This window comes from Eurytemora carolleeae, unplaced genomic scaffold, assembly GCF_000591075.1.
Source record: "Eurytemora carolleeae unplaced genomic scaffold, Eaff_2.0 scaffold217, whole genome shotgun sequence".
In the NCBI taxonomy this organism is placed as follows: domain Eukaryota; kingdom Metazoa; phylum Arthropoda; class Copepoda; order Calanoida; family Temoridae; genus Eurytemora; species Eurytemora carolleeae.
In genome coordinates, this window is record NW_019396108.1 from 6,759 (window position 1) to 78,847 (window position 72,089).

The 72,089-nt window shown below is 33.7% G+C and overlaps 2 protein-coding genes across 2 annotated transcripts; both read left to right on the forward strand.

The window, feature by feature from the left end:
- The first annotated feature begins 8,909 nt into the window (after positions 1-8,909).
- On the forward strand, positions 8,910-10,741 carry LOC111695143 (uncharacterized). The gene has a single exon (XM_023464355.1). The coding sequence runs from the start codon at positions 9,297-9,299 to the stop codon at positions 10,257-10,259; it is 963 nt and encodes a 320-aa protein (XP_023320123.1). The 5' UTR covers positions 8,910-9,296; the 3' UTR covers positions 10,260-10,741.
- Positions 10,742-26,981: 16,240 nt separating this feature from the next.
- Positions 26,982-57,164, forward strand: LOC111695149 (cyclin-dependent kinase 12). Its single transcript, XM_023464361.1, has 24 exons — positions 26,982-27,266; positions 30,325-30,560; positions 32,175-32,320; positions 32,932-33,492; positions 35,750-35,787; positions 35,867-35,967; positions 38,396-38,569; positions 38,822-38,954; positions 41,173-41,377; positions 46,407-46,551; positions 47,795-47,873; positions 48,907-48,973; positions 49,357-49,423; positions 49,790-49,836; positions 50,371-50,461; positions 50,529-50,598; positions 51,378-51,421; positions 51,697-51,753; positions 52,444-52,530; positions 52,897-52,978; positions 53,102-53,207; positions 54,905-55,060; positions 55,576-55,677; positions 55,729-57,164. Exons 1-24 carry the CDS (start codon positions 27,233-27,235, stop codon positions 55,781-55,783), a joined length of 2,883 nt encoding a protein of 960 aa, XP_023320129.1. The 5' UTR covers positions 26,982-27,232; the 3' UTR covers positions 55,784-57,164.
- Positions 57,165-72,089: the final 14,925 nt, after the last annotated feature.

The following is a 72,089-nucleotide window of genomic DNA, read 5'->3' on the forward strand; positions in this document are numbered from 1 at the left end:
ATTCTGAACCAATATAAATAGTATGGCGGTAACATCTATCTTTATATCTATTTCATTATCCAATTAGAGTTATGAATCCTTCAATCGGCGCTATCAGTAAATGGAAATATTTACTTCAACTGAAACTAAAGTGCATTGCTACTAAATAATTCTTGAACAATCCCTTTCACTTAAATATTTCTAAAGATGAGTCCAACATCTACTTGAAATAAGTTTATATGACATGTTAGAAGAGATCCAGTTATCCGTGAAGAGAAACAATTCCTTTATCCAAGACATTTAATACTGTTGTAAATTACTCATATTTTAGGAGCTCACTGTACCATAAACTCGGGGGTTCAGCACTAATGTATCTCCGGGTATTAGATACTACGCGGAGAAGTTTCCGTCCTGAGATGAGTAAAAGTATGTGAGATCGGAGTAAGATGAGTGTCGGGGTTTCAGGTTCTCCAGAGAGAGTTATTTACTGTATCCAGGGGGGGGGGAGGGGGAGAGGGATGGAAATGTGTATATATGTGAACACGGAGAGGAGAAGGAAGAGAGAGAGAGACAGGGACGGATCAAATATCAACTTTGTAATGTTTTGTAAACAGGATGGAGAGATTTAGGATGGATGAATGGGTTCAAGAATAAATGAATAAAATATGAAAGTTTAAGTAAATAAAAGGCGAATGTTTAATTTTCAAATCCTAAAAAAATGCGATCCTTATTCTTCCAAGAAACTGATTCATTGCCAGCTCTGAATTTACGATGAAAGGAATTGAGTTTTTGCCACATACTCTGATTTTTAAATCTTTTTATCTCTGCAACCCAATGTCGTAGACCTTTAATATTTCAAACAATGAAATCTGTTAGATCAAATAATGTAAGTTTGAAATATCAAAGGTTTACATCATCAGGCTGCAAAGATAAAAGGATTACAAAAATTGAATTTGTGGAAAAGACTCAATTCCTTTGCTGACAATAATATAATGGAATACTATTCAAATACGGAAACCAGTGGGGACATTATTCTTTTGACTAAACCCTGTTTGGATATGTTTCTCATTGATTTTACCCCCAAAAATTTAGACAATTTTATAAATTATCTCTAACATTTTAATTTCTCATAATGATCCTACATAATATCTAGATAATAATTATGTCAGTGAAACGTATTTAATGGGACTTGAAGGAATGTGAAATGAATTCAACTCTGCTTGAGACAAGTGTGCATCAGTTTAATAAGTTCTGTGTAGCTACTTGATTTACTGGATACTTGAGCCAGGACGGGTTTTATGGTTGGAGGAAGGATAAGTCAGGACGAGTTTAAGGGTTTGATAAACTCAGGTTAGCTGCTCTATATTCTTGGTTTGGATAAGCTCTAAGTTTAAACAGGACGATTAATGGGTTGAAAAGGCCTTTTTGATGTTAAAAAAAGGACGTTAATGGGTCAGATAAACTATGATTAGCTTTTGTAATTTGTATGCATAAAACAGGACGGGTTAAAGATTTGAATAACTTTAGTTAGATAGTGTATTCTTGAACTGTATCTACTGAAGCTCGGACCTAATAATCTCTGGGTCCTATAGGTAGATATATTGCTACTTAAGACGGAATATATTTTTAATATTATTTAGGTAGCTAGAAAATACCTTTTTTAGCCATGACGGAATTATGTGGACAAATAATCTCAAGGTAGAAACTAGCTACTGGAGCCAGGACGGAATTATGTGGACAGATAATCTCAAGGTAGAAACTACCTACTGGAGCCAGGACGGAATTATGTGGACAAATAATCTCTAGGTAGAAACTAGCTACTGGAGCCAGGACGGAATTATGGGGACACATAATCTCTAGGTAGAATCTAGCTACTGGAGCCAGGACGGAATTATGCGGACAAATAATCTCCAGGGAAACACTAGCTACTGGAGCCAGGACGGAATGATGGGGACAAATAATCTCTAGTTAGAAACTAGTTACTTGAGCCAGGACGGAATTATGTGGACAAATGATCTTTAGGTAGAAACTAGCTACTTGAGCCAGGACGGAATTATGTGGACAAATAATCTTTAGGTAGAAACTAGCTACTTGAGCCAGGACGAAACTATGTGGAAAAATAATCTCTAGGTAGAAACTAGCTACTTGAGCCAGGACGGAATTATGTGGACAAATAATCTCTAGGTAAAAACTAGCTACTTGAGCCAGGACGGAATTATGTGGACAAATAATCTCTAGGTAGAAACTAGCTACTGAAGCCAGGACGGAATGATGGGGACAAATAATCTCTAGGTAGAAATTAGCTACTGGAGCCAGGACGGAATGATGGGGACAAATAATATCTAGGTAGAAACTAGATACTGGAGCCAGGACGGTATGATGGGGACAAATAATCTCTAGGTAGAAACTAGCTACTGGAGCCAGGACGGAATGATGTAGACAAATAATCTCTAGGTAGACACTAGTTACTGAAGCTAGGAGCGAGTTATAGTTTTTAAAATCCCTAGGTGGTAGGTATAGATACTATAGCTACCGGAGCCAGAACGGAATCATGGGTTGAATCTAGGTTGCTACCGGCTACTGGATGATCCATGTTAATTCATTTAAATTTCTTGCATAATTTCTCCTTCATTTCCTAATGATAATCCAGGTCCATTTCAAACAAAATTTCAATATGCAAAAAGTTGCGGACTGAGAACAGAAAATCTGAAATGATGAAATTTCTAGGAATTCTTTTTTTGGGATTGGTTACCCGGCCATACTCTACATAACATACTCTTCATAACATAGTCTTCATAACATACTCTACATAACATACTCTTCGCCCCTGCCACGAACACAAACCCTAAGGTGTGCACATTGCACAGCATCAATGCAGGAATGTGAATGATGTTAAACCAACTCCTGGATAATTATCTGATTTTATTCAATGCAAATTAGAGAAAGATATCTTCTAATTGGTAAGGTTGGGATGGGTGGATGGGAGGATGGGGGGATGGGGGTGAAGAAAAGGGGGATTTTCTTTCATAACAGATTGTATCAATTCAAAAATCAGTCTTGTTTCGAAATTATCAATATTTGTCTTGCCTGTGCCTTTCTTGATGAAATCACAAAGAGAAGATTTTGTTTTTAAGTTCAACGATATGGGAAGAGAACTTGATATTCAAGGTATGAAAGAGGGGTGCGGATTGCTCTTAAAGTAACCTAGTAAAGATCTCTTCCAAACCATAAGTAGGTTTTCAAATAAATGTTTGCATCGTAGAAGGAAGAGAAGGAGGGGNATTTTTGATAAATTTTAAAAAATTGAAATGAATGAATAAATAATTAATGAAGATAAGCTGGACAGGACGGATTGTTAGATGAGTGTGCTGATACTTAGGACAGATAAGAGAAGGATCAAATAGTAAACAGAGATTCATTCACACCTTACTCTGTGTGTTTAAGGTTGGAACACACACACACCTCCTCAAGGCATATTAACACCTTGGTGTGTGTTGAGTATGGATAAACATGTTTATGTTTTGTCCTTATGTTTACTCTATCCTGGAGTATAAGAACCTTCTCCTGGTTCAACCTGAACACTCTTCCTTCAATCTGAGCCAAACCTAAATCTAAACCAAGCATGCAGAAACACCCCTTTTAAAGACCTCAACCGAAGCCAAACAAAAACGCTTGATTTGACAATTAAACTGTTTTAATCCTTCCTAATTCTTTTTTAAAAATCAAGAACTGTCCCCTAACAGTGTCTAATAAATCATATTATTCTAAATGGATGAAGGGGCATAAACTCTCTAATAAACCTTTACTACCCTTCTCCTGTAGTTTTATAGGACCCGGAGAAGATGAATTCCTGTGCTAAATATCTACCCAGAGAACTGAGAGAACCATAAACTTACAAGGATTTGACGTTGAACCGTAAACCTGGAGACATCGTGAATAAACTACATTCTTTATCCCTCTCGATTTTATAAATTGTGTTTCATCCTTTTTATATACCGGTGACATCATTTCAAAGGTTTATTAAGCGGAACCAAATATACTCCACACATTTTCTAGATCTATCCTTCACTTGAGACAGTGAGTAAATATTTGATCTTAAGTAAGAGCTCTTTTAAAATGTGGGATGGGTGTTGGTCCCTTCCCTCCCCACCCGGATCAAAATGGGGGGGGGGGGTCAAAGTTAGTGTTCTTTTTCCAGAACATTAAAAGGAACCTAATAGTTTCCGTATTTATGTATATAAAGTAGTAATCCCTAGTCCGAATTTAATGAATTTGAGCCGCGTCTTAAATCCGCCAAAAACCGGTTTCAATGAAGCGCCGGCTTAAATCTGGAAATATTGAATAAAAATTTAAGAGGAACCAACCATATTTGAGCCGCGTCCTAAATTTATGCCCATGCTCATAACCCTGAAGAGAAGAAGGAGATAAGCGTAAATAAGAACCTCTGTAGCGTGTTTAGAGTGTAGAAGGTCCAGCTAGCTTGCAGCTAGGTCCAGCCAGCTGGCAGCTAGGTCCAGCTAGCTGGCTTCTAGGTCCAGCCAGCTGGCAGCTAGGTCCAGCCAGCTGGCAGCTAGGTCAAGCTAGCTGAAAGCTAGAATTTTTAAAGCCGGGTCGCAGATGACCAAATTATACTTAATCAATTTCAAATCCAAGTTTTTACTTTTATTGCAAGTATTTAGAGTTCTAGAATTCAAATTTGGGAACCTTTTTTAATGTAAACACTTTAAATTGAGTGGGTCAACTTTTATATGGAAAATCGGTTAAACCGTACTTGAAGACCAAGCGCGGGTAAACGGCGGGAGTAACTATGAGTCCCCTGGGCAACGCTGGGTTCCCAAGCTAGTTTATCAATAAAATGTTAACAACTTTCTATTTAAGGTTTGATTTCTAGTAAACATTTATACAGCAGAGACATAGAAGGGAAGAGATATTATTAGTTATGTAGAATTAGATTTTACAAAACAAGTAATAAATGTACAGCCTTTTATCCCTTTTAAATCAAGAATTTAGTTGAATTATTTCAAGAGATAAAATAAGAAACAAAATACACCCCTTCAGTAATAATAAAGGGGGAGGGAGTCATGGATGGGTAAATTTTGTCTAAATCTTTTTAAAAATAGGATTGAAAGAATATAGTACGAACTACGAACCCAGAAAAGAAATGAATCGTCCTTGACTGAAAGTATGAAAGTTGATAAATCTGGTTCAATTCTAGCAGGATATCCTTCTCCAGGTTCCCCCGACCTATCCGACCCCTGATCCGAGGACTCCTAGATGATGAAACCATCAGGAGCAGGAATTAGGGTTTTCAACAATCCTTGATTGATATTTGAACAGTCTTGTACATATTGTATTATAGATCAATAAACCTACTCCACCCTGCCTGTGGTTTCATGACAACTCCTGGATACTTATCAGTTTTCTTCCTATTGTCCGAACCCTGAGGATCTCACGCTCCCTGTGCTTTAGTGGGACCTGGAGACAAAACAATCCTGGGAGAGGGAGTCAAGTTTCTCTGCTTTTCTTTCTTTGTCGTTAACCAATTTATTCTTGCTTCTTCACTCAAACTAATTGTTAAACTGTATTTCCAAAGTATTTCTGAGTAACTCTACAAAAGAACACAACAGAATCCCTTTAAACAAGGGGTTTAACTCGACACTTTCTAGTTTTTATCCTCAAAAAAATCATGAAAATATGTTTTCTTATCAAAAAGTCGTTTATTAAGAAATTACACCCCCATCATATGTACTCATATAAAGATTTAAAGGGTTGCAGTACCGAATCATTTGTGTGTCAATGTTAAAACTTTAAAGGAAGTAGAATTTCCCTTTAAACACGTTTTTATGTTTAGAATTGATCGATTCTTCACAATAATGGGATGGCAGAATTAATTTTAAGTGACCTTCCTTTTGAAGTGAATTAAGTGTTGAATTTCGACAGTTTCTGATTTGTCTCTGATGCATAAAAATCCAAAAGAAATCATGATTGGGAATTTTAAAATGATCAATTTTTACATAAAAAAGGTTCAAAAGGTACCATTGTAAATCGGACAAGCCCCTCTTTTCAAATGAAGGTTCACTTGAATTTATGTCGAAATTCCCTCTAATCATTCGCCGATATTCTCCTGGCTATTAATTAGTTATTATTCTGCAATATTTTAAACAAATGATTTTTAAACAAATCTAAACTAATCCATTAAATATACGTTTGTTTGTAGATATATGTCTGTGTGTGAATAAATCTTTATAATAACAATAGTAATTTATTTATCTCCTCTTAACCCTTTATTAGTTTTCTTCAGTTTTATTCTTAATCCTACATTTAATCCTCACATATTTTCTCTAAAACAATCCTTTCACACTTTAATTGTTTTAATCCTTTAACCTTTAAATCGTTCAATCCATTAATCCTTCAACCCTTAAAAAGTAAATAAAACATGTTCAATTTAATAAAAAATATTCTTTTAAATTCAATAAATTAAACATTACGCGATAATTAAAGAGACTGTAAGCGTAATTTCAAGGGACCCTCCATGCAAAGATGGCAATGCCCGATTTTCATCTGTATCCTTAATAGTTTTGTCTGATCAAGTATAAATTAGATTTGTATGTTTTTATTTACTTAAATCGCTTCTTTTCAGTTGTGATTTCTTTACAAAAGTGACTTGCGCATTTCTTGCTTTTAAGAAATAATGAAGAAATTCACAACAAAAAACTTTTCGAGTCAGAAAGCTAAGTGATCTTCCAAATTAATTATTTTGGTTTCAAGGTATCGTTGTAGATCGGACATTGCTACCTTTGCATAGAGAAATACTTTTATTTACGCTTACAGTCCCTTTAATACTGAAAATGAGTGTTCTAACTCTACTGTACCCCCCTCTCCATCCTAGCTATACCCAACCCACCCTCCATTCTTTTCTTTTCCGGTTCACTCTCATGTAAACTCTGTAATCTGGTTTAATTAAGAACTATCTTGATATCATGAGAAACCATCCTAAATCTATCTATCTATCTATCTATCTATCTATATTTCTATCTATCTATCTATCTATCTATCTATCTATCTATCTATCTATCTATCTATCTATCTATCTATCTATCTATCTATCTATCTATCTATCTATCTACCTATCTATCTATCTATCTATCTATCTATCTATCTATCTATCTATCTATCTATCTACCTATCTATCTATCTATCTATCTTTCTATCTATCTATATATCTATTTATCTATCTATCTATCTATCTATCTACGGAGACCGGAAGAAGGACGGAAAAGGACGTGGATACTGAAAATAAAGGAAGCGCTATGTAAACAAAGGAGAAGGTTTCCTAGTCCCTGGGTTCAGGAAACTTCTCCAGGTATAAAACTATACGAAGGGAAGAGTAAGAAGAACCATATTGTAAACACAGAGGTATAAGTTAGAAAAGAATATTAGTCACAGAAATGATTAGAGAAATATTGTATGTTAAAATAAAAAGAAAAAACGTTAGAATTGAAAAAAGAGAAATAAGATAAACTTACTAACACTAACCGAACTAAATTAGAAAGGAAAACGAATAACATGTAAGAATAAGTAAAGAGAGATATCAAAGAGAGAAAGAGAGTGGAGGGGAAGCGAGAGATAGAAAATACAAAATTAGTGAAAAGATATAAAGGAGTGGAGAGATTTAAAAAGTGTGGAGTATAATAGTCCTTCGTATTATATACCTGTCTTCCGGTAATTATAAGCTAGTAAACTAGATAGATAGATAAGCAGGGTAGTTGGATAAATAGCTATATAGATAGATAGGTAGAAAGAAGGAAAAATGGGTAGCTTGCTAAAAAACGAACCAGATACATATAAATGGACGCATATTTAGCTTATAAGATGGATATATATGAAAAAAATGGATAGATATATAGAAAATATATAGATAGATAGATAGATAGAATTGCTTCAGGGTAGAAATACTGCTTCCTGTGTAGTATATGAAGGTATATGGAAAATACAAGCTTGCTCTTTTATATTAGATCCAGAACTATCTTGATGATATTGTTATTAGCCTTCATCTTTTTTATATCAGATTTGCTTTTATTTTTTTTTCACAACTCTGTGAGTTTTGGAGAAAACAATGATCAAGTTCCATAAGTATCGACATTCGACAATAAACTCTGATTAAAATAATTTTTTTCCAGTTCAGGGTTTGATATTAGATAATTATATCCCAAATCAGTATATGAATTTTAATTCCACCGAAGGCTTTCGCATGAGAGCTAAATTCTGAAATTAAGTTGAGAAACAGGAAAATATTGACGTTTTCAATTTCCTTTTTTTCACTTCCGCTTTGGAATATTTGCTTAAGAAACTTTAAGTTAACAGTAGACTATGGAGAACATATGGTGACATGAGGTGAAACCTGAATCCGTCCTCAGACAAAACATAAACAAACATAGTCTGTACGTGAACTAACATCTTGGGATAGATACTTATATCAGAAACATTTTGCTTAAAGGAATTTTCAGCATAATTTTACGTTATTCACACTTTCTAGAGCTAAGGATCATTTTTTACCAGTCGTGGCTTCTTTTTAAATTAGGTATCTTTTGGATGCGTCTAATTCAAGAAGTAATATATACCCAAAAAGGTTTATGAAACGTTAATGGTACATTTTAAGTTGAATGTAACTTAAAATTAGGTCGAAAAAGCACAAACCAAAGATAATATGATTCATCAAAATTAATACGAAAAATCATCAGAACTAAGTTTACACGGTTTACACCGGGACGAAATAAAACGTCAACAGCCTGGTTTTCGGCCAAGTGTAACAATGACTCATATCTGTTCTCTCGTCCCATATTGTTAAACATTCAGGCATAAAATCTAGCGTCAAAACCATGAAATCTGAATCATGTTTCTTTAGAAAACAGTCTGCCAGGTTTGCTCAGTTGACAGGTGCCGGAGCAGGGTTCATCTATTCAACCTTATCCGTACTCAGAGCGAATATAATCCTGTACCCTGAGCTGTACCCCCTTAGATTAGGGATATCACGTAGGAATAATGAACTACATACTCTGCCACGTGTCTCATTATCAAACACAACCCAATTCTTATTTACTGTCTTGTTAATGACGCTACCGTTCCATTCGTGCGTTGCTGTCTCCTCTCAACTCTCCGCGTAAATCCCCTTCTTCCCCCCGGCCCGGCCCGACCCGCCGACACACCGGATGGGCGCCCGGTATCCCACGGTCCGTCAGTTTACTGTTGACGTTCAAGGAGTGCAGACGTGTGTGGAAATGTACCTGAAGATCAAATGATTTCAAAAATTAAAGAAAATGTTGAAGCATTGTCATTCTCGGTCTGGTTTCCCAACCGGCTCTCCAACCTCGATATCAAACAGCCTCTCCTCTTTAGAGTGCTCCCAGAGTTCGGGCTCCGAGGTCAGTTTTGATGCAAGTTTTGGATCATCCTGCACCCAGTCTCCTGTGCCCTCAGATATGTCAAGCCGAGGATCTCTAACCTCAAGTGAACCTCACTCCATGTGCTCCAGTAGTTCCTCTCCTCCCTCCAACTCCAGAGTATCAATCAAAGTGTTTGCGTCCTGTCTCCGACCTGACATTGAATACAAGACCCTATGTGTCAGCCATAACACGAGGTCTAGAGAACTAATCTGGCAACTGCTTGCCAAGTTTAAGATGAAACACCGGGATCCAAAACTATTTTATCTAACCATGGATATAGTGATAAGTAAGGCTGGAGAACCTGTATCCCGAACCCTGGTTCTAGACGAGGATGCTCGACCTGCTGAGCTAGCTCTATGCAACCCCTGGGGGGAGTGTAGGTTCACCCTACAGATGAAGAAGGGTGGACTAGTGAGAATCCATGATAGTGTTCTAATGAACGAATCTCAGTATAAAAGTTTACTGATCAGTGAGGATACAACTGTGGAGGATGTAGTGAGAATACTCCTCCACTGTTACAACCTGGAGAGATTTCAAAACAATAAATTTAGTCTCTATGAACATTGTAAAACACAGAACTATGAGAGAAAACTAAACTACGAGGACCGTCCTCTCTCCGTCCAGGACTCATGGTTGGATCCTTCGCAGTTTCGTCTTGTTCTCAGACGAACTCCAAACCTTGTACCTAGACGAGGGAGCATACATCAACTTGGACTCCCATCCGTCCCTGTCCACTCCCACGCAACCACAGACATGGGAGCCAGGGCCATACAGGCCAACCTGGTGGAGAGGTACAGCAAGTTCTGCCAGAAGTACGAGAGTTATTTCTACGTTTAGAACTCGTGATTTAAAAAGAGTGATGAGTCTCCAAGATGTGACAATGTCAAGGCATTTACTCAATTGTGTTTAAAAGTGCGCAGAGTTAAAGAGAAGAAGGATGACTCCCTTCTTTTACAGTTATTTTACCATTTCTAGATGGTACTGATGCTATCTCTCCAATGTAAGGGTGTATCAGGACCCCGTGGTGGGTTATCAACCCTGAGCTGGTACCTATATTGATATTCTGACAATCTGATTTCAAAGACTTGCAGATTTTGACAATAAGTCCTTGTATTAGTCTGTGGAGAGAAAAATCTCGTTGATGAAACACAGCCCTGAGAGAAACCAAGAAGTTTTCTGGTTCCTGATCAAGTTGAAGCAGGGACCAAGAGCGCTCTTGTATCTTCTGATAAACCTTGTTACATGATTATTCTAGTCTATATTCTCCCAAAGATAATGTTAAAGCTTTAATTTATATAATAAATATGATTACTATTGAATATTTGTCTTGAGTCATTTCATGAATTGCACTGATAGAACTGAACAGTGAACACTTCAGAACATATTATAAATATCATGATCAAGATATCTTATCTTTCAGTTGACAATAGTTTTGTTAGAGCAACACCTCACACTTCAATTCAATTTGAAGAGAGGATTACAGGAGGGGGAGTTGCAGTTTTATATTTAGAGAAGAGGGGGGAGGGGTAGTTGCCATCTTAAATTGAAGGGTGGGGTGTAAGAAAAATTGAGAGGAATGCGTTAGAAATAACTGTTGGAAGGATAAATAAAGATATTGGACGAGATTAAGAAAATTCATAGACACAGATGTCATCCTGGTTTGTTCATATTTGCGGAGAGAAGATCCGAACCAGTTGAACCTGGATATGATCTCAATCTGGTCTATTCTAATCCCTCCCAGCTCTAATCCAACCCAGATCTTGCAGATCCAAACCTATCCTTCCCCGATCTCACCATGCCCTAAAGATTAATAGATTATTAAAAAGTTTTGATATCTGTAAAACTCAAACTGTCTTCAGATAATAAATCAAAGCAAACCTTGCTCCTTGGACCTGAGACCACCTTGGATACATTTATTTAGAGGGATTGTCCTCGAATATATTTCTTTAAAGGGAAAAGGGACAACGTTTGAAAGCGGTTTGTGAGTGTTTGACCAGAGAAATAAAAAGTTTGAGATTTGTGTATTACACAGAGAAAAAGGATTATATCTCTGCCCTCGTTACTCAGAAAACGCCAAAAGATTATTATTTGTATTTTATTGCTTTGAAAAAAAGGTAAGTTTGAAAATATTTTGACAATCTCTTTAACCTAAACCTAATTCTGTCATTGATAAATACTTGAGAGTGATCTTGAGCCTGTTTACGGAATTCATATTTTACAGTTCTAACTTCAACCATTTATCTAATATCAACTTCTGTCACAATAAACGTTATTTTTATGAGAAAAGGAATATTTTATAATTGATATAGAGGCAATATTATTTATTGATAAAACAATTTATCAAGATTCATTAGTTTCCTTTTGTTGGGACGCTGTTGGGGGGGAGGGGGGTAGGGGGGCAGTAAACAGAAACATCAAAACATCTCCATTCAAAGTAGGATCCTGATCATGTACACATTCCAATACTTTTTTCATTCATTGATATTTCATTTACCCATTCATTGATCCTTCATTTTTTATTCATAGAATTCATTCATTCATTAATCCTACATTTATCTATTCCTTGATCACTTGATCATCCCTGTTTTTTTATTCATAGATCTATCTAAATACCCATTGATTGATCCTACATTCTTAGATCATTCATTTACACATTTATTGATCATGCTCTTATCCATTGGTTGATCTCTATTTATAGATATTTTACTTTTAATCTTTATTTCATAAACATAAATTTGAAGCCGGCTGTGTTTAAACATATTGAATTTATAGACTCTATTAATTAGTTCCTAGTTCAGCTAAATAATTATTATCTATTTGATATGAATTGTTATTTATGCTGATAGAATCTGTTAGAATGGACATTATTCAAATATAAATAGATATTTTAAACATTCACAATGTGTTTTTAATCTATAAAAACGATATTAACTACTGAAAATCTAACTAAAAAGTTCTTTGTGTTTTTATAAATTTTTTGTTTTTATATTTGTCTCTGTCCATTAGGTTGCTGTCCGGTGTCTTGTGTCGATGTCATGTTTCAGATACTGTCTCTGTCTCTGTTTCTGTTTCTGTTTCTGTTTCTGTTTCTGTTTTTGTTTCTGCTTCTGTTTCTGGTTCTGTTTCTGTTTCTGTTCCTGTTCCTGTTTCTGTTTCTGTTTCTGTTTCTGTTTTTGTTTCTGTTTCTGTTTCTGTTTCTGTTTCTGTTTCTGTTTCTGTTTCTGTTTTTGTTTCTGGTTCTGTTTTCTGTTTTTGTTTCTGTTTCTGTTTTTGTTTCTGTTTCTGTTTCTGTTTCTGTTTCTGGTTCTGTTCCTGTTTCTGTTTCTGTTTCTGTTTCTGTTTCTGTTCCTGTTTTTGTTTCTGCTTCTGGTTCTATTTCTGTTTCTGGTTTTGTTTTTGTTTTTATTTTTGTTTTTGTTTTTGTTTTTGTTTTTGTTTTTGTTATTGTTTTCGTTTCTGTTTTTGTTTCTGTCTCTTTTCCTTTTTCTGTTTCTGTTTCTGTTTCTATCTCTGTCTTTGTCTATTTTTTATCTCTATATCTCTGTCTCAGTCCTAATGTAAGGTACTGTTGAATACAATACAAGTAGGAAGATGTGTAAAGCCACGTATCTTAAACTAGATTAAAAACTGTCTCAGCTCTTGTTTATATCCTGGGCAACAGACCTGGTTTATAGGCAGTTAGGCAGCCGTCAGGTCTATACATTCATTAGTGATGATGAAGTCTCAGCATAGGAAATAATCAAGCTTTTCTTACCTACTCAACCGTACACAAATCTATTTATCTATCTATCTATTTACGTCGTCATCATCTATCCATCTTGTCTATCCATCTCATCCATCAGGAACTTCGTCAATTTATTCATCCATAAATCTATCTAACCATAATAGATCACAATTCATTTATTAGTCGTTTTAGTTGTGTATATTTTTATCCCATTCATCCAACAACACTTTTATTCACCAATTCACAAGTATATATATAAATATCTATTCATCCATCCGTTTATCAATACATCCACTAAATATCTATTCATCTACCCATTCATTTATCCACCTATCCTTACATATATCAATCTACTCATCTACCCTTGCATCTATTTATCAAATCAACATCTATTCTGTTGTTATTGATGTCTTCTATCCTTTACCTTTAAGCTTCCGCTGACAAGATACAGTCAACTGTTTACTGGAGTTGAGATTTCCTGATGCTAGAGTTGAAATCTCCGGCAAAACATTCAAATCTTCCTTTCATCTACCGGGGGAAAATACTGTCGGATATTAGAACGAAACCTACCCTAAAATATTTAAAAATAATTGTTTTGTTATATTATATTGCCGCGATGCTCGGCCCCCTGGTCTGTCCCAGCCGCGGTGCTTAACCGAGACCCAATATTTTTTAATTAAAATTAACAAAATGTGGGCATATATCCTGTTTGAACTCATAATAAAGAAAGCTTAAAAAATCCATATAATTTCTGCTGTATCCTATAAATACGTAAGGACAGGATGAGAGGGAGGGGGTTAAGGGATGTGAAGGGAGGGGGGGAGGTAGGGATGAGAAGGGAGGGGGGGGGGGGGGTAGTAGAAGAGGTTTGATGAGAACCTAAACAAATGAGTGACAGGAAAGTTGAGATAATCTTCATAACTTGAGATAATCTGAGAACCTGGTGGAGTAAAGGAGTAATTAGTGAGATTATATCAGAGCGGGAGGAAAACACTAGAAATACAGGATTATATTAAGAATTATATTGTAATGATGGGGAGGGGAGGCGTGGGGTGGGCAAGATTATAATCAAGGAAGAATAAGGATGATAAGTATGATGACTGATTACATGGATTCTGAAATTTCAATATTTCAAATATAATTTTCGCTATTTTAACCCTTTCTAGGCTGACAATCTTTCCTTTCCTTTAATCAGCTAACTTTTTATAATTTTAAAACTCTTTTCAGTCAAAAAACCCATGTTTTTTACTAAACATGACGCAGTCCATGGTATTGGCAAGTTAAATTTAAGATTTTCATTTTTTGGGTTAACTTATTATTTAAAAGTGCATGCAAAAAAAGTTCAGGGTAAAAATTGGTCTAGTGAACAAAAAATCGAATGCAAAAATGTGAGTTTGAGAAGAACGGTGAATTGTACGGAGGGGGGGGGGGCGCAGCGTCCCACCCCCTTTATTGTGTCTTTATATGTTTTTGGCATCCTGCATATCAGATAGTAACTGCGCACATTACTATCAGATATTTGGTTTGACCGGTTGTGTGTGTGTGTGTGTGTCAAAGTGTGTGTTTGTTTAGGTTTGTATGTTGACCTTGATATTGATAATGAGACGGATTCATCACTTCTCTCTTCCCTCAGCTCAGGTTGCATCTTCAACACAGGATTAAATTAGTCAGATTATTTTTCATTTATCTTTCTTTTTCTCTTCTAACTGATGATCAATCCTAGAATAGGATTCCTTGACTCAACCAATCCTTCTAACTGATGATCAATCCTAGAATAGGATTCCTTGACCCAACCAACCCTTCTAACTGATGATTATTCCTAGAACAGGATTCCTTGACCCAACCCTTTAAACAGTCCTAGAATTGGATTCCTTAACCCAACCCTTTAAACAATCCTAGAATTGGATTTCTTGACCCAACCCTTTAAACAATCCTAGAATAGGATTTCTTGACCCAACCCTTAAACAATCCTAGAATTGGATTTCTTGACCCAACCCTTAAACAATCCTAGAATTGGATTCCTTGATCCAACTCTTTAAACAATCCTAGAATTGGATTCCTTGATCCAACCCTTTAAACAATCCTAGAATTGGATTCCTTTATCCAACCTTTTAAAGGAAATAAACATTTACGACAAACTTTGATTACATAATCCCCATATCTTTACAACCGATGGTTTAAACTTTTAAATTTCAAACTTGACTAGTTGATTAAACTGAATTAATGTTTTGAAATATTAAGCAAACTGTGAATTTGAAAAAACATATTGATTATAAAGGTAAACATAAATTTCTGGACCGAGTGCCGCGGCTAGGATAAGCTAAGGTTAGAACCGCCGCAGCAACATTAGACAAGTAAAAATATTGCAATCTTATGTATTCTGTATTGGAATGGGGTAATTATTATTTTTTTTTAAATGTTGAAAAAATATTTTATCACGTCTCCACTGTTGGTTTTTTCTTCTTTCTAGATATTAAATTTTTTCTTTTTTCTTTGTGAAGATGAAAGTTTTGCCAAATCTAGTCCAGGTTCCGTTAAATGTAGGGTTAAGACTGTAAGCGTAATGTAAAGATGACAATGCCCGATTCACAACTGGCTGGTCAAGTATAGAAAACGTACACAAATGATCAGAAATAAAACACATTTAAATTTTGAAAAACGATAATATCTTCCACATTATTGATCAGATAAAGATTTCTAGGTTACCGTTCAGAATCAAGCATTGCCATCTTTCTATGGAGGGTCACTTGAAGTTACGATTACAATCCCTTTAACATCCAAGTTTCCATATTCAACTTCTAATCTAGATTGATATTGTAAAATGAAGACATATTATTGTTCAGTAACAAATCTACCCGTCTTACTTTACACCCTAATTTGTCCCACTGATGTCTAAATAATACCAGGGCTCATATTGCAGAAGGTTGCTTGTTATGCAATCCGCACTTTTTTGCAATATTGCAATTTCCCGCCAACTTCCGGAGTCCTGGGTCTGAAATGAGGAGAAAGTGAGAAGGAGAAAAGGAAGTTGTAAGATTGGTCTGAATTCCTGAACCTTGGGTTCAGGACCTCTCCAGGATACTTTATATACAATACACAGATATAAAAAAACACTACTAAGAAACTCAGTGGTAACGAAATTGCGTAAAAAGAAGGTCTATTGAGATGGGATTAATCATGTACAGTACAGTACAATTAACTAAATTTTAATCATTATGTAAATGTATATTACTAGCTGAAGTGCGCGGCGTTGGCCGTATCCTTTTTATTTTGAATTTTGAAGAATAATGTTCAGCCGTTTGTCCAGCTATAGCTAACCATATATACAAATATATAAATATGATTAAAGAGTTTAATCATATAGATAGATGTATTACTATTTCACATTATTATAGAGTGCCTATCTTTCTTGTCTTTTCCTATCTATGGTTTAGGATTTCTTCAGTATATACTTAATATGCAGATACAGAGATCTATCCAGATTCTAATAAAATATTTCATAATTCATCATGTTTATTTACACCTTTCAACTCTAGATCTTGAACATTAGATAACCTGGATAACCTACATAACCTTTATATAAACTAGATATGTTAGCGCACATATCCTTATAGATTGAGAAAAAAATACTCAATTCTGTAGACTCAAAACCTCAATCCTGTAGATTCAAAACCTCAATCCTGTAGGCTCAAAACCTCAATTCTATAGACTCAAAATCTGAACTCTGCAGATTCAAAACCCCAATCCTGTAGACTCAAAACCTCAACCCTTAAGATTTAAAATCTCAATTCTATAGACTCAAAACCTGAACTCTGTAGATTCAAAACCCCAATCCTGTAGACTCAAAACCTCAACCCTGAAGACTAAATCTTGTAGACTCAAAACCCGAACCCTGTATAAGACTCAAAACCTCAATTCTGTTGACTTAAAACCTCAATCTTGTAGACTTAAAACCTCAATTCTATAGACTCAAAACCTGAACTCTGTAGATTCAAAACCCCAATCCTGTAGACTCAAAACCTCAACCCTGAAGACTTAAAATCTCAATTCTGAAGACTCAAAACCTGAACCCTGTAGACCCAAAACTTTAATTCTGTAGACACTAAAAGCCTGAACCCTGTAGACTCAAAGCCTAAATCTTGTAGACTCAAAACCCGAACCCTGTATAAGACTCAAAACCTCAATTCTGTTGACTTAAAACCTCAATCTTGTAGACTTAAAACCTCAATCCTATAGACTCAAAACCTCAACCCTGTAGACTCTAAACTTCAATTCTGTAGACTCAAAACCTCAATCCTGTAGACTCAAAACCTCAATCCTGTAGACTCAAAACCTCAATCCTGTAGACTCAAAACCTCAATCCTGTAGACTCAAAACCTCAATACTGTAGACTCAAAATCTCGATCCTGTAGACTCAAAACATCAACTCTGTAGACTCAAAACCTCAATCCTGTAGACTCAAAACCTGAACCCTATAGACTCAAAACATCAATTCTGTAGACTCAAAACCTCAATCCTTTAGACATAAAACATAAATTCTTTAGACTCGAAACCTGTAGACTGTGAGGAGGGGGGGGGAATGTTGTAAAATTTTAATCACTAAAATCTTTTTTCTATTCGATTTCCAACCAGTTTTTAAATATATAAGTATCAAGGCATGGGGGGTCAATGAATCGTACTCATAGAAACCCTGATAACAAGATATACGTGTAGAAGGCAGAGTAAGGAAGTGCAAATAAGAAACATAATAACACTAGAATCGTAGCTATATCAGTAGTAATTGTATTCCCATGTAAATACAGAGATATTCTTTATTTCGTGTGACCCCAGAATCCACCCCTAAATTGGTTGGACGGTTCATCTTCACGGGATTTCATCTGCAATATTTTAAATTTCAGTTACAACCTTTTACATGCGTTATCAAAATTAACATTTTAATTATCTTTAAAAAGATCGATTCTTACCGTTCGTTGTTAAAAAAAATCCTACAGATTTTTCTCGTCAACGCGTCGTATACTGTTTGTACTTTGTTTACTTAGCACCCCAAAAACTTGCTTAATCCGAGCCGGTACAACATTTACTGTATATGCATTCAGTTGTACTGTCCAGTCTGGACTACCCAGTGTAAAGTCGACGTAGAACGTTTTATGCAACGAATGTAGCCTGGCAAGATCACAGTGACTTTTGTAGGCAAAGAAACAATAAATAGCTGAATATACCAAAATAATTCTCTTTTTACAAAAATTAAAATCTTTGTATAGCACTGTTAAAAATCTTGAACTAGAGCAGTACAATATCCAACTTTATAGAAACTGATAAGGGAGACCATTTGGGAAAAAGACCGTACCGAACTTATTACTCGCCTCGAAGTCCAATCTTTGCAAACCTGATGTGGTAAACCTGTAAAAAAACTAGACCCGAAAGGTTGCAAAGATATTGTGATTATAAAATAAGTGTCTGTGGTGAGTGATTATTTTCTTTAAGCATTCTCTACCATGTTATATGAATTCCTAGCTTTTGTATGATTCCTTATTCAAGTAGTAGAGTTGAAATATTATATCCATTTCCTAATATTTTGACTGTATCCTGGAGGGACCCGGAGAAAGGACGGATTTACACAAGGCTGTCTCCAGGAGGGACCCGGAGAAAGGACGGATTTACACAAGACTGATCTTGAATATACACTGGTTCATTCAATGCTAATAAACCTCACTAAAGACATGAACGTCCGGTTAAACTTAAGAAAGCTAAATATTTTTATATAGAAATGAAAAATCTATAAAGGAGACTGCAGTTAAGGTTAAAAAAAGTAGGAAATAATGAAGTCTAATGAAAACCCTTGTATTAAAAAATTATAGTATGCTTGCAATGAATTGATCACGAAGTCGGGCTTCGATTTAAAATTGATCTTCACCTTTTATTTTTAGGGAACACTCTCTTTATTGTCGTGTTAATGAAGTGCAAAGAAAGCGTAAACCAAGTTTTATCCTATTCTAGGGTTCACTTTATTCTTCTTTTTATAGTGTGCTCCGGTGAATAGATGAATGGATGGATACAGTTTTATATCCTGAGTAGGAAACTTAAAACAGAGAAAGTAAACCAAACTTGGTTTCGGTTCCAATCGATTAGAACACATTAATTTCAAGAAAATTATGATGCTCCGAATGCAGGTTAACCATGTTCTTTTATTCTGAGTGAGGACATACTTTTCGTAAACTTTCTGTGAAAACAAATTTTAAAGAGTTTAGGAGGGTTTGTATTATTTTTTAAAAAAACTTTTGAGGGCATTTTTGAAACATAAACAAACAAAAAATCAAAGCTATTACATACAAATCACACAAATATATTTAGATAATTGTGTAAATCAGGTTTTACCTCCAACATCGAAACCGGGTTTCATGGTTGGGCAATATCTTGAGTTTGAGAGTGAAGAGGTGTAAACTTTAAATATACTGGTATTGTCGTGACTATTTACAAGTAATAAACAATAGAATGGATGTGAGGAGGGGAGAAGGGAGTAGAACGGATGCCTAGGGAGGAATGTGAGAACGATTCAAAAAAAGAATCTTGAACTAAAAGCTTTTATCAATGAGGATAGCATTGCTAATCTGCAATTTCATCTTTCATAATGAATTTTGCGTTATGAATTGCAATTATCATGGATAAAACGATGCAGGCGTACTCCCATTCAGAGTTCATGGTTTAAAATTCATTTGGAGAAACTCAAATACCTTCGCTTGTTTTCAATCCTTTCACTCCTTTCATACTCTTTCACTTCTTTCATACCTTCATCATTCTTGTAAACCATCTCCATCATTTCATACCTTCTTCATCCTTTCATAACTTCTCCATTCTTTCATACCTTCTCCATCCTTTCAGACCTTCTCCATCCTTTACACCATCACCAATCTTTCATACCTTCTCTATCCTTTTCACCATCACCATTCTTTCATACCTTCTCAATCCTTTCAGACCTTCTCTATCCTTTACACTATCACCATTCTTTCATACCTTCTCTATCTTTTCAAACTTTCTCGATCCTTTAACACCTTCTCCATTCTTTCAGACCTTCTCTATCCTTTCAGACCCTCTTTTTCCTTTACACCATCACCATTATTTCATACCTTCTCCATCCTTTCATACCCTATCCATCCTTTCATACCTTCTCCATCCTTTCGTACCTTCTCCATCCTTTCATCCCTTCTTCATCCTTTAACACCTTCTCCATCCTTTCGTACCTTTACTATCCTTTCATGCATATTTCATCCTTTCATACCTTCTCCATCCTTTCATAACTTCTTCATCCTTTCTACCCTCTCCATCCTTTCATACCTTCACCATCCTTTCAAAACTTCTCCATCCTTTCATACCTTTATTATCCTTTCATGCCTTCTTCATCCTTTCACACCTTCTCAATCCTTTCATACCATCTCTATCCTTTCATACCTTTACTATCCTTTCATGCCTTCTTCATCCTTTCATACCTTCTCAATCCTTTCATACCATCTCTATCCTTTCATACCTTTATTATCCTTTCATGCCTTCTTCATCCTTTCATACCTTCTCAATCCTTTCATACCATCTCTATCCTTTCATAATTTAATACTTTTTTTATATCGTTGGACCTCCCTAATAGGTAATCTACCCCGGCATGTAAAATAGGCAACAGAAATTCTGTAATACGTCCTTCTTTTCAGGTTTATTCAACCAGAGATACTGGAGATACTCCCTTTCATTCTCATTCTTCCCTTTTCATCTTAATTCCTCATCCTTGCCATCTCATTTGCATTCCCATTCTTCCCTTCTCATTTTCATTCCCATTCTTCCCTTCTCATTTTCAATCTCATTCTTTCCTTCTTTTTTTCATTTCCATTCTTCCCTTCTCATTTTCATTCTCATTCTTTCCTTCTCATTTGCATTCCCATTCTTCCCTTCTCATTTGCATTCCCATTCTTCCCTTCTCATTTTCATTCACAATCTTTCCTTCTCATTTTCATTCTAATTCGTCTCTCCTTATTTTCATTTTCGTCCTTGCCTTCTCATTTACATTTTAATCCTTTCATTTTCATTCCCATTCTTCCCTTCTCATTTTCATTCTAATTCTTCCCTTCTCATTTTCATTCCCATTCTTCCCTTCTCATTTTCATTCTAATTCTTCCCTTCTCATTTTCATTCCCATTCTTCCCTTCTCATTTTCATTCACAATCTTTCCTTCTCATTTTCATTCCCATTCTCCCCTTCTCATTTTCATTCCCATTTTTCTCTTCTCATTTGTATTCCCATTCTTCCCTTCTCATTTTTATTTCCATTCTTCCCTTCTTATTTTCCTTCCCATTCTTCTCTACTCATTTTCATTCTAATTCTTCTCTACTCATTCTAGTTCTTCTCTACTCATTTTCATTTTCATCCTTGCCTTCTCATTTCCATTTTCATCCTTTCCTTCTCATTTTCATTCCCATACTTCCCTTCTCATTTTCATTCCCATACTTCCCTTCCCATTTTCATCCTAATTCTTCTCTTCTCATTCTAATTCTTCTCTACTCATTTTCATTTTCATCCTTGCCTTCTCATTTTCATTTTCATCCTTTCCTTCTCATTTTCATTCCCATTCTTCCCTTCTCATTTTCATTCTAATACTTCTCTACTCATTTTCATTCTAATTCTTCCCTATTCATTTTTATTCCCATTCTTCCCTTCTCATTTTCATTCCCATTCTTCTCTTCTCATTTTTATTCCCATTCTTCCCTTCTCATTTTTATTTCCATTCTTCCCTTCTTATTTTCATTCCCATTCTTCTCTACTCATTTTCATTCTAATTCTTCTCAACTCACTTTTATTCCCGTTCTTCCCTTCTCATTTTGTTCTCATCCTTGCCTTCTCATTTTCATTCCCAATCTTCCCTTCTCATTTTTATTTCCATTCTTCCCTTCTTATTTTGTTCTCATCCTTGCCTTCTCATTTTCATTCCCAATCTTCCCTTCTCATTTTCATTCCCAATCTTCTCATTTTCATTCTCATCCTTCCCTTCTCATTTTCATTCTCATTCTTCCCTTCTCATTTTCATCCTCATCCTTCTCTACTCAATTTCATCATCATCCTTCTCTACTCAATTTCATCCTCATCCTTATCTACTCAATTTCATCCTCATCCTTCTCTACTCAATTTCATCCTCATCCTTCTTTACTCATTTTCATTCTAATTCTTCTCTACTCATTCTAGTTCTTCTCTACTCATTTTCATTTTCATCCTTGCCTTCCCATTTTCATTTTCATCCTTTCCTTCTCATTTTCATTCCCATTCTTCCCTTCTCATTTTCATTCTAATACTTCTCTACTCATTTTCATTCTAATTCTTCCCTTCTCATTTTCATTCCCATTCTTCCCTTCTCATTTTCATTCCCATTCTTCTCTTCTCATTTTTATTCCCATTCTTCCCTTCTCATTTTTATTTTCATTCTTCCCTTCTTATTTTCCTTCCCATTCTTCTCTACTCATTTTCATTCTAATTCTTCTCAACTCACTTTTATTCTCATTCTTCCCTTCTCATTTTGTTCTCATCCTTGCCTTCTCATTTTCATTCCCAATCTTCCCTTCTCATTTTCATTCCCAATCTTCCCTTCTCATTTTCATTCCCATTCTTCTCATTTTCATTCTAATTCTTTTCTTCTCATTTTCATTCTCATCCTTCCCTTCTCATTTTCATTCTCATCCTTCCCTTCTCATTTTCATCCTCATCCTTCTTTACTCATTTTCATTCTTATTCTTCTCTTCACATGTTCATTCCAAATCTTTCCTTCTTTTTTTTTATTCACAATCTTACCTTCGCATTTTTATCCTTGCATCTCATTTTCATTCCTCTCTTCTCATCCTTCTTATCTCCCCTGTAATCATAATTTCTAATTATTTATAATCCTACTTAAACTATCCCAAATGTATGATTGTATCTATTGAACAATAACTTTGTATTTTCAAACCTTCATATATGCAAACTTCCAGCTGTAAACCAGGGTAAAACAGCATGATGATAATTCCAATTTTGCATTCCCAAACCTACCCAAAATTCCCGACCGTTTCAAAAAAACAACAACTAGAATTCTAAGGTAATTCCAATTTTGTAATATTAACGAGAATTTCCAGCTGTAAACCAGTGTACAAAAAAAGATAATTTTTAATTTCATGTTCTCTAACATAACTAAAATTCCAAACTGTATAAAAAAAAGAGAAATCCAATTTTGTAATCCCCTATATAATTCCCAACTGTAAACCAGAGCTGAAAACTTTAAAATGGGATATCCTTAATCCCGATCTGGAGATTAATAACAAGAGGAGAACAAGCCTTATTTAATCTGGAGATTAAGAAAAAGAGGAGATCAAGCATTGGTCTCAATAACCACCATTCTAAAGTTTTCATCTCAGAGGTGAAATCCTTAGACTGGGATATCCTTAATCCAGATCGGTTAATTAATCGGAAGATTAATAACAAGACACCGTTCTGGACTTTTCATCTCAGAGGTGAAAACCTTAGACTGTGATATCCTTAATCCAGATCGGTTAATCCAAGGTAATAATGCAAGGAAAGTTAATTGCAGTTGCGTATACTCTGCGCACATATTGAAACCAGTTCTCTCTGGGCGGAATTTGTAAACAAGAATAGATGCATCAGTGTTTGTTTAGTATCCGAGGAGGTTAAAAGCATTAAAATTTGATAATTTTGATAATTCACATAATAGTTTCCTATGACCAGAATATCTTATTGATTTTTTATGTGAAAGATGGATCCCATGTCAGGCTTCGACATCCGTCTTAAGTTTACATTACCGTCCAGCGACAGTACACTGCAGTACAAAAGATGCGTACACCTCTGAATAACTTTCCTTGCATTATAACCTTGGGTTTATTAATCTGGAGATTAAGAACAAGCATTATTTAATCTGGAGATAAAGAAATAGAGGAGATCAAGCATTAATCCCGATATCCAGCATTCAAAAGGTCCCAGCTCAGGTTAAATAAAATCTAACATTAAATTAGGTACAATGTACCATCAGATATACGGGCGTACATGTTTACAGAAGATACGAAGATAAGCACAAGAGGCTAAAGTCATGAAGATATGCACAAGAGGATGAAAGCAAGAGGATAAAGACAAGAAGATGAGACAAAAATATGAAGACAAGAGGATGAAAGCAAGAGGATAAAGACAAGAAGATGAGACAAAAATATGAAGACAAGAGGATAAAGTCAAGAATATAAGGACAAGAGGATAAAAACAAGAATATGAAGACAAGAGGATAAAGTCGAAAAGATTAAGACAAGAGGAGAAAGTCAAGAAGATAAAGACAAGAGGATAAAGCCAAGAAGATAAAGACAAGAGGATAAACACAAGATGATAAAGACAAGATGATAAAGACAAGAAGATAAAGACAAGAGGATAAAGTCAAGAAGATAGAGAAGATGAAATAACGTGAAAAATACAAGAAAAAAGAAAAAATTACAAGATGGCAACGAAAGAAAGATGGAAAGAAAAAAAGAAAGAAGGAATAAAAGAAAAGTTGAATTATCGAATAAAAAACAGATCTGATAAGAAATTGTTTGAAATTTCTCTTAACGATTGAAAGAAATGAATCTGATAAGAGCAAAGAAATATTTTATTGTTATTGAGTCGGTTTCATGCCTTTGTCGTGTCATCCTTTAAAACAGTTTCTCAAGCCCACCGATATTTGTCTTGTGTATTTTATATAGACATTTGATTTTGTGAAGATCAAAGCAGAAGTAGACTTGAGTTCAACTCCTTTAAGCCGATCTTGATTAGTTTCGTCATTCTAAACGTTACCATCTTTAAACAAGAAAAACTTTAAATCATATCTTTAAAAATTCGAGATGTTAAAAAAAACATCATTAACATTATTAACAAAGGTCAAAAATCCAATATGTAACCTATGTGGTCTATATTTTTGAAACACCCCTTGGGATGCAACAGTTATGATTAGGTTTTTACTACAACCCTTTTCCTGGCTTTGAAGTTTTTAATATCTGTTGTCCGTTGGTTTGGCTGGTTCGAAGTTTAATCGGTCTCTTTGTATCCAGCTAGAGGCTAGAGCAGACTAATGAGAGAATAGAATAGGAGGATAAACTTATAATAGATTACTACCAATCATTTTATATATCGAAGATAAAAATATTTTCTGGATTAGAAGCTACAATTTTACAAAAAATCTGATTGAAACAATTGATAACTTATTTATAGTTTCTAAATTGCTTATGAATTTTTAATCTTTTCAATTATTTATGCTTTTTGAGGTTTTATAATTTTCAGTTTCAATTTAAGGATATAAAAAACTGGTTTTCTCCCTTACTTTTTTGAAAAAAAATGTTTTTTTGGTTTTTTACTTTCAAACTCAAAAGTAAACAATGTTTGATTTTGAAATATTTGTAAAACCTGTTATTTGTAAAACTTGTTATTTGTAAAGAAAAACTAAATGAATTTGTAATAAAGTATTTGAGAGTAAATATATATGCTGCTCGTTCGATAACATCAATTATTAACTTCTGTGGTTTCTCAATGTGGGGTCATAGAATCCATAATACAAAGTACATGAAATTCATTGATGAAAACATAGAACATAGAACTTAGAACATAGAAAATAGAACATAGAACATAGAACATAGAATAAAGAATATAGAACATAGAACATAGAACATAGAACATAGAACATAGAACATAGAACATAGAACATAGAACAGGTGGATTGTATCCGTGGATATATGGAGAAGGTAGGAGAAGGTTGGGACGGATAATTTATCATAATTCATTGGAAATCAGGGTTCATGCTGATTATTATACCTTTACATTACACAGATATATATATTCAATTATTCAACTCTAAATATATATAATCTATTGCATGGTCTATTGATAGATAGATAGATAGATAGATAGATAGAGTAGCAGGAGAAACAAAATTAGAAGTTGGAGGAGTAGAATGAGTGAGAAGGGACGGGGAGGAGAAAGATGAGGTGAAGGAAAAGAAGGGAAGGAAATAGGAGACGCAAAAAGAAGAAGGGAGAAGAAGGTGAAAGAGAATGAGAACAGGAAGATAAAGAGGGAAAGGAGAAGGAGGAGGAGGGTTGAGGGAATGAGGAGGAGATGGGGAAAGAGAAGGAGTAGGAGAAGGGAAAGGAGAAGTAAAGGAAGGAAGTGGAGGGGAAAGATGAGGAGGGAAAGGAGAAGTTTTATAAAGAGTAAAAGGAGGAGGAGCCGAAGAATGAGGAGAAACATAAGGAGAGAGAGCAGAAGAACAAGGAAAAGAAAGAGAAAGTGGAGGAGAAGGAGGAGGAGTAAAAGGAGAAGATTGAGGATGAGAAAGGAGAGGGAAGGAGCAGAAGCAAAAGAATGAAGATAAAGAGGGGAGGGAGGAGGAGATGGAGAAGAAGGAGGACGAGGAGGAGGGGAGATGAAGGAGAGTGAAATCCTGGGGTTGGGACGGATGATCCTACTGCTCTGGGTATGACTTGGACTGACCGGAGGCAGGGTAGAATACGTCCTGATCAATGCTTTCTCATATATTCATCCATTTCTTAACACTCACGTTTTCTTCAAATAAAGAAATTTTATTTTTGAAAATTTTAGATAACATTTTTATTATTTCCTAAATTCTATAATAACAAGTTTGTTTAATCAAAAATATATACTTTTTAGTTATGAAGATAGACTGTTTTAGACTGTTCAAAACTTCAGATTTTTTAAAATTATGTCGGAAAATATTATTTGTTGAAGTTTGTCAATATTTCCCCCTGTAGAGGCCTGAGTGAGCAGGACTTGGCAAGTCTCCGTGCCGGCCAGCCTATCCTGTCTTTAGAACTCAGGATTATCCTAGACACACACACATCAGTTCAAAAATGAGATATTTTACACCACTGGATCATCCAGGACCATGAGCTATCCGTTCTTCTAGACATGGATTTCCATCCATCCGTCTCAGTGAGGAGAAACTGGAACCAAGTGAGTGAGTGAGAGGTGGAGAAGTGAGTCAAGGTTAAGGTTTAAGTTGACTCCAGGTCCAGGTTAGAGTACAAGGATACTTGACAACATGGCTTCAGGAACATCAAGTCTTATTCAACCAGGTAGTTAATATTCATTTTGTCCATTTTATCTGGATTTTTCAGAGAACCATATTCAACTTTAAAGATTTTTTCTTGCTTACTTTTTTTTATTTGAACAAAGCTATGTATGTTAAATAGTAGGCTATCTTAGAATCTTGGGTTTATATTCAAACTTTTTTCTTTCTTCCATTAAATTTATCTCTTTTTCTATTTAAATATAACTACATTATAGTTAAAGTATTGTTTGGAAAGACTTTTTTTTTGGATTTAATTTGTCTCTACTAATCTACTAATTCTTCTTTGATGCTTTCTTCTTTTTTTCTATTGGATTCTATTATCTCTACTAATCTACTAATTCTTCGCTGATGCTTTCTTCTTTTTTTCTATTGGATTCTATTCTCTTTACTAATCTTCTTATTCTTCGTTAATTCTTTCTTCTTCTTTTTCAAGATAACTTTTGTTCTCTTTTTGTTCTCTTCTACTTCTCCTCAAGTACTCTTCTAGTTCTCTTCTAGTTCTCTTCTAGTTCTCTTGTAGTTCTCTTCTAGTTCTCTTCTAGTTCTCTTCTAGTTCTCCTCTAGTTCTCTTCTAGTTCTCTTCTATTTCTCTTCTAGTTCTCCTCTAGTTCTCCACAAGATCTCTTCTAGTTCTTCTCTAGTTTTCCTTTTATTTAATTCTCTCCAACTTCACTAAAATTCTTTAATTTTTATTCTTTTTATCTCTCATCTTCTTTTTTCTTTAATCTCCGCACACACGTCCTTGATCAATTCATGTATCTAAAGTTCATTCATTCATGCCGAAGTTTGTTGAAAAGAAAAATCATTTGGGTCAATTTTTATTTTCACTCAAGATCCTTATCCGTCCCGTCTTCAACCTGTGGGTTCCTGGACCCGGAGTGGAAACCTGGTTTCCTCATTCCTATCACAGCAGGATCAAGTTTTGGAGTAAACTCTGAAATCAAGTCTCTATTCAGATCTGGAATTTGCGGCAATCCAAATTTCTCTAATTGATTTCCCGGATGGTCTGCGTCCAAACATGAAAATCAGAATCAAATAAAAATTAAATAGATCATTTTCTTCAATCATGGTTTCCCTCTGTTGCATTAAAGATATTTGACTTTTTTAGGATTTGACCTTTTTGGGTATTTTCATTCAAAGAAATTTTTGAGCAAGATGATNGTTTCTAATGCTGATTTCTTATACAACAAAACAAAAATGTTCGTAAAACCTTGACTATATGATGATATGTTTATGAATTTTAAGAAGACATGGTATTTTTTAAATCCCCAAAAAATTAGTTCGAAAAACCTTATGATTTTTACGACCAAGTTTGTTTGCTCTTGCTACAAAGGAATTGAGTCTTTGCCACAAACTCTGATTTTTATATCCCCGTATCTTTGTGACTTGATGTCGTAGTTCTTAGATATTTCAAACCATGAATTCTGTAATCTGCAAAGATATAGAAAATTGAATATTTGAGTTTGTGGCAAAGACTTAATTCCTTTATTTCAAGGTTTGTGTTCATTTATTAAGAAAAATGTATATTTTTATTATTAGCTTAAATGTTATAAATGTTGATAAAAGGGTTGTCTTAATAAATTTTGAAAAAGTATGAACAAGTATTTGAATATTGGATTGTTGAAAGATATCGGCTGAAAGTTTTTGTTTAAAATACAAACTAAATAGTTCCAAGCTTTTGTACACTCTTTTCTCAACAGGCTTTCCAGGGGGGGGGGAGAAAGCAAAATGAATATAGGGGGGTGGGGGGATTAGTGGGGGGGATGTAGTATTTAAACAGAAATTTTGCTCTATCATTGAATACTCATCAAACCTCAAACTGTTATGCCAAATTGATATTTATATTTGTATAAGAAGTTTAATTTTACAAAATATTTGATCATTGTCATGATTCAGAATCACATCTGAATGGAGGATGATACATAAACAGTTATTTTCTACTGGTTTTTATCCAGGGTTTTATCTCCAGTTTTTCTCCGCTAGTTTCAACTATTGAAACCCTCTCAATAGATTAGGTTGAAATATTCCTGATTTATTTACACTTTTTGTTCAGTTTATTCACAGTTTATCAGACTCATCTAACTGTAGAATTTTCTCTATCAGGCCTAGACCAAACAAATTATATTCAATGAATTAAGAAATTTAAAATTTAAAGATGCATTTTTGATTGATGCTTTTGATTCTTAATTGTAAAGCTTAATAATAGACAGATAAGATACAGATATGGACGATACATACAAATCTCTCACCCCCCCCCACCGTACCCTACCGTGGGGTACATAAACATTACTTTTCGTTAACAAACATAGTCTTTTTAGATGGTGCTTCAAAAATGCATTATTTTCTACGATGTGTCTATAAAATACTTATTTTTATAAATTAACTGATATCTCTACAAAGGAAAGTGTCAACAAAGTTTTTATTCTGTGAATTGCCTTAAAGGATGTCAAAACGTACTTTATTTAAAAACTGTGATAGAGATACATTTAAATGAATTCAGCTGAACGGAATTGAGTCCTTGCCACAACGTCTGATATTCTAGTCCCTTTATCTTTTCAACAAAATGTCGTAAACCTTAGATATTTTAAACTATGAATTCTCTTAGATCAAAAAATAATAAGTTGAAATATCAAAGTTTTACCCTATCAAGTTTCAAAGATATAAGGATTAGAAAATTTGAGTTTGTGACAAACACTCAAATCCTTACCATACTAATTTTCCAATATTAAAAATGAAAACAAAAGCAAAAATACACAAATTCAACTTAATTGTGCATAAAAGGAATTGAGTTTTTGCCACAAACTCAAGTTATCTAAAACCTATATCTAAGCAACTTGATGGTATAAACCTTTGATATTTCAAACTTATATTATTTTATTTAACAGAATTTATAGTTTGAAATATCAAACGTATAGGACATTAGGTTGAAAAGATATAGGGGTTAGAAAATCAGAGTTTGTGGCAGAGACTCAATTCCTTTGTTAAAAATCATTTATCTCACTTATTGTGTGTTGTGCCATAACAAATTTTGCATACAACCTCTTTCACATTGACTGCTTTAGGTCGACCCCAGAGACAGACCTACCGAAGAGCAAACACATCCCTAAACCTTGGCGGAGAAAACTCAGATCTTTTCCGTTCCTGCTCTAGTATTCTTGACAAGTTTGGAGCTAAACCGTCCAGAGAGAACCTGGCGGTGATAAATGGAACTGCTCGGGTAGGAAGATCTCCCAACAGTACTTCCTTCAAGGATTTAAATAGTTCCACCTTTAAGGAATTCCTACTCGGTCGATCTAAGGAAAGAAATATATTCATTTTAAACTAAAAATGATTGTTTGATGAGATCATTGCATATTATTAATAACAATGAAGGTGAAATAAAATTTTTAATCATCATTGCTATAGTATTGATGATTTCAATATTGAACAAATCATTGATGCTAATAATGATTACTTGAATATAACTTAAAAAATTGAAATTAAATTTGTTATCTAAATCATCACTGCTAACACTGTTGATTTAAATATTGATAAAAATCATTGATTCCAACATTTACGATTCTGGAATCTAGACAGAATTAGAAAGTAAATTTTAAACTACATCACTAGTACGCCTTTGTCACTTCTTTGGTTAATTATTATAAAACCAAAACATCTGTGTTCTTCTCAATAACTCTACAATGAGTTATGTTTGAACACATATAAGATTTCAAATTCACGTGGAATTTACTTCAGTTTTGACGTTTATTTATGCAATTTTTGCTGTGGAGTAGATGTAAAGACAATCATGTTAGTTAAACTATAAATTCTTTACATCTACTGCAAGTACTGATAAAAAAAAATCATGTTACAAAATACTGTCTGTAATCCTAAAAACACTGTCATACGGTGAAACTTTAAGATATTTAAGATATTAAACTGGAAAACAAATTTTCAAATAAATTATATTTAGACAGTTTTTAAAGCTTAGTTCATCACGTAAATTTTAATCCGATAAAACATTTTCTTAATCGGAATTTATCATTAATATCATCAAAAGAGAAATTTTAAATACTTTTTTAGAATTGTGTTTCATAAACTTCTAATTTAAAAACACGAAAAAAAGAAGAACAAATCAAAAAGAACAAGAACACAAAAAGAAAAATTATTAATACAAAGGAAAAGAAATACTAAAATCTAAAATAACACTCATACATTTGCTGCATATTCAATTAATGTCGAAAAATTAATTAATCTAGTAAAACAGGAAAAACAAATTTTTTTAACGTATTTGTAAATTTAACTGCTCTAATTTTTCAGATGAAGAACTCTTAGGCCTTTTTGCAACATCAATATTTTGGGGTTTATTTCATGTTTTTCTTGCGTCTTCAGCTTTCTTTAACTAAACCTGAATTTAAAATCTGAAACTTAAACTTTTATGACCTGCGTCATTGAGAAAAGAAAACTTACAAATATGTTAAGTGGAATCAATTTTATGTCGGAGGAATTCATCAAACTTTTTTAACAATTTATTTTTTTATTTTTTATCAGATTTTTTATAAAACAAATTTATTGATACATGTATTTAATTTAATAATTTTTCCAATCTTCATCAAACTATAATCAAACAATTTGTAGTTTCCACATGTTTCTATTGCCCAAAAAATGTTAGGTTTTACTAAAATCATCGAAAATTAGGTTTTCTAAAATCATAGAAAGGATAACAAATTTTAGTCAATTTGTACAAAAGGTGTTTTGACTTTAAAACTTTGAAACAACAACTTGGAGATACATTGACTGAATTTATTGCAGCTCGTCTTCGCTTCACTGTTTAAAGGATTATTTATGAATTTATTGCGGCATTATAAAACGTATTAAGATCGTCTTCGCTTTAACATTTAAAGATTTATTTATGAATATATTCTATCTGTAGCCGGAACCTGCTTATCCACCAGAGTTGAAGGTTGACCGGGGTCTTGAATCTCGCCTTCCGGTCACAACACGCCAGCCTAAATACAGTTACCTAGTCAGCAAACCAGCCAGTACCAATTATACTGTCCCAACCACATCTTCATTCAGGTATAGGAACTCAACACTTGGCACAAACTCTAATGTTATAATTCCTATATCTTTGCAACCTGATGGTGTAAACCTTTGATATTTTAAACTTTTTGATCTAACAGAATTCATGTCTGTGACATCAAATTGCACAGATACAATCTTATAAGGTGCTAGAATGAAAACCAGCTTTGCCAGTAGTTTTCCCTATTAAGGTCATCCAACTCAACCTAGAATTTTTAAACCTAGCTAAGAATGTTCCTGTGGTTCCACCAAATTCCCCAATTAAAATGTAATGCATATCGGTCAAGGAGTTCCTGAGTTATGATTGGAGATTCAAACAAACAGACAGAAAAGAAATTACTACCTTTTATACATAGATATATCTTTATTGAGCCTTTGCCACAAATTCGATTACCTAATCCCTTTATGTTTGAAACATGATGTCATAGATTTCTCAAATTTCAAACTATGAATTCTGTTAGATCAAATGATCTAAGTTTGAAATATGAAAGACTTTAATCATCAGATTGCAATGATATAGAAAATAGAAAACTTGAGCTGCTTGCGGCAAAAACTTAATTCTCTAGGAAAACTGAGAATTACATTTTTTAAAGTTTTATCTTTATTAGTTATAGAGATAGCAGTTACAATACTGATGCAAGAAAAGCAGTTCAATCCTATCCAACCTCTTACCCGCGACCTGATCCGATCAGTTCAGCCTACTCTAAACCCGAGACAAGTTATTCTAAACCAGACTCAAGCTTCTCCAGACCTGAGTCCTCGTATAATCTGACAAATTCTTATTCTAAAACTGATCTGAGTAGTTACTCCAGACCGGAGTATAATGAAGATAGTTATTCCAAACCAGAGAGTTCTTATTCCAAACCGGAGAGTTCTTATTCCAAACCGGAGAGTTCTTATACTAAAACCGACCTCTCCTACAGCAAACCAGAGTTATCCTACTCCAGAACGGATCTATCCTACTCGAAACCAGATGTATCCTACAGAGGGGAATCCTATACCAAACCTGACTACTCGCTATACTCGGAAAGGAAGGGTAGTGAGTCCTATACTCCGGGTACCTACTCCAGTACTACTCCAGGTACCTACTCCAGTACTAGGGTTGCAGATGGGATCCAGGATCAGTATAAAGTTCCGACTTATGAAGATAGAATCAACTCCGTTCTTAGGCAATCATTTATTTTATTATTCACGAAATTTATTTGACCTCAAACAAACAAAAAGGGTTTTCTACCTGTTACATAATTCTAAGTCAACATGTGTAGAGTTAGATACAAAAGTAAGACTAAGAACAAATCAAATATGTAATGTGATATTATGTAGAAAAATCACAGAAAAAAAGTAAAAATGATACATTTGTAAATTGTATTACCATCAGAGAAATCTGTGATTTGGTCAGTCTTCGCACGTCAAACTATACATAGAGTTTGACTTCAAATATTGAATTAAGATTTGTCAATCAAATATTTGGCATTCAACATGAAAAATAAACAATGTGAAGAGGGTCAAAACAGGCTTTCTCGCCCCGTCTTGTTTAAATATGCTAAAATCTTGCAAATAAGTTGTTAGCTTAGTTTCAACAAAAAAATTTGGGTCATTTGGGTTAGTTGATCTGGGTCCAAGATTCAGTTACATATGAGATAATTGTTATTTTTTTTCAATGAATGGGGATAATTTGAGAATAACTGTATTGAGAAGGGGGGGGGGCAAGGGAGGGGGGAGACAGGGAAGTTAAGGATAAAATACGAAAGAAAACCTGAGCTGCGGGTTTTGATCGAATTAAAAACAAAATAGTTCAATCTCATAAACAAACATAGTAAGTATATTTCAATTTTGGTCAGAAGGACATCATTGATGTGGGAAGAAGAAAGGGGGAGGTGTAGGGGGGGGAATAGAAAGAATGAGGGGTAAGAAAAGGAAGGAAGATGGGGGTCTCTATGGGACAAGATGTATATGAGGTTTGCAGCGTGTCTCCTGCACTGGCTCAGGGCCAGGTTTTAGGATAAATTCAGGATATATTCTCATATATATCCCTTCAAAGGATATATTCTCCTATATATACCCCCTACACAGGATATATTCTCCTATATACTGCCTACACAAGATATATTCTCCTATATACCCCCTACACAAGACATATTCTCCTATATACCCCCTACACAGGATATATTCTCCTATATACCCCCTACACAGGATATTCTCCTATATACCCCCTACACAGGACATAATCTCCTATATACCCCCTACACAGGACATATTCTCCTATATACCCCCTACACAGGATATTCTCCTATATACCCCCTACACAGGACATATTCTCCTATATACCCCCTGCATAGGATATATTCTCCTATATATACCCCCTACACAGGATACATTCTCCTATATACCCCCTACACAGGATAAAATCTCCTATATACCCCCTACACAGAATATATTCTCCTATATACCCCCTGCACAGGAAATATTCTCCTATATACCCCCTACACAGGATATATTCTTCTACATATACCCTAAATAGCCCCTACAGTTTTACCAGACTGTCGTTTTAACCTTCAAAATTAGACCTAATATTCGTAAATGTGCTCGGTCTCATTTCCGAAAATATTAAATGTTTTTCTTCCACTAAACGTCGTTTTATCTTACATACAATGTGTGACCAGCAGGTACAATATGTCCATAGATTTTGCTCTAAAATGATGTTTTATCCTTAAAAATGTACTCGAAATGTACTCGGACCATTTTCATAAGATTTAAAAAAATTTAAACATCGTTCTAGGTAATTAGTTTTTAAAAATTCTTAACTAATTCTTAACTCTAACAGTGAAAATACGCAATATATTCTATTCTGTTATATAAAACGTAAAAATAAAATTATAATAAAATTTTTTTGAAAATCTTTGGAAAAGAGACTGAGCACATTTTCGAAACTACTTTTGAAGGTTAAAACGGCATTTTTATAGAGACAAGTGTTTTATCGACAACCACCTTAGTTCTATGGTTTATACCTACTGGGAGCACTGTTTATCCAATACAACTATGTTTATTTCAGAGACACCTTGTACCTTTGGGGATTTTCATGCTGTTTGGACTTTTAAAATCATAAATTAAATCATACAGTCGTCTTCTTCTTCCACAGTTTTATAGTTCTGCACTGAGCTGTTACCTATTGTAGTGGATACTCATAATCCCGGTCCTTTGATCTCGATATTAGTTCTGCACTGAGCTATTAACTATTGTAATGGATACTCATAATCCCGGTCCTTTGATCACGATATTCACTATGGGTACTTTTAATTTAAGAATCGATGCTTAATCTCTTCATTTCGAATATTATGGCACAATTACACTAATTCCCAGCTCTGTATGTATCCTTGACACATGATATAATTTTAACCCCTAATAAAATGAATGATTGATATCCAGAAAATATCCAAAATACAGCAGTGGACCGGATCATGCAGGTTAGATAGATAGATATAAAAATAAAAAAGTTATATTTTGAAAAAAGTTTATTTATTAAAAAAGTGCATATCTGTTCAGGATCTAGTACATCTATACAGAAGAGTCGAAGTTATTCCAACTTTGATAGTTTGAAACGAACAGACGGAGATCTGTTTAGAAATGTGAATACCATGGGACAGGTTAGCTTTTTTAAAAACTCTTTTCACGCTTTTCCATCGTGTCTTCCTAATTTTTATTAATTTAAAGATATTCTCTTCATTATTTTTTATTACAATTCACTCTATTAATTTTTGTTGATTCCATAATTTTTACTTTACTTAATTTTTGGGTTTTACTACTGCAAGAACCAGAAAACTCTGGAAAAGTAAAACGTCTTTTAGACTGAAGTTAGGGCCTTACATAGTCCAATGAACATGAGATACAGTAATTTTGCTGTGTAAACAGACTCATTTTACTTCATGCGTGATTGCATTACCTGCTTGTAAAACTATTTACTTTGTAACAACATCAAATACACTTATTCCACAGTTTTCTGAATCTCACTGTATATTAAATTCTATTTTATTGCATTCCTATTTTTTTTCTTCATCTTTTGACGTCCCCCCCCCCCTCCTCATAAAAAATCATGTTCCCCCGGCTCAACTTTATATTTTTTACTTCATAAATCTTTCAACTTTTTATCTTGTCTGTAAACATTTCTCAATCCCTTCTGTTAAACTATATATACTTTATGTGAATAGGATGCAACTGTGTTTATAACTGTAGAAATTAAACTAAGAAATCAGACCTCGTGAAAGTTTTGCAAAAGCTGACATGAAAAACAACTTCTTTCGCTGCAAATATTTAGTATTTTTAAATACTTGAACCTGATTTTAACTAAGTTTGATCGAATCAAGTAACCCTAGTTATGCAGGGATGACAGATAAGGAAAGACAGGGTGCTAGGGATGTCACGGTTTATCATTTATCAATTTCGATTATCTGACTTCGTAAATATCAGCCTCCGATTCATATATAGGGCGCATCGAGGACAGATTGACCTCCGTTGAATGACCGGAAATAAGAAACTTCCGCTTATTTTATTGTTGCCAAGAAGGATAAACTTTCAATAACCCGACACCTGAACCTTCGAATACTTAAAAATTTAAAAAGACAAAATAGACGAATTGTATAAAACATAAAATTGACGAATTGTATAAAACATAAAATTGACGAATTGTATAAAACCTAAAATGGACGAATTGTATAAAACATAAAATTGACGAATTGTATAAAACCTAAAATGGACGAGTTGTATAAAACATAAAATTGACGAATTGTATAAAACAAAAAATTGACGAATAGTATAAAACATAAAATTGACGAATGTATAAAACCTAAAATTGACGAATTGTATAAAACATAAAATTGACGAATTATATAAAACATAAAATTGACGAATTGTATAAAAAATAAAATTGACGAATTGTATAAAACATAAAATGGTCAATTTTCTACACTGTTGAATGTCTGTTAAAGTGCATCCTTTGCACTTTTTATAATTTTTGAGTAAGTTTTTGAATATGTGTCATAAAAAAAGAATGTCGCAATTCATTTTCCTTCCAAAGGAAGTGATTACTAGCTCCGAACACAAAATTATTGATTCATATATTCTTTCAACTTGATGTCGTAGACCTTTGATATTTCAAACTTTGACTATTTGATCCAACAGAATTCAAATTTTGAAATATCGAAGGTATACGATATCAGAGTTAAAAGATAAAGGAATTTGAAAATTAGAGTTTGTGGTAAGAAATCAGTTTCTTAACTATCCTTATCCTTAAACGCCCCTTCCCTCCCTTACCTTTTCTCTCACATCCCTCCTAAATTTCCCCTATATTCTCTACCCTTGAGTTAACATAACTCACAAAATCTTGAAATAGATTAGTTTTAGTTTATTCGAAACAATTTCAAAATTGTTCAAGATATTTTCATGATTGGTCTTTAGGGAAATGTCCGGTCAGTATAAAAAAATATTCCTAAGAACATTTGTTTTTATAAATTGATTCTTTGCCTCAAACTCGAAATATTCTAATTTTATATACCTTAGCAACCTGATATAGTAAACTTTTGATATTTCCAACTTAGATACTTTGATATAGAAAATTTCATAGTTTAAAATATCTAAGATCTTCGACATTTAGTTGCAAAGAAAATTAGAGTTAGTGGCAAAGACTCATTTCCTTTGTTAATTATTAGATTAAAACACTATTAAAGGATAGACCTACATAAAAATGTGCAAGAAGGCATTAAATCAAAATCTTATTGTACAGTGTACACTGAGTGTTAACAGAGCCTGAAACTTAAGACAGAGTATATGTAATAAAACCCAGTATCGTAAAACCAGGTTTCATCAATGGGGTCAGGCAGTTTTGTAGTTATCAATATTTAAAAAAAAAACAATATTTCATGCTGTTTCTTTTCTTTGAATTTCTGATTTCTTAAATTAAAATCTACGTAAATATATAGACCCCAAATAGGAAACTCGGTTGTTCAAAGATACTCTTAATAAACCATCGTATCATTTTCATCTCAGATATTTGCATGAATCAATTGTAATAATATCTAGATATCAGAAAGCTCAACGCCCCGGCGTCCTGTAGTCTATAAGAAAAGTTTGACCAGCCGGCTACCAGCTACTAACTATGACGAGCCTGTTGTCGAGGATAGGCAGGTTCAACGGAAGAAAGAAGTTGATGATCTTATTTCAAAATATGCCAAGAAAAAGGATAATAAAGACGAGGTGAGGCACTTTAACGAGGCTTAAATATTTCAGAAAATGGCGGCTGAAATTTTTTTTCTAAATGCCATGCTTTAATGTCAAAGCTTTTTAACAATGTTGCAGCGCAAAGCCGTTTTTATAATAGTAGGTGGCCATTCAAATAACAATGCATCATAAGATGCCTAATTAGGTTTTAAAATAGTTGTACTATAATGACGACATTTTTCAAAATGGCGGTCGAAAAAATGTTACTATAAGAAATTTTCTTTTTAGATGAAGAACGGGAGCTCAACTAGGTTCTCAAGTACATCCTATGATGTACCGGATTCAACCTATTCCTCTGGAGAATATGGATCATTGCTGGACAGAGGTTCAGCTCTCAGGGGTAGCAGAACCAGTTTATTAGGTTTGTTTCTAGAATCCTGATGAATAATGAGTCTAAAAGTTTTTTTTCTTAAATTCTAAATGGACTTATTGACAGAGAGCACTTATTCAAAGAATTCAAATGTACATTTTCCAAACCGAATTTTTCCCCAAAAGACAATTTCCAAATGGGCATTTTGTCAAATTGGGTTGAAAGAGAAAAAAAAAATTCTGCCGTCCATTAAAAGTTCAAGTAAGGTGGCCAGAGCGCTGCGCGGCGGTTAGAAAATTAGATGACATTTAATTTAGGAAATTGCACAAGTTGCAAATTATGGCCGTACATCAGAAAATTTTTATTTTATATTTTTCTTCCTTAAACTTTTATCATGATTATAAAGTATGATTTGGCACTGAAAGTATGTAAAAAATGTGCTAATCCCAGGGCTATGTTCCTGACATTTTGTTTTTCCTAAAAAAAACAGAAATAGAAAATAAATCATTAACCTTGTTCGTTTTGTTCAGTTCTTAATATCCCCGTAAAAATAACAACGTTGAATGATGTTCTGAAAAATGCAGGGAAACTGACATCAAATACAGAGAAAGGACAAGAAAGGCAGTTGTGGCTTAATGTCGATAAATTTTCTATATTTTATAATAATATGTACTTGCAACTGTACTCATTTCTTCTTATTTATACTTATTTGCACTTATTTGTTCGATTATACTAATTTGTACTTAATTGTACTTCTTTGTACTCAATTGAAATTCTTTGTACTCAATTTTACTTATTTGTGCTTATTTGTATTTTCTTTGAAATTCTTTGTACTCATTTGTACTCTTGTGAGACTGTGCTCATTGTTTCTTATTTCTACTTGTTTGCACTTATTTGTACTTCTTTGTAAATTGTACTTATTTCTACTCAATTGTACTTATTTCTACTCAATTGTACTTCTTTGTACTTATTGTACTCCTTGGTACTCTTTGTAATTATTTATACTCATTTGTAATTATTTGTGCTCATTTTTTACTTAATTTAACTTCTTTCTATTTAATTTCACTTCTTTTTATTTAATTTCACTTCTTTTTTACTTAATTTCACTTATTTGGGCTAATTTGTTTTTTCTTGCACTTCTCAAAAACCCTGAATAGACTTCTTTTTACAGAGACTGGTACTCGTATAAGTTGTTATGAACCAAGTTATCGACCTAAGCAACAACTGTCCATGCTTGTCTTATCTGTGTAATTTGTGGATAAACTAAACTGAAAAATGAGAACTTGAACTTACAAAAGACGTAAAAGAAAACATAATATCCCTGCTTTCACTTTCAATTCTGCATGAGAGAAAGTTATAAGAGAACAGCTGAATGGGTATTTTTGGATACTTTAAGATATACATTATTAACCTTTTTCACTATTTTTTATCAATTGTGCACTGTTAGAAATGCCATTTTGTAAATTTTCAATATCATCATATTTCAGGCCAATATAACCAGTATATAGAAGACATTCATTGATATATCGTTTGAAATTTGATGTTTTCTGGTCAGAATGATTTTACTTGAATTAGCCTAAACACTAGTTGATATAAGTAAAATTAGAATCACATAATAAGGGAACTCTATGGTTTCCAGGGGATTTTTTTTAGCCCACCCCCATGGGGAGGGAAAAAATACAGTAAACGCCCCTGTCTGCCAGCATTTATTTACTGAATATGTGAAGATGTCTGCAAAATTGCTAAATTTTACCGTTACTGTTAGGACCAAATTATTAAGACTACAGAAATTTATTTATATTTTTCTGTGACGTATTATGACTGCTCTGGAACTGGTAAAAAAGGTGTAAAAAAATTATAATTTAACAAGACCGGCCTTCCTACCCTGCCAAGGAGATAGATTGAGTCTTTGCAACAAACTCAAATTTTCTAATCCCTATATCTTAGCAACCTGATGGACTAAATCTTTGACATTTCAAAGATTGAAACATCGTTACCCTTAAAAGCTTTTTCTGATCAAGCATGAAATATAAATCAATTTTTGAAACTTTAAAAAACTGATTGTTTTTCAATTTTAAACCCATTGAAGAAAAAGCACTTTTAAATCTAGATAAATGACAATATCTTCCACATTATTGATCAGGTGATCAGGTTTCAAGGGTAACTATGTGAATCGGGCATTGCCACCTTTGCATGGAGGGTCAGTTTACATTATACTTAAAGTCGGTTCAAGATCAAATAAAATCATTACTGATCATATTGTATCCAGGTATCCAGGACTCCGGGTTTGGTAGTTCCAGGTTCCTGCAGTCTTCCAGCTCCTCCACCAACCTCGGACCCAGCCTCTCCTCCAACCTTAACCAGAACTATCCCATGCAGAGGGTTCAGACCGCGGATAAACCTCTGAATAGAGCACAGAAAACACTGAGCATGCATGGTATACCCTCACAACCAACTCAACATTCACAAAATAGGTTAGTTTAAATTTCTATTAAGAAGTCAATTAAAAAAATAACAGTTCATGATGTTGAAGTGAGTTAAAAAATAAGTTAGTTTCGAAAATATTTATATTTAAGAGGTTCAAGCACAAAAAGTGAGTTAAAAAAACGTCCGTTCAAGAGGAAGATAACACTCACATTAAAACAATGAAATTAAATAAGAATTGTTAGTAATGCATGTGAACAAAATAGTAAATACAGAAATAAATTAATAAATAGAATTTAATAAAGAAATTAAATGAAAGCAAGCAAGTCAAATTTTTTAGATAACAAAATGTTTAGTTCATTTTTAAAAATAGTTCCAAGTTATAAAGAAAGGAGAAAATATACTTACATAAGACATATATCAACATGTATCAATACTGAACAAAAGGAAACTTGATATTTTTTTCAACTTTTAAAAGATTAAGAAAAATTGATAATATTATATAAAATATATAATAGATATTTTTTTTAAACAATCTACTCTAGCCACAGCGCATTTGCACAGAAGGTATCATAACTATACACAATCATATGCATCATTTTTTATTTTGAAATGGTACAAATAAGCGATCGTCTTATTTCAAAAATATTCAGCTTTCTCTTAATCTTTGGCCTGTAATGTTTACAATTTAGTATACATTCCAATATGCATGTTTCAGGATAGGAGGTGGAGGGGGGGGGGAATATGTTGCATATGTGGGGTGAGATGCATTTAATGCATGACCTTGGGAAGTTTTACAGAGTTTAAGAGATAAAGGTTTCCATGAATCAGCGAATTTTTGAAGATAAATCTAATAGATAAACATAAACCGAATATTGAATCACATTTTTTCAAATATTAGCAAAACATATTCTCTTGAACTACAAGGCAGTGTTGGTCACCCCCCCCCCCATCCCCTCCCTTAAGAATAGGAAAAATGAACTGATTACTCTCCTCAAACTCTAGCTATCTACAGTGATAACCGGAAAACAATAGAACAGGAAGACGACATTATAGCAATACTTAAGTTTATTTGATGTTGTTACAAAGCAAATAGTTTAACTAGACACTTATTATATCACGACTTAAAGGAAATTGGTCTGTTTACACTGCACAATTGCTGTGTCTCATGCTCATTGTACTTTTTAAAGTTATAACTTGATTCAGAAAGTCGTCTTCCTATTCCAGATTTTTCTGGTTCTCACTGTAGTCTAGTTCTTTGCAACCTGATATTTATACTTCTAACTCAAATTTTCAGATCTAAAGAAAGCTTTTTATTGTTGTGACTTAGATATTCTTTAAAAAACTTGAGTACTACGGTTATAAAAATGTAGCTAACACCTGGTTTCAAAACTACCTATGCAATAGGACTCAATATGTATGTATAAATGGTATTTTTTTCTAAAGAAAAAAAACAAATGTATGTGGTGTTCCGCAGGGAAGTGTTCTTTGGCCCCTACTATTTCTTATATACATAAACGATCTGCCTTTAGCAACATCTTTTTTTACTAATCCATTTACTGACAAAACTAGTTTTCTAAAATGAGATTCTAGAAAGAATAGGAACTGATTGTACAAATAAATACTTTAAATTTGTTGGACTCAAAATTGATGAATTCTTAAATTGGTACTATCAAATTGAACATGTTTCCAAGAAGATTGCTTCTAAATTTTTGCTCTGAATCAGATTAAAAACATTTTACAATTAAACATTCGCCTACTAGTTTATAATGTATTGCAAGGCCACATATTGAGTATGGAATTATAACATGAGGGGGGGGGGCGTAAAAAATGCTAAACTACAGAAAATCAAGTCTTTGCGAAAAAGGGCAATTATAGCTCTAAATAATAATTCATTTCAGGCACATTCAAATACAATATATTTCAGATTAGAACTTCTAAATCTTGATGATACATAAAAACTAGGTGTTCTATTTTTTATGCATAAATACTTTTATGAAAACCTTCCAGCTTCCTTCCATGATATGTTTAATTCTTTAGCTGAACCAAATAGAACAAAATCATATAAACTTGAGAGGATTCTCTAGAATGTTTCACCGCTTTATTTCCAAAATTATGGAATTCAATTGAATTAGAGCTTAAAGTAACTAAATCTGCAACATTGTCTAAAAGAAAAGTCGCTAAGAACTATTTAGATAGTTATGCAAGTTATATCTGCAAAAAAAAACTGTGTTTCATGTGGATAAACTTAGTCCTCACTATCTTCTTCACCCTGTAGTTTATAAACATGATTCTAATAATATATGTTACCATCTGTTCCAACCCTCCCTTTCCCATATACTTCTACACCACCTCCTTACCATTTTCTTGATTTATCATCATTGTTATGTTTAAAATGTACACTGTATGGTGTACACCCTCATTCGCTGTAAAGTGTACAATTCTCTTTCGCTTAAAATGGGCCAACCAATTAAAACAACCTACTCTGGCTAGGCGGGTCCAAACTACGTATTAATTGCAATTTTTTTTTGTATTATCTCGTGCTTTGTAATTAAATAAAAGTATGAATAATATGAAATAAAGCTAAACAATCGTAATCATAGTATTGATAGTTTTGATTCAGCCAACATTGGTGTTGCTTATCATAGCTATAGAGAAACAGAGCTAGGTATTTTTCAACCAAAGGGGTTTCCTAGCTACAGGTTTTCCGAGCTACAGGTTTTCCGACCTAAGACAAGATTTCACCTTTAAAAAGGTTGGGCCGGCTAGTTCAAACCGTTGTTCACAAATGTTTTAATAATATCTTTATGAAGATAAACTCCACATTTGACTGAAAACCTGTAAGCATGGAAACTTTTGAAACAATTTAACTTCAGTTTTGTTAAATATGCATTTCCATTTAATCTCATAACTTGACCAGACAAGTTAAAATTTAAAAATACTTTCTTGTAATATTTTGAATAGTTTCACGGTAGAGAATGTTCCGGGCTGCAAACCTTTCAAAATGTTGCATCTTGTTTAGTTTCATATATAGAATACAGATTACAGGTACTAGAAGATACAAAAAGTCGAGAAAAAAAAACTGTTTTGACCAAGGTCACGTGGAATTAATTCAGTCTTATTAAAGGAACTGTAAAGGAAAATGAAAGGGGGTATAGGATGAAACCTGAGAATCTCAGGCGTTGAACGATTCATATATAATACTATAATACTATTTCATATCGTCCGTATAGTCTGTATTACGTCACCAGAACTTCAACCAATGGCAGTGCAGTATCGTTTTCAAGTGATACAGACAGAAATCACGTGACCAGTATACTGCACTGCCATTGGCTGAAGTTCTGGTGACGTAATACGGACTATATGAATTTATGTAATAATATTATCAATTATATCTAGGAGCAAACCTGAGATTCTCAGGCTGGGATATCGTCGTTTTCAGATTGGTTGCGTATTTGCTGAATGTGATCTGTTTAAACCTACTACTTTTATACAAACTTGTATATATATGAATTTTCGTATAATTTTGACACAATTGTATATATTAATTTCTTGAGACATCAGATAGAATCTATTAAAAACGCAAAATAAAAATTAAAAAAATCTAATATCACATGATACTTGACAAATGTATTCTCAACCAAATAAATTAATTTCTACAGATCATGTACATTGGATAATATTGATATTGGAGTTAGATAGAATTACAAGGATGATGTTTTGCAAGGATAAATATGTAAATATCTTACATAAACTAGTGTATTATGCAATACATTCAAATCTTCAGTCAAGAAAAGATTACATAACCTAAATGCAAGGGAAAGGATACAAAATTGCAAAGATATATTGATAAAAAAAAACAAGATAACTAGGTTTCTAGGCGCGGTAGAAATTTAATGATACAAGGGAACAAGGATACAAGGATACAAGGATACAAGGATACAATGATACAAGGATACAAGGATACAATGATACAATGATACAAGGATACAAGGATACAAGGATACAAGGATACAAGTATACAAGGATACAAGGATACAAGGATACAAGGATACAAGGATACAAGGATAAAAGAATTCAAGGATGCAAGGATACAAGGATACAAGGATACAAGGATACAAGGATACAAGGATACAAGGATGCAAGGATGCAAGGATACATGGATACAAGGATACAAGGATACAAGAATTCAAGGATACAAGGATACAAGGATACAAGGATACAAGGAACCAAGGATACAAGGATACAAGGATACAAGGATACAAGGATACAAGGATACAAGGATGCAAGGATACAAGGATACAAGGATACAAGGATACAAGGATACAAGGATACAAGGATACGAGGATACAAGAATTCAAGGATACAAGGATACAAGGATACAGGGATACAAGAATTCAAGGATACAAGGATACAAGGATACAAGGATACAAGGAACCAAGGATACAAGGATAAAAGGATAAAAGAATTCAAGGATACAGTACCCGATATTGCCTGTATCTCCTGTAGGGCCGGATATATAACGACAGAAAAATCTGGAAGAACAAAAGCCCGGGAATTGTTTGAGGAAATGTTAAGGTTTCTTTCATATACAACTCTAACTCAAGGTTATTCAATTTATTCCTTGAATTCTTCAAGTTGTGTATAACACTGTACAGATTACGAGGAAATATCTTCGTAATTAACAACATGAAGGATTAGTTTTTCTTTTTAAATATTTGGTATATGCTTAGATAAACGAAGAATTAAGTCGAAATGCAAAAAAGTCGATTTGTTTCTACAGAATTAAGTCACGGAAATAAGGGTTTTTTATCTTTTAATAGAAGGTGGTAATACTTCAGGATAGTTCTAAAAACATTCAGAAAATCTTTTTTTGATCATAAATATAGAGGAGAATCTAATTATTTTCTAAGACTTGATCTATTTTATTTTAAAAAGATGTGTTTTATTCTAGATCCTCCGACGTTTTGAGATTGTCGATAAAAATGTGTAAAACTTTTTCGTTCAAGAAAGAAACTGTTTTTGAAAACAATTGTCTTGTGTTTTCTCCGAAGGTTTGATATATTCCCTGTTTTCTAGATCAAGTGTTGGAGGTTCCTCTAGTTGGTGGTGTGCTCCATTCGGAGCTGGAGCTGGAACAGGAGCTGGAGGAGTTCAGGAACCTGATTATATTCCTCAACGTCTTCAACCTCAAGCTCAACCATGGGCTCCTCCTCAACCTAAGGTTTAAACTTTAACTACTTTTTCTTTTTGATGTACAATGAAGACGACTTTTCATTTTAATTTTGATGTCCACCAATCTTTCAAACAGGATACACATAAACATGACCGGAAACAATATGTTTTGTTCAATTGTAAACTTGTTATTTGAACGAAGCTCTTTAAAAAGCAAAACTTCAATCTAAAAGTCGTCTTCATTGTATTTATATAAACGCCGAACACTGTTTTATTTTTTTAAATATGTAAATTTTAGTTTATGAAATGCAGTTTGTCCTCTGTAATCCTTGTCCTTTTTTTCCCTCTCTAATCCTTGTCCTATTGTTAGAGTGTCCTCTCTAATCCCAATAAAATTATATTTTTGTCCTCTCGAATCCTTGTCCTATTGTAAGTGTGCCCTCTCTAATTCATGTCAAATTATATTAAATGTGGTCTCTCTAATCCTTGTCCTTTTGTACGGATGTCCTCTCTAATCCTTGTCGTAAAATAGGATTTTCCTTTCAAATCCTTGTCCTATTTAAGTGTGTCCACTGTAATCCTTCTATAATTGAAGATTTATTCTCTCTTATCCTTGGCCTATTTGTGGGTTGTCCTCTCTAATTCTTGTGTATTCTATCTAATTATTGTCCTACCGTAGGGTTGTCTCTTCTAATCTTTTTTCTATTGTAGGGTTGTCCTCTTTAATTCTGGTCCTATTGTGGGTTTTTCATTCCTTACCATTATCCTATTCTAGATTTGTCCTCTATAATCCTTGTTCTATTGTAGTTTTGTCCTCTCTATATCATGTCCTAAAGAGAGTTTGTTCTATATGATTCTTGTTCTTTTGTAAGTTTGTCCTAACCAATCCTCGTCCTATTTCCTGTTGTAGGTTTTTCCTCTCAAATCCTTGTCTATTGTAAGTTTTCCTATCTAATCGTTGTTATATTGTAGATTTGTCCTCTCTAATCCTTGTCCTATTGTAGGTTTGTCCTCTCTAATCCTTGTTATATTGTAGATTTGTCCTCTCTAATCCTTGTCCTATTGTAGATTTGTCCTCTCTAATCCTTGTCCTTTTGTAGGTTTGTCCTCTCTAATCCTTGTTATATTGTAGGTTTGTCCTCTCTAATCATTGTTATATTGTAGATTTGTCCTCTCTATTCCTTGTCCTATTGTAGGTTTGTCCTATCTAATCCTTGTCCTATTGTAGGTTTGTCCTCTCTAATCCTTGTCCTATTGTAGGTTTGTCCTCTCTAATCCTTGTCCTATTGTAGGTTTGTCCTATCCAAGATGATGAGGATGGTCATCTATCCTACAAGCTCGGGGACATAATAGAAAATGATAATCAGCGATGTAAGTAAAAACTTTTTCCTTTAAGAAATTAACCGAATCAAAAATATTTTAGGAAATAAAATAGTATTTAAAGTCTTTACTTTGTTTTGTTTTTTTAATTAAAGGGACTGTGAGCCTAATTTTAAGTAGCCCTCTAGTTAAAGATAACAATGCCACATTTACAACGGTACTCTTAAAAGTTTGACTGATCAAGTATGTGCAGTACAAACTCAATACTGTTTACTGTAAAATGTACTGCACCCCTGTGCAGTACAAACTCAATACTGTTGACTGTAAAATGAACTGCACCCCTGTGCAGTAAAAACTCAATACTGTTGACTGTAAAAAGTACTGCACCCCTGTGCAGTAAAAACTCAATACTGTTCACTGTAAAATGTACTGCACCCCTGTGCAATACAAACTCAATACTGTTGAACGTAAAATGTATGCACCCCTGTGCAGTACAAACTCAATACTGTTTACTGTAAAATGTACTGCACACCTGTGCAGTACAAACTCAATAATGTTCACTGTACAATGTACTGCACCCCTGTGCAGTACAAACTCAATACTTTTCACTGTACAATGTACAATGTACTGCACCCTTGTGCAGAACAAACTCAATACTTTTCACTGTACAATGTACTGCACCCCTGTGCAGTTCAAACTCAATACTGTTCACTGTACAATTTACTGCACCCCTGTGTAGTACAAACTCAATACTGTTCACTGTACAATGTACTGCACCCCTGTGTAGTACAAACTCAATACTGTTCACTGTACAATGTACTGCACCCCTGTGTAGTACAAACTCAATACTGTTCACTGTACAATGTACTGCACCCCTGTTCAGTACAATGTACTGCACCCCTGTGCAGTACAATGTACTGCACCCCAGTGCAGTAATAACTCAATACTGTTCAATGTACAATGTACTGCACCCCTGTGCAGTGCAAGCGTTGTACGTATGACCCATAGAAGGGAAAGTTTAAAAACACAATAACTTTATTTTGGAAAACTTTTTCAGATTTTGAAAATAAATTTTGATTTTTAGATAAAATCTTGGCAACTCTTGGAGAAGGAACGTTTGGGAAGGTTGTGAAGGTTAAGGAGTTAAACACGTAAGTTTTGCATTTTAGTTTATAAAAAGTATTTAGTTTATAAAAAGTATTTAGTTTATAAAAAGTATTTAGTTTATAAAAAGTATTTAGTTTATAAAAAGTATTTAGTTTATAAAAAGTATTTAGTTTATAAAAAGTATTTAGTTTATAAAAAGTATTTAGTTTATAAAAAGTATTTAGTTTATAAAAAGTATTTACCGAAAATTATGAAGAAGTCTGATTTTCAATTGCATTTATGGGTGTGTTGGGAAAATGTTTTATAAAATTAGTTTTACAAAATTATTGGAAAAAAACAAACAAAAAAGAGACCGATTTGATGATGGTTGATTCACCCCCCCCCCCTTCATTTTCATGAACAATCCCCTTATTTGTTCCTTGTTTAGGGATAAAGTGATGGCTTTGAAAATTATCAAAAATGTGGATAAATACAGAGAAGCAGCTAAACTAGAGGTAGATTTGGCTTTATTTTAAACAATAAAATCTATCAATGTTTTGAATTTTAAAACAAGTATGTAGATACTTACTTTTTATTCCATATCCAGCATAATTTTGAAGGAAATTTTTTCTTTTAATTAAAAATTTACAAATAAACACTGAACAAGTTGGTAAATGAATAATAAAGTTTTTGGCAATTAATAATTGCCTGGGCAAAATTATTATTGGCAAATGCACTTCTTGTAAAAAATTATTTATTACAAATGAACTTTTGAGAAAATAAACATGTTTAAAAAATGGATATTTTGGCAAAATGGATGTCTTGAGTCACAGATAAATATTTTTGTTAAAATGTAGCCAAACCAAAAAAAAATTGTTAAGGTGAATGTACTGGAGAAACTACAAGAAAAAGATCCCCAAGGAAAACAGTAAGTTTCCCCCAAGTTAAATCCCCCTGCAGGCTCGAACTAGTTTATTTGCACGTACGCGTGAATAATGTTTGCAAAAACTGTGCAAAAGTGCCGATACGGACAGAAACATTGTGGATTATAAATGTTAAAAGTAGCGCTAATTCTTGAAACTAGATTAATAGTTTTGAATAAAATAAACAACTTTATTCAAGTTCAGTCTGAATAATAAAACTGATAACAAATCTTCGGAACTAGACTTTTTTAGACTCTTTTATTTAGTTTTTGTGTGTTTTTTTTCTGGCATGTTATTATATTTTTAATAAGAAAAATGATATTATCATCATTGATGCGTGGTTTAATGTTTCCTTTATTAGGACTCATGAAAAATGTCTTCCCGTAATTTTTAAAAGAGATATAACTAAATTTGAAGACGACCAAAACCGAAAATCCGGGAAATTCTTGTCCTTTCAACATCTTTGAGCCCTTCTCTTCTCGTCAATAATTATTTAATTCTATTTTCTGTTAACCCAATTTGATTGACATATTATTTAGTTTGTGTGCTAAGATGCTGAGCTGGTTTAACTACTGGGGGCACATGTGTCTTCTATTCGAACTACTGGGACTTTCAGTTTTCGATTTTCTGGTAAATTTAGGAGAAAAAATTAGATATTTTTAAATATGTAAATATCAATGTTGTTTTAATAATTTAGAAAGAGAACAGTTACCATCCCTATCCTTTAGAGCAAGTTCGTCACATTATTTACCAACTGTGCCATTCAGGTAATATAATCAGAGATGGGTACTTTGAAAATGTCTTTCCTAAATTAAGTCTTTGCCACAAACTCAAATTTTCTAATCCCTATACTTTTGCAACCTTAAGGTGTAAATCTTTGATATTCCAAACTTAGATTATTTGAATTAGCATAATTCATAGTTTGAAATATCTAAGGTCCACGACATTGGATTACGAAGATTTAGGGATTTTGAAAATTTGAATGTGTGTCGAAAACTCCGTTCCTTTGCCAATATGATTGACAAAAAAGAAATCGGATGGTATAATGAAAAAGAAAAGTTAAGAAATATGAAATTATGTTAGACTGGACTTTGCAAATAATTGCTCTCTTGGTGAAGTTGATGGGGGGGGGGGAGTAAAATAGCAAAGTAAACGAATATAAACTGAGGGGTGCAAGGTTTTCTGTGAAGGGGATTACAAACTAATCCGATTTTTCATATCTGTCCAATGCAAAACGATATCCTTAAAAAATGCATATGATAAAAATATGGAAAATTTTGTCTGTTTTCCACGTTGAAAAATTAAATGTTTAATTCTAGTTAATATCCTAATTTTTTCTGCAGTAGAAATGCGACAGCAATAAAATCACAAATAAAAACAATCAGTTTTTAAAGGAGAAACATCTTCATATCTAATTTTTACTTGATGATGATACCATTGTGTGAATCAGACATTCCACTCTTTTAATAAAAAAAACACTTGAAATTAAGTCTACAGTCTTTTTTATAATAGTTTTCTCCGAGTTGAAATGTTATTACTTGTTTAGTTAAATTCATGCATGAGTGCAGGCTTACTCATACAGATCTCAAGGTATATATTTTATTTAAATAAAAAAAATTAAAACTATGAAATATATTTTTTGTCTTTTCATGCTTTAGTATAGGATGGGTAAGTATAAAACATGATTGAATTTTCTTTGTCGAAATAACAAAGAAAGATTTCATCATTTTAACATTGTTCTTTGTTACTTTATGTTTAAAAAACAAAACTGAGAGATTAAATTCAATGCTTTCTTTTAAAAAAATTTTCTTATGAATTCTGACTTTCTAGAAATTTTTTTGAAAACGACAAATTATTTATTTTAGCCGGAGAATATTCTTTTCTGTACTTCAGACTGGGAGATATCATATAATGCTCGAAAGGTAACAACATTTTTTATCTAATAACTCCCCCCCCCCCCCCCCCCCCTTTTTTTTTTTTTTTTGGGGGGGGGGGGGGGGGGGGGGGGGTTGAAGGGATTGTTGATTTTATACAGTTAAACCCTAAATAAGCCATACATCGATAGAATTCATCAAATGTCGTATTCTTTACTCTCTGATAATTGAATGTTACAGATATTAAGTTTTTAATAAAATGATTATATGGAGATCTTTAAAACTGTTCCCGCATATTCATGGCAATTTTTTTTTGTTGCAAAAACTGAGATTTATGTAAAATAGTATAAAACCCATTGAAAAATTGTCAAGACGATATTTGATAAATTCTTTTGATATATGGCTTATTTAGGGTTTAACTGTAGTTTCCTAACTAAAAAAATGTATTTGAGACGTAGACGAATTGTTAGTTGTTTTCAGGTGAGGAGGGGGCCTGGGGGGGGGTCCAAAAATCGTATACTAGGAAATTACCAAGAATTGTCGTCATAATTAAAAATAAACAGATTTCACATAAAAAACGTAAATCATACTTGATCAGAAAAAAAATTCAAGGGTACCGTTGTGAACAAGACATGCCACTCTATCAATGGAGGGTCACTTGAAATTACGTTTACAGTCCCTTTAAAATCAAATCAAATAATATTTCGAAATGGGGATAAAACTATTCTCCCTGTTCAGAGAAAGGATGTGAGAAAAGTGAAGAATACTGAAGTTCGACTGATTGATTTTGGATCAGCTACATTCGACTGGGAACATCATAGCAAGGTTGGATTTAAATCCTTCATAGAGACGATTTTTGTTGTCGAGGATTTTCATGACATTTTAGATATTTCCATCCTATCCTTTATAAATACACCCTTCTTGATCTAATATTATCCATTACATCTCCATCCTCCCTCCACATCTTTTCAGGCAAATATTTCAATTTCGACCAGTCACAAACCTTCCCTGGAATCATGAATTTGCCAGAAAAAAAATTGGGCCTGATCGGTTCAGCCGTTCTGACGTTTATTGGATACAAAAAAAAATGAACGGACAAGCCAAATACATTAATTATAGATGTTTACATATTTATCCTATTCCTATCCTAACTCCAACCTATTCTATATATCTAACCGAACCCTGCTCCAGGTTGTATCTACTCGACACTACAGAGCTCCAGAGGTTATCCTGGAGTTAGGTTGGTCTCAACCCTGTGATGTATGGAGTATAGGTTAGTAAAAAGGTTTATTTTCCTCAAAAGATATCTTTATTTTCCGTGACATTCATTTTTAATTTCGGTGTCACATACTGTTCAAATGAAAGTTTAATTGTCCTCAAATCTATTCTTTATTAGGTTGTATAATGTTTGAGCTGTATCTTGGGTTCACATTGTTCCAAACTCATGATAACAGAGAACACTTGGCAATGATGGAGAAAATTCTTGGCCCCCTCCCAGCAGGGTAGGTTTAATTCTTGGTCCCTCCCTAGCAGGGTAGGTTTAATTCTTGGTCCCTTCCCAGCAGGATAGGTTTAATCCTTGGTCCCTTCCCAGCAGGGTAGGTTTAATTCTTGGTCTCTTCCCAGCAGGGTAGGTTTAATTCTTAGTCCCTTCCAAGCAGGGTAGGTTTAATTCTTGGTCCCTTCCCAGCAGGATAGGTTTAATCCTTGGTCCCTTCCCAGCAGGGTAGGTTTAATTCTTGGACCCTTCCCAGCAGGGTAGGTTTGATCCTTGGTCCCTTCCCAGCAGGATAGGTTTAAATCTTGGTCTCTTCCCAGCAGGGTAGGTTTAATTCTTAGTCCCTTCCAAGCAGGGTAGGTATAATTCTTGGTCCCTTCCCAGCAGGATAGGTTTAGTCCTTGGTCCCTTCCCAGAAGGGTAGGTTTAATTCTTGGACCCTTCCCAGTAGGGTAGGTTTAATCCTTGGTCCCTTCCCAGCAGGGTAGGTTTAATTCTTGGTCCCTTCCCAGCAGGATAGGTTAAATTCTTGGTCCCTTCCCACCAGGGTAGGTTTAATCCTTGCTCCCTTCCCAGCAGGATAGGTTCAATTCCCTTCCCAGCAGGATAGGTTCAATTCTTGGCCCACTTCCAAGCAGGGTAGGTTCAAATCTTGGTCCCTTCCCAGCAGGGTAAGTTTAATTCTTGGTCCCTTCCCAGCAGGATAGGTTTAATTCTTGGTCCTTTCCCACCAGGGTAGGTTTAATTCTTGGACTCTTCCCAGCAGGGTAGGTTTAATTCTTGGACCCTTCCCAGCAGGGTAGGTTTAATTCTTGGTCCCTTCCCAGCAGGATAGGTTTAATTCTTGGACTCTTCCCAGCAGGATAGGTTTAATTCTTGGTCCTTTCCAAGCAGGGTAGGTTTAATTCTTGGTCTCTTCCCAGCAGGATAGGTTTAATTCTTGAACCCTTCCCAGCAGGATAGGTTTAATTCTTGGACCCTTCTCAGCAGGGTAGGTTTAATTCTTGGTCCCTTCCCAGCAGGATAGGTTTAATTCTTGGTCCCTTCTCAGCAGGATAGGTTTAATTCTTGGTCCCTTCCCAGCAGGATAGGTTTAATTCTTGGTCCCTTCTCAGCAGGATAGGTTTAATTCTTGCCCTTTTTAAGTAGGGTAGGGTTCTTTAAAAAAGAAAAAGACATTTATATACCATTTAAAATTATTCTAATTTCTAGCGCAAGCTGTGAGCAATAGGGAATGGGCATTGGGCATGGCTTTTCTAACTGTGTGTCCTGGGTTGAGATTAATCTAATTTTCTAACAAAGTGTCCTGGGTGGAGATTAATCTAATTTTCTAACAAAGTGTCCTGGGTGGAGATTAATCTAATTTTCTAACAAAGTGTCCTGGGTGGAGATTAATCTAATTTTCTAACAAAGTGTCCTGGGTGGAGATTAATCTAATTTTCTAACAAAGTGTCCTGGGTGGAGATTAATCTAATTTTCTAACAAAGTGTCCTGGGTGGAGATTAATCTAATTTTCTAACAAAGTGTCCTGGGTGGAGATTAATCTAATTTTCTAACAAAGTGTCCTGGGTTGAGATTAATCTAATTTAATCAAGACTTTGTTTCTTTAAAGGGTTCAAAGGGCACTGTGGCACACTTTGATTAAATGGTCGCTTAAATCCACGTTGTGCTGAGTCCCTTTAACCCTGCTTAATTGTTTAGAATGACTCGGAGAACTAAAACTAAATATTTTAACAATGGAAAACTAATCTGGGAGGACGGTTCATCTGCTGGCAAATATGTTAGAGAAAACTGCAAACATATCAAGGTTGGTCATACTTTTTTACAAATTAGACAGATTGGACATTTATCCATAGAGTAGACAGATAGAACATTTATCCATAGACTAGACAAATAGAACATTTATCTATAGACTAGACAGATAGAACATTTATTCATAGACTAGACAGATGGAACATTTATCCATAGACTAGACAGATAGAACATTTATCCATAGACTAGACAGATGGAACATTTATCCATAGACTAGACACATAGAACATTTATTCATAGACTAGACAGATAGAACATTTATTCATAGACTAGACAGATGGAACATTTATCCATAGACTAGACAGATAGAACATTTATCCATAGACTAAAACCATCCATCCCATCCATCCCATCCATTCCATCAATCCCATCAATCCCATCCATCCTAACAAGCTTTTTTCAAATAACAAGTTTGTCAGTAAAGAAAGAAAGCTGTAAAATTGTTTCCATATTTATGTGTATTCATTATTCAGCATTCATGCTGTTTGAAAGCTGGTAGAACATTCATGCTGTTTGAAAGCTTGGTAGAAAAAAAATGAAATCGAAAGTCGTTTTCATAGTATTGATATATACGACGTCGACTGTGCAATACATTTTTTATTGTTTCAGGCAATGCTTGTGTACGATCCCAGTGAAAGAATTGTGTTAGACGAAGTGTTAAGGTAAAACCTAAAATCTGTATTTACTTCTTTTTTTAAAATATATTATTTTAGGCATCCATTCTTTGAGAAAATATCATTCCTACATCGGCTGGATCTTAGAAGATAGCCGTTCAATCTGGAACTTGTGAATTTAAGTTATTGAATCGGCACACCTATTTTGTATAAGGATCTGTTTTTGGTTCTGCTGTTTCTATGTCAGCTAATGAGCTGCTTCCAAATTAGCAATATCTTCAAAAACTGTTCTTAACTTGAATCAATAGCTAGTCAACTCGCAATCTGCATGAACTCAGCTTTTTCTTAATTTACATCCACATTCGTCATAAACAGTTTTATTAGCAGTAACATTACCTGTAATGGTTTATTTTATAACTTTTTCCTCTTCAAAATCAATCCGATTTTGCTAAGTGAAATCTAAAACATTTAAACAGTTTAAAATTACATAAACTGACTTTTCTGGAAGTGCCACAGATTCAAAAAAACACATTATCTTAAACTGATTTTTAAAAATCAGCTTTAAGAGATTTCAAAGCCATATCTGAAACTATAATTAACGAAGTAGTTATAACGATGTGAACGCATTCAAAAACAGTGATTTAGTTGGAAAGGTGATTTTCAAACATTTGTTCACATAAATGTACAGTTGAAAAGAAAATGGTGGATGGTAAACAGCTGACTCACATCTGAGAAAATCTACGAAAACTAAAGCACAATTCGAAACTAAGAAGACGAATACTGATAAAGTAGTAAAAATTCCCATGACAACGACAACGATAGTTTCCTAACTTGTTTGGGTGCAATACATTTGTTTTACATAGCCTGTACAGACATTGTACATATGTAAACAAATGTGTACATAAAGATGCTTAACCGCTCAATCCTAGAACATTCTGATCGGATAATTTTATTCTAAAGTGTACAGCTGTAAATAATATTATATAAAATAATTTATATAAATCTATGAAATGATAATTAAGACAATTTCTGAGTTTTAAAACTTTCATTTTGCAGAAATTCTGTTTTTAATCTATGAATTTTAGAGAAATTTATCACTAAAAAATCGGAAATTATCAGAAAAATGCTTAATTTCTCAATTTATAATGATATTTATTGCAAAGTTAGTAAATGCATAAAATTCAAGACTTATTACACAGACACGTGATATTATCTATATCCTTATTCTAAACCAATTTCAAAATGGCCGCACAGGTCGTCTTCTATACAGTCTAGATATTTTTTTGCAATACTTAACTTTGGGAATGATGTACCCAGTAGTCCATAGTCATTCACAACTAAGCAATCCCTAGTCAATATTATTTAAAGAATATATATAAATATATTTAGTTTTATAACTTGTTAATCAGACAAGAGGTGAAGACGACATTTAGTATATTTTGTACATGCCTTGCTCCCTTTTTCTAAACATAAATTATAGATTGCAGTTTTAAGCAATTCTACTTGTTCGATCCAAATATATATTGTTAATAGTATTTTTAAAAGTTTAATGTTTAAAGAATAGGGTAGAATGGAGTTTAGATTTAGTAAATATAAGGTTGGGTGGAGTAGGGGGGGTAGGTTTAGGAAGGGAGAAGGTTGGGTGGAGTAGGGGTTAGATTTAGTAAATATAAGGTTGGGTGGAGTAGGGGGTTAGGTTCAGGAAGGGAGAAGGTTGGGTGGAGTAGGGGTTAGGTTTAGGAAGGGAGAAGGTTGGGTGGCGTAATGGTTAGGTTTAGGAAGGGAGAAGGTTGGGTGGCGTAGGGATTAAGTTTAGGAAGGTAAAAGGTTGGGTGGAGTAGGGGTTAGGTTTAGGAAGGGAGAAGGTTGGGTGGCGTAGGGATTAAGTTTAGGAAGGTAAAAGGTTGGGTGGAGTAGGGGTTAGGTTTAGGATGGGAGAAGGTTGGGTGGAGTTGGGGTTAGATTTAGTAAATATAAGGTTGGGTGGAGTAGGGGGTTAGGTTTAGGAAAGGAGAAGGTTGGGTTGGAGTAGGGGTTATGTTTAGGAAGGGAGAAGGTTGGCTGGAGTAGGGGTTAGATTTAGGAAGGGAGAAGGTTGGGTGGCGTAGGGGTTAAGTTTAGGGAGGTAACAGGTTGGGTGCAGTAGGGGTTAGGTTTAGGAAGGGAGAAGGTTGGGTGGCGTATGGGTTAGGTTTAGGAAGGGAGAAGGTTGGGTAGCGTAGGGATTAGGTTTATGAAGGGAGAAGGTTGGGTGGCGTAGGGATTAGGTTTAGGAAGAGAGAAGGTTGGGTGGAGTAGGGTTTAGGTTTAGGAAGGGAGAAGGTTGGGTGGCGTAGGGTTAATCTATATAATAAAGCGCATCGCTAATATATATATATTTGTATTTATGTAAAGATATTTATATGTCAGCTATAGCTGGCCAAACTACTGAACCGAATGGACTGACATTTTTTGAGGGAAACTTTGAGTAACCCGATGTAACATAGGCTATAAAAATTCGATTTAAAAAAAATCTATACTTTTCTCTCTCATAACTCGATTTTATTTTCAAAAATCTAAATTTTTGTTTTAAAAATTCGAATTTTTTGTTTTCAAATTCGATTTAGAAAATAGCACGGGCAACGTCGGGTACTTCAGCTAGTGTCTAATAAAAGAAAAGGCTGAGTGGAGTAGAAGGTTAGGCTATGTAAATAGAGGTTTGGTGGAGTAGGGTTTAGGTCAAAAAATAAAGGAGGTTGAGAGGAGTAGAGTTCAGGATTAATAAAGTATAGTAGGGTTTAAGTTTAACAAAGGAGAAAGTTGGGCGGAGTAGAGTTGGAGATCAATAAAGGAGAAGGTTGAGTGGAGTAGGGTTTAGATTTAGTAAAAAAGGTAGGGTGAAGTAGGGTTTAGATTTAGTAAAGGAGAATGTTGGGTGGAGTAGGGTTGGAGATTAATAAAGGAGAAGATTGGGTGGAGTAGGGTTTAGATTTAGTAAAGGAGAAGGTTGGGCGGAGTAAGTTTTAAGTTGAATAAAAAAGATTGGGGGAGTATGGTTGGATTAGGTTAAGTAAAGGAGAAGATTGGGCGGAGTATGGTTGGATTAGGTTAAGTAAAGGAGGAGGTTGAATTGAGATGGGTTTAGCAAAATTAAGGAGAAGGTTGGGCGGAGTAGGGTTGGATTAGGTTAAGTAAAGGAGAAGTTTGGGTGGAGTAGGGTTTATCAAAATAAAGAAGAAGGTTTGGTGGAGTAGAGTTCAGGTTTAGTAAAGAAGACATATTTAGAGAGGTTTCGGGTAAAGATTGAATTTAAGAGACGGTTTAAATATAGTGAAATGTTATCTCCTCTTCACTTGCTATTATTCCCCCCCCCCCCCCCCCCCGACGTTTATAGTTCTCCATGTAAGCTAGAAGATTAGCTCCTAGTCCTGTATTATTGATACCTAGTGTCACTCGTGTCATTGTATGAAAGCAGTAAAACCCAGGAAACCAGTGATTATCGACCAGGTTTATGTTCTTCAAACGATGCACAGGCGGAGAGTAGAAAAATTCAGGTGCGGAGAAAAATTAATAGGGGGGGGGGGGGGTTAAGTCTCGACCTCACTTCCCCACCTCCCCCCATCCGGATTGTATCTCAATTCTTCAACAACCATCTGAGAAAATTTATTTAAATGTGAATTAGAAAGTGTGAAAGCATCTTCCCCTGGATCTCTAGGAAGTATGGTTGGATATTCTCCTGGTATAGAGTATAGTAGTACCAAGGAGTAGTACAAGGGTTGAATACTCTCCGGGTATAGGGGAGAGTAGACACGAGTTCCCCGCAGCTAGGTCGTGATAATTATTAGACTACTAACCTGTGCTTAGGGAACAATTGCAGTAGGAATTAGGGTTATAGATCAGTAGGATAAACAGAAAAATGCTACCTACTACCTACTATACCTAGGGTTATAGATGTTATAGATCAGTAGGATAAACAGGAAAATACTACCTACTACCTACTATACCTACTACTGTACCTAGGGTTATAGATCAGTAGGATAAACATGAAAATGCTACCTACTACCTACTATACCTAGGGTTATAGATCAGTAGGATAAACAGGAAAATACTACCTACTACCTACTATACCTAGGGTTATAGATCAGTAGGATAAACAGGAAAATACTACCCACTATACCTACTACCCTACTAACTAATACCTACTGCTATACTTATTACCTAATACCTACTACCTAATACCTACTACTATATCTACTACCTAATACCTACTACTATACCTACTACCTACTACCTACTATACCTACTACCTAATACCTACTACTCTACTATACCTACTACCTGAAAAATAATCAATAATGTGTAATACATTTTTTCCCCTATACAATACATCCATATATTTTCAATAATATCAAATACAATAATTATTGCAAGTTGTATATAGCCGACACCCAAAGTTGGCTCACTCTGGAAAACAGCTTATGAAGCTTTGTATTATTATACATAATAAATTACAAACGAACATAATTTTTCCTTTCCATCGAAAATTTAAATATTTTTTGTGAATAGTGTTTATTATATGTACCCCTTTTTGATTACAATAGTGCAGTAAAAATGAATATGGCATTGTTTAAATAGTAGTTTATACTACTTATACTGTAGCTACTATACGTTCTTTTTTCACTTCATACTTTAACCCCTTACTCCACCCACCCCCCTTCCCTTCACAACTCCCCTCCCACTCCCCTTCATAATAACAGGTTTAATATTTCTGTAAATAATGACATTTGATTTTTTTCTTTATCTTTTCTGGAATTTAATTCAAAACTTAGGTTCCTTTAAACAATTTCAAAAAGCTCAAATCATATTTTTTTATTTGTTTTAGAGAAGCCACCTTATAGAACAGTTTAATATTTGTTTTTGGATTATAGCAAAAAAAAAAAAAACATTATTTGTTCTAGTATTACATTGGATACACACTATATTTAGACATGTTACAATTTACATGGAATACAAAAATACTTATTAACAATGCGTATTTGTAATTAAAAATTTGATTTTTGAAATTAAAAACCTAAATATTGAACTTAATAAGTGTTGATATTAATTGATTTTCTTAGGACTATTTTTAGGCTCTACGAACTACATAAATTACTAAATTCATATATTTGTGTCTGGTCTGATACTTTGTAAGATAAACACTTGAAGAACACATCATCAATATAGAACATGTCTCTTTAGAATACCAACTATATACATAAAAAGGTCCAGGCACGCCGATTCAACTCAGTTTAAACATTTTCTATGTACATATCATGACTTTAAGCATTGAGGACTTTTTAGTTCGGATTTTATCTGTCATTAGCCGAAACTTTAAAGGAATTGAGTCTTTGCCACAAACTCAAATTTTATAATTCTTTGTAAACTGATGGTGTAAATCTTTGATAATTCAAACTAAGACTATTCGATCTATCAGAAGTCAATGTTTGAAATATCTAAGGCCTACGAGTACGACATTGGGTTCCAAAGATATAGGGATTGTAAAATCAGAGTTTGGGGCTTTCAAATGATGTTTCTGCTGAGTAGAGAATGAGATTAACTAATTCTGTCACCATTCAAAATATCTCTCCTCCAGTCTATTATGTAGCTTCAGTTTACAATATCATCCTGTTTCGTTGTTCACTTGGTTTCCCGAATTCTAAAAAAGAGTTTTAATTTAATACAATCGTCGTCGTATTTATCAATACAAGGAAGAAGACTTTTGTTTTAAATTTTTGATTTCTACAAAGGTGTTAAACAGCATGGATACACGTAAACTTGGTAACAACGAGAAGAGCTGTCAATTAACAGCTTCTCCTTGTATGATTGTTAACTTGTACTTTAAAAAACTTTAATTGATTAATGTCGTCTTTATTGTGTTGATATAAAAGCCGATCACCGTACATTTAAACTTGTTTAATATATAGACTTGGTTCTGCGTAAACTATGAAATGGCCCAAAGTGTCCTGTGGAATTTAAGGTATGTAGAACACCCGCGCAGATCACGTGCTTATTTGTGTGCGTTATAACATATTTAATGGTTGGCCACAGATTACAAGGATCGGACATGAGATTATATCAAATATTAAAATGCGTTATATCAAATGTAACTGGGCTGTGAATGTAATGTCAAGTGACCTCGAATTAATTGATTTTTTTCAATTATCAGAACTAACGTTTCAAACTAGAAAACGACGATATCTTCTACATTATCGTTCAGATAAACGCCTAAAGCTGGTACCTGTGTAAATCGTGAATGTCACGTGACCTATTTTAACATATCCTATAAGTAATAGTTATGTTTAAAGTAGCATAGTCCCACACACCTCTACTTTTTATTGAACACAACCAAAACCTTTTAGGTGATATTTCTATCCTATCTGTCCAAGCTCTGTGGGGCTGACGATTAAAATCTTGAAACTTCAAGAATTTAAGTTCTTCTGTAATTCTGTAAAAGACAACAATTCATCTTTGAAAATATTCCAAGGTTCAGACTAATTTTACTTATAATTCAATGTGATATGTACAATGTACATTGTACACGACTATAGTTCAATGTGATATGTACAATGTACATTGTACACGACTATAGTTCAATGTGATATGTACAATGTACATTGTACACGGCTATAGTTCAACAAGATATGTACTATGTACATTGTACACGGCTATAGTTCAATGTGATATGTACAATGACATTGTACACGACTATAGTTCAATGTCATATGTACAATGTACATTGTACACGACTATAGTTCAATTTGATATGTACAATGTACATTGTACACGACTATAGTTCAATGTAATATGCACAATGTGCATTGTACACGGCTCAACAACCCCCATAAATTGTTGGGTTCGAAGGATATTTCCTAAATGAACCTAAACAGTTTGACCAGAGCTGGGTACTTTTGTTACTCATAATTTCGATCGCTTTTTCTAGATATCCACTCTGGGCACTTTTGAGATGAGGATAAATGCTTAATCTCTTCATTTAAGTTATTCCTTCCCTGACCAAAGCTCCCTTGAATATGATTACCATACGTGATATAAAAAACAAGATTAAAGGAATCTGCAGATTAACTTAAAAGATCAAGATCAAGCATTGATCTCGATATCCACAATGCAAGAGTTCTCAGCTCTGTTTACAAATCTGATCGAATTGGACTTGCCGATGTTCATATTATGCTCATATTGTTTAAGCTTTATGAATTTCTGAACAAAAAATTAATTTTTTTTTGCAAGAGCCCGTGGATCAGAATCAGGGAATCAGAATAGAATCAGGGAAAAAAGCGAAATTTGTCAGGTCATGGTGTTATATTTTTAGAAGATTTTTCGACATAAAAGCTATATTTATTACTTGAAAGAAGAAAGAAGAACGCGGTATCTGGAATATTTCCTTTTCCTTTTCTACTCCATATTGATTTAAATTGAAGGGTCACATGATATTACATTAACAGTCCCATTACCCCCCCCCCCCTCAGCTTCCTACATGTTCCCCTTGTTTTTAAGAAAGACCTCCCAGTGAGTAAATTCCGTATTTTTCATAATGATGTTAGGTCAGATTATATAGTTGTTAAACTCTGTTTATAGTTCCGCCCAGACCACAATAATACTTCACAATTACATAATTCATGGAGGACCTTTAACTTACTCCGAGTATAGTTTCAGTAGAAGAACTTTTCTTCAGGGTCTTAGAAGTTAGAAACAAGTCCATCGGAGACAAAATAAGACTAAAAATCGCCCCGAAAACACTATAAAATGTCAACGACAAAAGACGTTTTTTCTAAATTTTTTTAATCCATCCTAAAAGTACCCTTGGTTTCCAATGATCTACATTGCGGAAAATTTCCAAGTTTTTCCTTATTTTCAGCATTTAGTCTCATGAAGCATGCATTCGAATGAATTACCGACATTATTTTGATATTTAAAAACAATTCTTTTTCAAACATTTAAATATTTTGCGTATACATGACTTGTTCATAAAAATTAGCATACTCATTGAACTCATTCAGCTCAAATTTAAACAAAACTTTATTTATATCCGGGCCACGGTTTCTTACAACCTTGAGTTTTCTTAACTTCAAGGGTTCACAGAAATGTTTAAAAAGCATTTACATTACACTTCAAATAATCATGGTTAGTCGTATTTTCTAATTTTCGTTCGTGTAAATTTAGAATTGGGGGTTTTGAAAAATAACAAACTAAATTTTTCGATTTTCCATTTGACGGAGCACGGGCAGTCGTAGTACATTTAAATTTCCGAGCCGGGTCAACTTTTCCGGTCCCAGTTCAATAGGACTAGCCGGTGCGTGGGAGAAGGTCAAATTTCTGTGACATTATACTGGTGCAACTTTGTGACCTCTTATCTCTGATAGTTTTGATTATAAGCATAAATAAGATAGAAAATGCATCCATTTTCGTATCAGAAATTCAAAACATTATTCTTCTCAATATCTCTACAATTAAAGGAGTTATGATTGAAATTCTGACTAACAAGGATTTGAGTCTGAGCCACTTAAAACTTAAATTTTCTTATCCCAATATGATATCAACCTGATGGTGTACACCTTTGATATTTCAAACTTAGATTATTTGATCTAAACGAATTCATAGTTTGAAATAAGGCCTAAGGTTTGCAAATATATAGGAACTAGAAGATCAGAATTTGCTGCAATGACTCAATTCATTTAATTACTTTAATTTGGCGGGGGGGGGGGAGTAGTGAAATTATCATTTTAGTGACTTTAACGAATGATAAAGCAACGGCTGACAAAATATGTAAAAACAAGCATCACAATATCTACATAATAAAGCTCTTTGCTCACATATACACATTACATATTTGTTAGATATAGCTGGCCAAAAGGTTGAAACAAATTGGCTGAAATTTGTTGTTTGTTCAAAAATCTTTAGCAAATTATATTTCAGTAAAACTAGGCTTTTAGGGCGCTTCGCGCGCCCATCTTCTACTTCAACTGTGAACATTTTCTCTTTATATATATTGTAAAACAAACGCTAAAAAATTGCGGATTTTATAAAAAATTAACGAATTTTCAACATTTAATGAAAATTGAATTTTGTTGGAGTATTGTTTTTGAAATTTTGATCATCTATAAACCTTCCCTGGGTCCCGATTGGTTTAGTTTGACTTTTTTGGATACAAACGGACAGACAGACACCCAACAAGCAAAGTATATACATAGAAGAAGAACAAAGACCACAGTCATTCCATAGATTTATGATTCTGACTTTGTGTTCATAATAATAACACTGGAAAAGAGAATAGAATATATATTAGAGTGGAATTTACTAGAAAAAAATGTAAAAGGGCCATTTTGTTGTACTGTTTCCATACTGCAGGTGTACTTCACATATTTGTGCTATATAACCTTTTGGGCCCTGGAACATCATTTTATAGAAAATCTCAAATTGATATTAAAAGAAAACCAAATTATGAAATAGGCTGGTTTCTTAATTGACCAATGATCATTTTACATAGACTCTATGCCTTTCACTTTACAAACGATGGTTTTCCGTTATAACTATTAATCAAATAATGTTTTTATTCACCTAATATTTTATAAAGTTTATTTAACAGCTTATAAAAAATCGAAATTGAAATGAATAGTCTAGGAAACATAGTGTATTAATGTACTCTACTGCATATAATTTGTGAACATTTACATGATTTGTACACTTTGAACTCCCTTTCAGGCTGAAACGGACTGACAAAATTCATACCGAGGGATTGTCTAAATTCCACTCTATTCTCTTTGAATACTGGGCCAAGCATAATACAACTTTTTAAAGGTCACTGAGTACAATTGGACACAAAGGCTTGAACCAAACCAGGTATTGGTATTGAACCAACCTAACTTAAAATCAATCTCTGTAGTAATCTATGAAATCAATAAATTTGTCTGAGATATGGTTTAGAGAAGAAAACTTACAAGTTTTAAACCTCAAGGATTAAAAAGTAAAATGTCCGTTACAAAATCAAAATAATTAGTAAAGAATTCTACATCATCTCCGCATCCGGCCATAATCTGGAATAGGGTGTCACAAAAAAATTATGGATATAAAAATATATCCCTCAAGTCAAGATTTTTGATAAATCTTCGATTCCATAGATTTTTTTTGTAGAATTTTTAATTGAAAAATATTAAAATTGTAATATTTCTAATATTTGATAAAGTTCTATACATTAAGAACTATTTTTAAAGGTAGAGTTATAGGAAAAAATATTCAAAAACATTGTTTAATGAGGAGCGTGCATTACTTATAAATACACAGTTACCCACAGAAGATTAGACTGTAGTGGCGAATTTACAAGCTTTAAACACAACGATCTGAAGATTTAATTTGGTCTTCTGTTCTAAACAAAATCTGTTATTGATTTTATTGATAATTTGGCAAAAAAATATAAAAAGCTTAGCCTTACAGGAAACCATCAATATAAGAAAAAAAAACTGAATAATTTCCGTAAAGTCGTCTCTGAAATCCCATCATTTTTTCATGTAACTCAAATTAAAAACGATGAAAAACTCTCCGTTAGTTTTTCCATTTTTACTTTAAAATATTTTATTAATAAACTAAATTGATTTATTGATAATAAAAATAGAATTAGATAAGGTTAAAGGTTGCATTTTCGAACACAATAAATTACTTAAATTGTTTTTATCGTAGTTTGATAAAGTTGTTCGACCAATTCAAACTATCTTTGGCCAATATTTTTCAAGATTAGAAAAGAAGCAAAAGAAACCAAAATCACCGCAAATTGAATAAAATGAAAAGGAATATAAATTTTAATTTTGATATATTAAAATCAATCAATTAACAATTTTTAATTTTGATTTTAAAATTAAAAGCAATAAGAGATCTGGTTTAAGTCAACAATTTTAACTAATACTAAAAAAAAATATATTTTGTTTCGGAATAAAAATGTACGGTTTTGCACTCCAGGATATAAAATATTTAAAGACGTGTAAGAGGTAAGTCACTTTCATAAACATTTTCATGTGATCAATGTGCATTATCTTAAACTATCATCACTATATATTTTTAAAAAATTCCACAGATCGTTACTTCTTAGTTAATATTTTTGAGCTTGAGGCCACCCCCCCCCCCCTCAGCTTCCTACATGTTCCCCTTGTTTTTAAGAAAGACCTCCCAGTGAGTAAATTCCGTATTTTTCATAATGATGTTAGGTCAGATTATATAGTTGTTAAACTCTGTTTATAGTTCCGCCCAGACCACAATAATACTTCACAATTACATAATTCATGGAGGACCTTTAACTTACTCCGAGTATAGTTTCAGTAGAAGAACTTTTCTTCAGGGTCTTAGAAGTTAGAAACAAGTCCATCGGAGACAAAATAAGACTAAAAATCGCCCCGAAAACACTATAAAATGTCAACGACAAAAGACGTTTTTTCTAAATTTTTTTAATCCATCCTAAAAGTACCCTTGGTTTCCAATGATCTACATTGCGGAAAATTTCCAAGTTTTTCCTTATTTTCAGCATTTAGTCTCATGAAGCATGCATTCGAATGAATTACCGACATTATTTTGATATTTAAAAACAATTCTTTTTCAAACATTTAAATATTTTGCGTATACATGACTTGTTCATAAAAATTAGCATACTCATTGAACTCATTCAGCTCAAATTTAAACAAAACTTTATTTATATCCGGGCCACGGTTTCTTACAACCTTGAGTTTTCTTAACTTCAAGGGTTCACAGAAATGTTTAAAAAGCATTTACATTACACTTCAAATAATCATGGTTAGTCGTATTTTCTAATTTTCGTTCGTGTAAATTTAGAATTGGGGGTTTTGAAAAATAACAAACTAAATTTTTCGATTTTCCATTTGACGGAGCACGGGCAGTCGTAGTACATTTAAATTTCCGAGCCGGGTCAACTTTTCCGGTCCCAGTTCAATAGGACTAGCCGGTGCGTCAAGGTTGAGGCGGTCAGACTTTAGGTTGAATTTACTTTTACTAAAGAGTCAGAGGTGCGTGGGAGTTCATTTTTGTTTGCAGCATGTAATTTTTGGTTGTGTCGCTCTGGACTAACCGGGACGAGATGCGTTCGGTTTCTTCAATTAGAAATCAAAAACGTTTTTTTATATCATTTAACAATCTTACAATCACTTACCTATTTGTCTTATTCTTTCTTCTCATTCAAAATTCATCCGCCGATACAAAAGTATACCAGAAGAAAAAGAGAAAAACCAATGTGATATGTTTTGAAACACCCTGTGGTATATTTCCTAATATTTTTAAACAACCTGTATTTCGTTTTAAATATCGTTCAGATTAATTTGACTAATATGATGGAACTCTTAAAGTCTCCAATGCGCCCATCTTTTCTGAGCTATTTTCTTGTTTTGCAACTGCTTGCCCACTTTTGCAGGTTTAGAATTTTAGAAATATAAGCTTCAAAAGTTCGTTTTTTTATTGTAAAAATATGGGCGGACGAAATACCTAAAGTTTGATCCCGCCACGCCTTATGAAAAGCTAAGTATATCCCTAGATGTATCTGCCCCTGGCTTCTGTGTTATATATATCTAATATTAGATTAATATTGGATATATTGCCCTGGCTTCTGTGTTATATATATCTAATATTAGATTAATATTGGATATATTGCCCTGGCTTCTGTGTTATATATATCTAATATTAGATTAATATTGGATATATTGCCCTGGCTTCTGTGTTATATATATCTAATATTAGATTAATATTGGATATATTGCCCGGCCTACAGCCATTCTTATCTCCGATAATCAATACATGTGTCCGAATACATGAATTCCGTCAGGGCACATATGCCGCAAAAACGATTTTAAAAGTAAATTTATAAATATGTACACGAAAAAAATTGTCTTACTCTTCACGCACGACCGGTATACATTTGAATATCTGAGCTGGGCCAACCTTTGCGGTCCTAGTTTGTATTGCACCGCCAATTTACAATTAATAAAGCGGCAGATACAGAGCTAGAAAATAACCGAAAGTAAAGTGTCTGAAAAGCGACATTAAGATCAAGACACGAAAGCTTGTTACCATTATTTACATATTTTCTCATCATTTTCCCCTCCCCCCCCTCATCAATCTATCCCCCCCTCCTCCTAACTTTCTTAATATTGTTTATGTTTGATATTATTCAACTTGTTGAACAATGCTTGTCGTGGTTTCCCCCTGTTTCCTGCCACTTCAATCAACAGATTACATAGATAGGACTCATGAGGCAGTAACCTATGTTAGATGACATACAGGGTGTCCCACATCACATGAAATAGATAGTTCATAGCTTTAAAATGCGATTTTCGGGACTAATCATAAAATTTAAGCAGAATGAAACATTAAAAAAAATGGATTAAGCTAATATAAAAATGTGCATGCAGAAAATACTAGGTTTTTCGAGTATTATCTCCGGATTTAGGCGTAAAAGCTAAGAGATAACCATTTATTAAATGGGACGCTCTGTAAAATAACTCAAAGACATTTTGTAAAACAGTTTTTGCCTTTGTTACTGATAAGAGCAAAAAGTTCGCTTCAGATTTACGTCAAATTAAAGCAAAATTTACGCTTGATTGAAATCTAACATATTTTCAATCATAACTCCTCTTAGAAAAGTGCATTTGAGAAGCACAACAATGTTTTAATTTGTGATATTTACAGGATAGAAACAGGGGGGGCAGGACCTTCTTACCTAGCCCCCCCCCCCCCCTGTGACTTCAGAATAGCTTCTCAATAGCACTGAAGGGAATGAAAACCAGGTGCAAAACAGAAAAAATATCTATCTTTAAAAAAATTCGCCTGCGCCACGTCTTTTTGTTCCTAAACCTGGATTTTTTTGTTACGAAATAAATCTAGCAACCCCCATACTTAAATCTTGTATCCGCCATGGGTCATATTTATCTAAATAAATTTGCCTTTCTCCTACTAGTGCGTAAACTTAAAACTAGAGGAGTTACGAGGTCACAAAGTGGTACCAGAAATATCCCCTTCTGTTTAGTCGAGTGTGGGATACATAGAGACACATTTAGTCTGAATCAAAATCCACATGTATTGTTCTCTACTACTCTGCAATCTTACATCAAAAACCTCTCCTTCCCAGTTCACTCCCTTTAATCCTAATATCAGCACGTGTTTCATATGTTACAGTTCATAAATCTAACAATTTAGTTCTCCAGACCTATCTGTGTGATCTATGGTTTAACCTTCTTTGATCTATCTCAGGGTGGAATGTAACCTATAACTTATCATAGTTTCTCTCACACTATCTTACTCAGGTCTTACCATCATCTTCCTCGTTTTTATATATAAACGTCTTTACTCTTATATTCTTTGTCATTATTTACTTTTCTTCGGAACTCTGTAATATTGTAACCTAAATTTTATCAATCCTATTCCTAACCCTCAAAGTATGTTATTCTTGTATTTTTTTCTGTTATATGTTACCTTTTTCGTATATTTGCTAATCTTTGATCTACTCTTGTATACTTTGATCTATTCTTTTATCCTTTGATTTACTCTTTTCTCCTTTGATCTACTTTTTAATACTTTGATCTACTCTTTTATCCTTTGATCTACTCTTTTATCTTTTGATCTACTCTTTTTTATCCTTTCATGTACTCTTTTATCCCTTGATCTACTCTTTTATCCTTTGATATACTCTTTAATCCTTTGATTGATTTACTCTTGTATCCTTTGATCTACTCTTTTATCCTTTGATCTACTCTTTTATCCTTTAATCTACTCTTTTATTCTTTGATCTACTCTTTTCCTTTGATCTACTTTTTAATACTTTGATCTACTCTTTTATCCTTTCATCTACTCTTTTATCCTTTCATCTACTTTTTATCCTGTGATCTACTCTTTTTTATCCTTTGATCTACTCTCTATCTTTTGATCTCTCTTTATCTTTTGATCTACTCTTTATCCTTTGATCTACTCTCCATCCTTTGGTCTACTCGTAATCCTTTAATCTACTCCATATCCTTTTATTTACTCTTTATCCTTTCATCCACTCATTGTTCTTTGATCTCCTCTTCATTCTTTGGTCTACTCTTTATCTATTGATCTACTCTCTATCCTTTGGTCTACTCTTTATTCTTTGGTCTACTCTTTACACTTTGATTTACACTTTATCCTTTGGTCTTCTTTTTATCCCCGTTGATCTACTCTCTATCCTTTGATCTACTCTTTATTCTTTGATCTACTCTTTTCTTCTTTGATCTACTCTTGTATACTTTGATCTACTCTTTTATCCTTTCATCTACTCTTTATCCTTTGATCTACTCTTTTTAATACTTTGATCTACTCTTTTATCCTTTGATCTACTCTTTTATCTTTTGATCTCCTCTTTTTTATCCTTTCATGTACTCTTTTATCCCTTGATCTACTCTTTTATCCTTTGATATACTCTTTAATCCTTTGATTGATTTACTCTTGTATCCTTTGATCTACTCTTTTATCCTTTGATCTACTCTTTTATCCTTTAATCTACTCTTTTATTCTTTGATCTACTCTTTTCCTTTGATCTACTTTTTAATACTTTGATCTACTCTTTTATCCTTTCATCTACTCTTTTATCCTTTCATCTACTTTTTATCCTGTGATCTACTCTTTTTTATCCTTTGATCTACTCTCTATCTTTTGATCTCTCTTTATCTTTTGATCTACTCTTTATCCTTTGATCTACTCTCCATCCTTTGGTCTACTCGTAATCCTTTAATCTACTCCATATCCTTTTATTTACTCTTTATCCTTTCATCCACTCATTGTTCTTTGATCTCCTCTTCATTCTTTGGTCTACTCTTTATCTATTGATCTACTCTCTATCCTTTGGTCTACTCTTTATTCTTTGGTCTACTCTTTACACTTTGATTTACACTTTATCCTTTGGTCTTCTTTTTATCCCCGTTGATCTACTCTCTATCCTTTGATCTACTCTTTATTCTTTGATCTACTCTTTTCTTCTTTGATCTACTCTTGTATACTTTGATCTACTCTTTTATCCTTTGATCTATTTTATCCGATACAGTACTATAATATATTTAACGCTTAATTATTTATTATCTAATTTGTTTTCACAGCTCAGCTGAGGCTCACTGCGTTTCTCCTAAATGAGATGGATGGGTCACAATCTGGAATCTGAACAGTGGAATTTTTCCGTTAAAACCAAACTAGCTAAATTATTATCATTTTAAACAATATTTAACGAAAAAGAAGGCGTGACAAAAATCTATAATGACTCAGTTGAATAAGATAACTGTTGAATTTCTACTTTTAGCAAATATAACTAAAATTACGTCTCTACATCTTGGGAATCTGCAGTTTAGCAAATATAACTAAAATTACGTCTCTACATCTTGGGAATCTGCAGTTGTCCTGTCCTTTAAAATGTTGAACTGTGAATTCTGGTAGAT

What these genes read in the sequence shown, in the direction of transcription:
- LOC111695143 (XM_023464355.1), top strand. Translation starts at nt 9,297, where the DNA reads ATGTTGAAGCATTGTCATTCTCGGTCTGGTTTCCCAACCGGCTCTCCA.
- LOC111695149 (XM_023464361.1), top strand. Translation starts at nt 27,233, where the DNA reads ATGGCTTCAGGAACATCAAGTCTTATTCAACCAG. An exon ending in TTTCAGTTTTCGATTTTCTG is followed by an intron (nt 50,462 to 50,528) that starts GTAAATTTAGGA and finishes TTAATAATTTAG; the next exon opens with AAAGAGAACAGTTACCATCC. An exon ending in ATTGGACATTTATCCATAGA is followed by an intron (nt 55,061 to 55,575) that starts GTAGACAGATAG and finishes TCGTTTTCATAG; the next exon opens with TATTGATATATACGACGTCG.